This window comes from Nicotiana tomentosiformis, chromosome 8 (genome assembly GCF_000390325.3).
Source record: "Nicotiana tomentosiformis chromosome 8, ASM39032v3, whole genome shotgun sequence".
Taxonomy (NCBI): Eukaryota; Viridiplantae; Streptophyta; class Magnoliopsida; order Solanales; family Solanaceae; genus Nicotiana; species Nicotiana tomentosiformis.
This window is the reverse complement of record NC_090819.1, coordinates 21,529,322-21,601,410: the sequence shown is the minus strand read 5'-3', so window position 1 is coordinate 21,601,410 and position 72,089 is coordinate 21,529,322. Positions and strand designations below refer to the sequence as shown.

General features: G+C 38.7%; 3 protein-coding genes and 1 long non-coding RNA gene across 5 annotated transcripts; 1 reads left to right on the top strand and 3 right to left on the bottom strand.

Moving 5' to 3' along the window:
* Nucleotides 1-34,376: 34,376 nt before the first annotated feature.
* On the bottom strand, nt 34,377-34,718 carry LOC138897163 (uncharacterized). The gene has a single exon (XM_070183121.1). It carries the CDS (start codon nt 34,716-34,718, stop codon nt 34,377-34,379), a length of 342 nt encoding a protein of 113 aa, XP_070039222.1.
* A 476-nt stretch (nt 34,719-35,194) lies between these two features.
* Nucleotides 35,195-39,261, top strand: LOC104111513 (uncharacterized protein At4g00950-like). Its single transcript, XM_009621226.4, has 2 exons — nt 35,195-35,725; nt 39,184-39,261. Exons 1-2 carry the CDS (start codon nt 35,195-35,197, stop codon nt 39,259-39,261), a joined length of 609 nt encoding a protein of 202 aa, XP_009619521.1.
* Nucleotides 39,262-40,744: 1,483 nt separating this feature from the next.
* LOC104111512 (uncharacterized) lies at nt 40,745-43,477 on the bottom strand. Of its 2 annotated transcripts, XR_011410236.1 has the most exons (4): nt 42,917-43,477; nt 41,734-42,012; nt 41,397-41,648; nt 40,745-41,313 (listed from the first exon to the last, which is right to left on the bottom strand). It is a non-coding gene; the product is annotated as an uncharacterized lncRNA (long non-coding RNA). The 2 variants fall into 2 exon arrangements; XR_689727.4 differs by having other exon boundaries at nt 40,745-41,648; nt 42,917-43,475.
* Nucleotides 43,478-49,174: 5,697 nt separating this feature from the next.
* Nucleotides 49,175-49,615, bottom strand: LOC138897162 (uncharacterized mitochondrial protein AtMg00820-like). Its single transcript, XM_070183120.1, has one exon. The coding sequence runs from the start codon at nt 49,613-49,615 to the stop codon at nt 49,175-49,177; it is 441 nt and encodes a 146-aa protein (XP_070039221.1).
* Between the last annotated feature and the right edge of the window lie 22,474 nt (nt 49,616-72,089).

Here is a 72,089-nt window from a genome sequence, read left to right as displayed (position 1 = left end):
AATTCCTCGCATTAGCAGGAAAACCTCCAGCTCGCATTTGCGATATATTGTTCGCATTTGTGGGGGTCGCATTTATGAACCCCCTGTCGCAAATGCGACATCTGCAACCTGCTAAATGCTGAGAATTTTCGAGATTTGGCTCATTTTGTTATATTTTGAATCCTAGCTTCGATAGGAGGCAATTTTATGAAGGGATTTTCATACCAAATCATTGGGTAAGCATCTTTAATCAATTCTCAACTATACTTGTGCTATAGATCATTGTGAGATTTGTCGGGATACTTGAATAATAAGGTTCTTGCAGGTTTATTGCACTATTATTGGCTTGGAAAGTCGTGAATGGGATTCATTTGGAATATTCATTTAAACACTCTCCTTAACGTTATTTATGCTTCTTGTCTTGTTTGTCATTGATATACATATAACTGCTAAGGAAGAGTGTAAAGCACGAAGGGTGATGTTGTACCATTGTTTATACATTATCATGTGAGGGAGAGTGTAAAGCACGAAGGGTGATGTCGTGCCATATTATCTGAGAGTAAAAGCATGAAGGGTGATGTGGTGTCATATTATTGAGAGTAAAAGCACGAAGGGTGATGCCGTGCCATATCATTTGTGAGTAAAAGCACGAAGGGTGATGTCGTGCCATGTTATGTGAGTAAAAGTACGAAGGGTGATGTCGTGCCATTACATTTATATTATCATGCTTTTGTGTTATTGCGAGTTCATGGCACGAAGGGTGTTTCCGTGCAAGTGAGGATGAGGGACATGCATTATGTTGTGATATCCGTTTCTTGCAAACATATTCATGTATTTACCTTGAATTGTTACTGTCGTACTTATGGTTCATATGTGACTTGTCATTATTGTTTTGTCCTTATTCTCTATCTCAATTGTTGTTGTGTTGCCCATGCCTTCTACTTGTTTAACTTGTAAATATCATGCCTACTTCCTGCTGTTATAATTACGTCCATGTCATATCTGTCTTGTTGCGCTTAGGTACATGTCTTCTTCCATGTTAGTCATTCATGTCTCTACCTGTTAACTTATAAGGATCATGCGTCCCCTTTCTTATTCATTATATCTATCTTCATGCCTCCATTATGCTAGTTAGTTGAAGTTACATTCCTTTTCCTAATTGTGTTCATTACCTTTATGCTTTCCGCCTAGTCTGTTACTAATGTCCTGATGTACATACTCGTTAATTATTACTACATGTGTATTTCCTACTTTGTCATTTCTGTTATCGGTATTTCTGCCCTTCGGTTGGTACTGTTTTACGCATATTTGGTGAGGATGAGATAAATCCACGAAGGGTGTTGTCGTGCCGTTGAATTCGATGTCTTGAGTGTTTCTCTCACACTATGAAAATTTTGAGGTGATTATTGTGGTTCATTGGGTTTCACTCTAAGGAAAGGGTTGGTCAAGATATTGGAAACTGTTTGAATTGTGATCTCTTCTAGTACTCTGTTATTGCTTTGTACATTTGTTTCGTGTACTCTATCATGTTATACTGTAGTGTAGTGCTATTGTTAGTTACATTACAAATTTTATTAGTGAGCATCTTTTTACTAAAAAGCCTCTTTACAACTTCGACGGGGTTAGACAAAATACTTACTGGGTACATGGGGTCGGTTGTACTCATACTACACTTTTACACCTTGCGTGCAGATTTTTGGAGCGCAGCTGCTGGTGATGTCGGGAGCTGACCATGAAGATGTTCGTGCATTCCGGATATAGCTGCCACTTGTCCTTGGTAGCTTTAGATTTTGTTAATCTATTTATGTAACTTTCAAACAGATCGTGTAATTATTTGTATCATTTTTGTAAGTTCCAAGTCTTAGAAGCTCATGATTCGTACTACCAGTTCTTGGGTTATTTGTAAAAGTTCAGATAATTCTTCATTATTTTCCTACATGTGAGTGCTCGGTATCGGCTGAGTATCAATGGCTTGTGATTCCATGGATGAGGGGTGAGATGTCATTTCTGTGTGTTGATGATGGGTCAGCCTGGAGGACTTGAGGCCGGGTTTTGACTGCGGCTTGAGCACGGGAATTTTGGTTGTGTGTGCATGTGCTTTTGGACTTATACGTTCGGTAGTGTTCCTATGAGTAGAACTTATAGTCGGCGAGTGGTTGGATGACTAAATGATGAGTAGGATGTGACTGCGGTCTATGTTCAGATGATTTGAAGGCGACGAGAAGAGTCTGCTTGAGGTGTAAAAAGGACTGATGGGTGCTTGATTTCTGTCTCGATGTGTTGTGTATTCCCGAGTTATGAGTGTGTTGGAAGGTTTTCCATGTTGTTTAATTATGGAACGGATTTGATTCTCATGCCTTATTGATGAGTTCAGACTCAAGAAGATTAAGTGGTGGCATAGCAGTTGTGGCTAGAGTTTAAGATTTACATTGGATGGTATCGAGGCTCGCGGTATTTCTATATCATTATGGATTATGCATTTCATTAACAGGAAGACTAAGTGGTGGAGGAAACGGCCTTAGACTCACAAAAGGTCTCATCAGAGTGGGTGCCTTGGTTGTGGTACTTTGGGGTGCTAAGAGGGAATACAACGACTTGGGGTAAGGATCATGGTGTTCTCGCAAGGAAGGGGTATCAACTTTAGGGTAATTTGGAAGGAACTCATAGGAAACATGGCAGTTTGATAGTAACTTGGATCAACACGGTAATGATATGATCGGTTCTTTGGGTACTTACGATATGGTGAGTCTCCACAAGTGTTTCGTGGCAATGCTCATGGGTTTTCGGCAACTGTGTGGCTTGGTTGAGTGGGAGGGATTCGGTTCTGATGGCTTGGTTATGTGGTTCTTAATGATTTCTATCACGATTCGAGGTGAATATTTCCTACTGGTGTGAGGGACATGTTGCGTATTGGGATTTCCTCCTAGATGAGATCAAATAGAAGGTTTCTAACCGATCGGGATTGAGTTTTGCATGTGCAGGGTCACGGTTCAGTTTTGAAGGGAAGGTCATGAATTCTTAGACAGCACGGACGATTTCAGATGTCTAAATGGATGCTATTACTACTTGGTATTGCCTGAGAAGGGTGTGCATTTCAGAGGGCACATTATGTTTTGACTTATGGATGCATCATTGATATTGCGATGCTCGCTTGGTTAGTCGACTGCTGAGATTCAGATTTTGTTATATGGCATGAAAGAATTATAAAAGTATTCCTCGTGGGATGATCGTATGCGAGAGATGTGTTAGACATTTGGGCGGTGAAGTTGGGATCAGGTAGGGTGATTCGTGTGTTCTATGGATTTGGAGACTGGGAGTTCTCAGAAGCAGATTGTTTCGTGGTTGTGGACTGTGAAATATGTCCAAAGCTAGCCAGATGATAGTATGTGTTATGGTTATGTCCTTGTGGACATTTGGAGGGCTATTTGTCCATTCGGGGATGATCGGAGTTGATTTGGGGGCCCATTGGTAGGCCCAATGAGGATGTGTATTCTGTACCGGATCAGATTTGCTTGCTCCTGCATAGCTGTTACCACAGGTATATCGTCGGGCGGAATAAATTCTATTTGCGCCTTGGTCCGTGTTACGTGTTCCTCTTTTATGCTATGACGGTTTGTGAGGGTTACATGGTTCTTCGCATGCATATTGTAATTCAATTTAGGCCTCATGGCGCTATAGGCGAGATGGCCTTCGTGATGTTGATTTGCTTATTGCACCATAGCTGTGCTTGTCCTTCCAGTATTGTGTGTTCCTAATAATATTTCCCACAGTTATATTTTGTGCACTCTATTGTGTTTGATATTGATGCACATATGATCAGTGAGCCCGAGTATTATGGCTCGATGGGTACCCTATGTGGATTGATATGATAGGATCGGGTTGCACTCCGCAACGGTACTGTGATGAAATGTAACATCTGATGCTTACTTTGTGAAGTTTTGCTTCCACCTTGTTGAAAATAGTTCATAGGAAAATGCTAAAATTTCCCTTCCTGCTTATCTTGTTTAGTAGTCTTCTTATTTAGCTTCTTACTATTATCTGTCATGTCTGAATTATTACTTGTTGGTGTTCGGGACCGTGTTGTATAGGGCTCCATATGATTATTGTTGATACTTGTCGGTGGGGCTGCTTGTATTGGCTGAGATGAGGTTTCTAGACTTGAGAATGGCACTATTGTATTGGTATGAGGAAGGTTTGGAAGAATAATACTAAATACTGCTGAGGATTTGGGCAACGACCCTGGTTGGACGAGTGAGTTTTTTGGCTTATTGATCAGATGAGTAGTTAAGAGGTTATGCGTGTTTATTTCATCATCGGCAGGGTATGAAGGTTTTTAACGAGGCTCTAATCGATATGAGGTTTTCTACCAGTACCAGATTTGTTTTTGGGCAGTAATGGTGGTCAGTAGTTCCTGTTGTGAGTGTCTGAGTGATGGGATGTACCGTGTGATTTCATCTTGGGGTTATGTTTATGACCTAATACAACTTGTTCAGGTTTATACAGTGTGTAGATGTGAGATTCGGGTTTTTTAATAAATTCTGGATGTTAGAGATTGAATTCTAAGGTTTAAGGACCAAGGTTGAAGTAAGGATCTCTAGTTATATTGCGTTAGCAGGCCTATATGGAGCAGGGTGACGTGGGATTACCCCCAGGTATATGCATAGTAAGGTTACACCGTGGTTTGATAGCTTTGGGACGACCCCTGGCACATTCGAGGACGAACGTGTGTTTAAGTGGTGGGAGGATGTAATGACCTGATTGGTCATTTTGAGCATCTGCACTTCGCTCAGTAGTTTGAGGCCTCGCAATGGGGTTCCGTCAGTTCCGTTAGCTCCGTTGGGTGATTTTGGACTTAGAAGCGCATCCATATTGTAATTTGGAGGTTCGTAGTCGAATTAGTCTTGAAATGGCGAAAGTTGGATTTTTGAGAAGTTTGACTGGGAGCGGACTTTTTGATATCGGAGTCTGATTTCGATTCCGGAAGTTGGAGTAGATCTGTAATGCCAAGGTAGCTATACGTGATTTCGATTGAGGTGTGATTCGTTGTTTCGAGGTAGCTATACGTGATTTGAAGCTTCGAGTAGGTTCGTTTCGTAACATGGAACATGTCTGCAAAATTTGGCACCATTCGAAGTTGGTTTGACGTGATTCGGACGTCCGGTTGTTGAAATAGAGGTTTTAAAGTTTTCTTGAAAATTTCATTTGATTTTGTTGTTCAATTCGTAGTTCTAGGTGTTCTTTTGGTGATTTGATCGCACGAGCAAGTTCGTATAATGTTTTAAGACTTGTATGCATAGTTGGTTTATAGCCCCGAGGGCTCGGGTGAGTTTCTAATTGATTTCAGAATGATTTTTCATGATTTTTGAGTGTTGGTACTGGTGTCATCGCATTTGTGATGTTTTGGTCGCAAATGCAACTAACGCATTTGCGAAGCAGCCTCGCATTTGCGAACCCGGGCTGCTGGGCAGGAATTCGATTTTGCGAAAAATTCCTCGCATTTGCGATGGTCCCCCTTTTCCCATTTGCGAAGCGTTTGGTCACAAATGCGACATTAGCAGGAAAACCTCCAGTTCGCATTTGCGAACCCCCTGTCGCAAATGCGACATCTGCAACCTGCTAGATGCTCAGAATTTCCGAGATTTGGCTCATTTTGTTATATTTTGAACCATAACTTCGATGGGACGCGATTTTATGAAGGTATTTTCATACCAAATCATTGGGTAAGTACCATTAATCAATTCTCAACTACATTTCATGATTTTACATAAGATTTAACATCAAATTTATGAGAAATCTAGGGAAAAATTTGGGGATTTTGTCAAAGTTTTAAAAAATTAAAACTTCGGATTTGAGAGTCGAATAGGACTCGAATTTGAAAACAAAACACGTTTTTGGACTCGTGAGGCTATGGGTAGTCAAGACCTACCCTTGAACCTGGGTTTTGACCGGGTGGGCCCGGTGTTTGACTTTTGTTGACTTGTTAGAAATTGTATAAAAATCACAGCTTTATAAATTGAAATTGTTTTCCTTAGCATTGTGTGATGTATTTAAGTCGTCTTTGGCTAGATTGAGCAGAGCAGAGGTGTATTTTTAAAGGAAAAAGCTAAATTGAGTATTGAGTTAGCCGAATTGAGGTAAGTGTCTTGCTTAACTTTGTTGAGGGAATTTTTCCTACTATTTGACATTTGTTTGTTACATGCATGGGTGATACATATATGAGGTGACGAGCATATATGTATGTGCCAGGGTTAACCATGCTCGGGGGTAAATTATGTTATAAATTATGTCTTGTAAAATCACGTGACGTTCTTGTTTCATGCCTTACTTGACTCCTAGATACTAAAATCATAGTATTAAATGTTAGGAACTAAGACTTTTCTTGTTATAACATGATCAAATTTGATGGAATTCTGAGAACACATTGATGTGTCTAATTCGGTCATCACTATGCATAATCATTAATACATTGCTTCGGCCGATATTCTTGAGATACTAGATTCTATACTTGTGTTGTAGATCATTGTGAGATTTGTCGGGATACTTGAATAATAAGGTTCTTGCGGGTTTATTGCACTATTGTTGGATTGGAAAGTCGTGAATGGGATTCATTTGGAATATTTGTTTAAACACTCTCCTTGACATTATTTATGCTTCCTGCCTTGTTTGTCATTGATATACATATACCTGGTAAGGAAGAGTGTAAAGCACGAAGGGTGATGTCGTGCCATTGTTTATACATTATCATGTGAGGGAGAGTGTAAAGCACGAAGGGTGATGTTGTGCCATATTATCTGAGAGTAAAAGCACGAAGGGTGATGTCCTGCCATATTATTGAGAGTAAAAGTACGAAGGGTGTTGCCGTGCCATATCATTTGTGAGTAAAAGCACGAAGGGTGATGATGTGCCATGTTATGTGAGTAAAAGCACTAAGGGTGATGTCGTGCCATTGAATTTATATTATCATGCTTTTGTGTTATTGTGAGTTCATGGCACGAAGGGTGTTTCCGTGCAAGTGAGGACGAAGGACATGCATTATGTTGTGATATCCTTTTCTTGCAGACATCTTCATGTCTTTACCTTGAATTGTTACTGTCGTACTTACGGTTCTTATGTGACTTGTCGTCACTGTTCTGTCTTTATTCTCTATCTCAATTGTTGTTGTGTTGCCCATGCCTTCTACTTGCTTAACTTGTAAATATCATGCCTACTTCCTGGTGTTATAATTGCGTCCATGTCATATCTGTTTTGTTGCACTTAGGTACAGGTCTTCTTCCATGTTAGTCATTCATGTCTCTACTTGTTAACTTATAAGGATCATGCATCCCCTTTCTTATTTATTATATCTATCTCTATGCCTCCACTATGCTAGTTAGTTGAAGTTACATTCATTTTCCTAATTGTGGTCATTACCTTTATGCTTTCCGCCTAGTCTGTTACTGATGTCCTGATGTACATACTCGTTCATTATTACTACTTGCATATTTCCTACTTTGTCATTTCTGTTATCGGTATTTTTGCCCTTTGGTTGGTACTGTTTTACGCATATTTGGTGAGGATGAGATAAATGCACGAAGGGTATTGTCGTGTCGTTGAATTTGATGTCTTGAGTGTTTCTCTCACACTATGAAAGTTTTAAGGTGATTATTGTGGTTCATTGGGTTTCACTCTAAGGAAAGGGTTGGTCGAGATATTGGAAACTGTTGAATTATGATCTCTTCTAGTACTCTGTTATTGCTTTGTACTTTCGTTTTGTGTACCCTATCATGTTATACTGTAGTATAGTGCTATTTTTAGTTACATTACAAATTTTATTAGTGAGCATATTTTTACTAAAAAGCATCGTCACTACTTCGACGGGGTTAGACAAAATACTTACTGGGTACATGGGGTCGGTTGTACTCATACTACACTTCTGTACCTTGCGTGCAGATTTTTGGAGCGGAGCTGCTGGTGATGTCGGGAGCTGACCCTGAAGATGTTCGCGCATTCTGGATATAGCTGCCACCTGTCCTTGGTATCTTTAGATTTTTTTAATCTCTTTATGTAACTTTCAAACAGATCGTGTAATTATTTGTATCAGCTTTATAAGTTCCAAGTCTTAGAAGCTCATGATTCGTACAATCAGTTATTGGGTTAATTTGTAAAAGTTCAGATAATTCTTCATTATTTTCCTACAATTTCATTTGGATTGTATTGACTGTTAGTTGGCCTACCTAGCGAGTCGAGTTAGGTGCCATCACGACTAGTGATTTTTGGGTCGTGACATGTGACTTGTCAGGGTGATTGGTTCAGGTCGGGTGAAGTTTAGGAATGAATTGGAACACTTAGTCTCAAGGATGAAAACTTAAGTTGAAATGATTGACCGGATGTTGACTTATGTGTAAACGACCTCGGAATAGAATTTTGATGATTCCAATAGCTCTGTATGGTAATTTTGAACTTAGGAGCGTGTCCGAAAAATTATTTGGAAGTCCGTAGTTAAATTATGCTTGAAATGGCTAAAATAAAAATTTAAGCTTGGAAGTTTAACCGAGGAGTTGACTTTTTGATATTATGGTTGGAATCCGGTTCTGAAAATTTGAATAAGTCTGTTATATCATTTATGACTTGTGTGCAAAATTTGAGGTCAATCGGACTTGATTTGATAGGTTTCGGCATCGAATGTAGAAGTTTGAAATTTCTTAGTTTCATTAGTCTTTAATTGGGGTATGATTTGTGGTTTAACAATGTTTAATGTGAATTGAGTTTTCGACTAAGTTCGTATGTTGTTTTAGGACTTGTTAGTGTATTTAGTTGAGGTTTCGGGCCTCGGGTGAGTTTTGGATGGCTAACGGATCGAGGCCGTGGTCACGACCAGGCATGGGTTGAGGCCAAGGTCGCAGAAGCGAGCAGATTGTCCGAAGAAGCGACCAGGAATGGGTTGAGCCAGAGGTCGCAGAAGCGAAAACATGGTCCTAAGAAGCGACCAGGCGTGTGTTGAGGCCGAGGTCGCAAAAGAGACCAGGGATGTGTTGAGGCCGAGGTCGCAGAAGTGAGCAGATGGTCCGAAGAAGCGACCAGGCATGTGTTGAGGCCGAGGTCGCAGAAGCGAGCAGATGGTCCGAAGAAGCGACCAGGCATGGGTTGAGGCCGAGGTCGCAGAAGCGACCAGACATGGGTTGAGGACGACCGCAGAAACGGCTAAGTTGGTCGCAGGTGCGAAAAGCTCTGGACAGAACATATAAATTCATGGGTTGGCCATTTTTACCGATTTTTGGATTTTAAGAGCTTGGGTGAGGCGATTTTCAGGAGATGTTTCAAGGAAAACATTGGGGTAAGTGTTCTTAACTCAATTTTGGTCAAATTACCCGAATCCTTGGTTCTTTTTAACATTTAATTGTTGATTTAAGTCGGAAGATTTAGACAACCATCTTAGTTTAAATTGAAGATTTGAGGGCCGAGTTGATGTCAGAATTTAGAGCGTGTTTGGCCAAGCTTCTCGAAGGGAAAAAAAAATTAAGCTATTTGGCCAAGACAGAGAAGTACTTTTGGCCAGCAGTAGAAGCATTTTTTCTGCTTTTGGGAAGAAGTAGAAAATTCTAGCTTCTTCCAAAAAGCAGAAGCAGAAGCAGAAGCAGAAGCAGAAAATTAATTTATTGAAGACAAAACTATCCTCATCATAACTTTATAATTTTCAAATTATCCCTTACTAATTTAAGCTTTTTTTTTTTTTTTTTTTTTGTTTCTAGTTTCTACAATTCTTTTAAAATTAGTGATATCATATATATGAATATATTGTAACTTTTCAAATTCTTTTTTGATTTTGTTTTGTGTAATGTCTTGTAACTTTTCAAATTATCTTCTTCTTTTTTCATACTAAAGTAAATTATCTATATCCTTCATTGGATTATCAAGTCTCTTCCTAAAAATAATCATTTATAATTTCTTTTTTTATATGCTATTAATTCCCGAATCTTTAAAAAAGTTAGCAAATCTAATTTGTGAAACTTACCTATAAATATGTAATAAATTTATAATTGCATCGCATAATCTATATCTATATATTATTAAAATAAGAAGAAGAAAAAGCCTCCACATTAAGCCAAATGACAGTCTCACAATAGGTCGCTTGGCAATTTAGGATAAAGTTAGCTAGGTTAGGTAATAATTAATTTTTTTTAATTTAAATTTTAAGAAAATTAAATTATGCATTATGTGTTATTAATAATTAGTTACTCTTTTTGAATGTGAATTTAAAATACTTAACTATTTTTTTTACGAAAATAATAATTTATTTATATATTTAAATTATTTCTATTTTAAGCTCAATGTCATCTTTTAAGTTTGACACTCAGAATCATCTTATTCCAACTATCATGGCTATACATAATTTCATCCGATAATATTCTTGTACTGATAATGAATTCAACTATTATGCTAATGAAGACATTACTGCAGAGATTGAGGAAGAAGATGGGCCTTCTGGTATTCCTTTAGAAATGCAAGCAAGTCATCTACTAATATGGAGGCGTCGTGTGATAGAAATAGAGATGAAATTATTGAAAAATATTATCATGTGTGAGTGACTTTGCATACTATCTCATGGTAGATTATCAATATATAATAATTTGCGGAATAGACTTCTAATTCATACTGATGAAGACAATAAGTAATTATACATGATAATATTATATATTTTGGTATAACTACATATGTTATATTGATTTACATCGTTAATATGTATGTTTACTTTATGTTTTATATTTTAATTAAATAAAATAAAAATAATAAAAATCTCTTACGATAAATATTTAAGTTTATTTTTCAATTTAAAATAACTATAAGACCTTGGTACTATCCTTTTGGTAATTTGACATTCAAAAGTACTTTTTAGAAAGATTGGCCAAACATAATTTGTTTATGAAATATTGCAAAAAGTACTTCTTGAATGAATTGGCCAAACACAAACTATTATTTTTTCAAAAGTACTTTTGGAAAAAGCACTTATGAAAAAAAGTACATTTCAAAATAAGTATTTTTTGGCATCTTGGACAAACGGTCTCTTAGTAATTTTAGTATGGTTGGACTCGTGGTTGAATGGGCTTTCATATTTTGTAACTTTTGTCGGATTCCGAGAAGTGGGCCCCGGACGATTTTTGAGTTAAATTTTGGATTTTATTGGAAAATTAGTATTTTCATATGGAATTAATTTTAATAATTTGTATTGACTGGATCAAATAAATTGTGACTAGATACGAGGATTTCAGAGGCCAATTCGCGAGGCAAAGGCACAACGGAGTAAATAATTTCACGGTTCGAGGTAAGTATCTTGTCTAACCTTGAGTGGGGGAAATACCCCTTAGGCATTGAGTCTTATGTTAAAATTGTGTAATTAAAAACCATGTACGCGAGGTGACGAGTACGTACTTGGTTTATATGTGCAAATTACATTGGTTGAAATTCGTAGACGCCCTTATGTATTAAATTAGAAATTTGTTGGCACTTATTAAATCCTTTATGTGTCATGCCTCATTTCTTGTTTGCCGAGCTTGTTTTTATATGATAATTTGGCGTGATTACCACTTGGATTTGTATGTGAATTCTGTGTGTTTGTTGATTTGATATTTCTTGGAAATAATCACCTTATGGATTTTTCACCAATAAATAATTAATTAAATAAGTTTAAATTGAGACATTAATATAATTATCTAAAAATTTAGATTTTAGAAGGCATTGTTCCTTGACGAATTACTTTCCAGTTCATATTGCTGAAATTGGTATTGAGTTGTAAAGGTTGTAAATCATATTGAGGTAAAGTGTTAAATTGTGAAATATTATTCTGTTGAGTTGTTCACTCCCGTATATTTTGTTAATATTTTGTGCACATTATGGTCGAGCCATAGGCTCCTTATTGTGGAAATTAATGTATTTTTGATTTCTGTGGCAAGTTGTAATATTTGAGCACTTGAGGTGCAATTTATGAGATATTGTGATATTGGCACGTGATATTGTTGGGAGGTTTGTTCGGGTGTTTGCACGAGGTTTCTGTCGTGCTATTGTTACTATTGATATATGCGCATGCGGCGTGACAAGGCGGGCTATATATATATATATATATATATATATATATATATATATATATATATATATATATATATATATATATATATGTATGTGTGTGTGTGTGTGTGTGTGTGGGGTTTGCGCATGTGGTGAGACAAGGTGGGAATATCGTTATGCGCATGAGGTGAGACAAAGCGTGTATTTACTTTATTATTGTGCACGTGGCGAGACAAGGTGGGCTATGTCGGGGATTGATTTGTGATGACTCGTGATGGCCGGGGGACATTGTTGTTTGTTGAAATTTATTTATGATTTGGTACTACGAGGCGGTACCTCGGGAGTGCTCTTTTGTTGATATTTCTCTATGGCTGCACTTGCCTTTGATTACTTTGTTTTTCCGTAATATGTAAATTTCTGTGTTTTCTGTGATGTATTATTTGACTTAATATTAAGTGTTTTATATTTCTTATAGTATTGTGTTGGCTTTGGCTTTTTTCGTACGAAACTTTGAAGATTTTTATTTCTGGTTTGTACTTGTTCTTGATAATTGAGTTGTTTTAAATAAAAGAAATTACTATTATGTTTTAATTTAACAAGTTGTACATCCAAATCAATAGCTTATCTGATGCTTTATTTAATTTGAAATATCATTTTCTTCACTCAAACTATTTCTAAAACAAACTCATTTCTTTGTTGAATTTTTACTTGGTTTAAAATTTGTAACCTTACTTTAATTGAAAATAAATTGATCGTATGGATTTTAAGTATTGACATATTTAGCACGAGAATTGTCCGTGTGGTTGTGATAGAGATATGGGCACAAGCGCCGTGAGAATGTGAAAGGGGGCTGAGACCCGTATTTTTATGATTATGATATAAGATATTTATTTGAAAGAGATTTATATTTGAAGGACTTGTTTAATTGGTTATACTTGTGTTTCTTATCCGTCTGAGTAATAATTATGGTATTCTTGCTACCTTGCTATTTACATCACTAATTGATTATGGTTGTTATCACTGCTATTTGTTTTCTATTATTTTTGTATATTATATTGCACAGGTTATTAGACTAGTTATTGTCTTGAATGTACCTCGTCACTACTCTACCGAGGTTAGTCTTGATACTTACTGGGTACCGACTGTGGTGTACTCATACTACACTTCTGCACATTTCTCTACAGAGCCAGGTAATTTGGAGTCAGTTGATAGCTAGCTAGTTATACGGATCTTGCTGTGGAGACTTAAGGTAAACCTGTTGTTGCGTTCGCATGCTTCGGAGTCACCTTCTGATATTGTACTTACACTGTTTTATCTCTACTTCAAACAATTGTATTTGTAGGCTTTCTAGTAACTAGAGCTTATGACTTGTACTACCGGGTTATGGGATTGTAAGTATTGTATAGAGATTTCTACTTCACATTTACCAGTCCTTATTTAATATTATTATTATTTCGGTAAACATTAGGCTTACCTAGTCCCTAAGACTAGGTGCCATCACGACATCCTACGTAGGGAGATTTGGGTCGTGACAAGTTGGTATCAGAGCTCTAGGTTCATAGGTGCTACGAGTCATAAGCGAATTTAGTAGAGTCTTGCGGATCGGTACGGAGATGTCTGTACTTATTTTTGAGAGTCAACAAAACTATTAGGATAGTTTCAGTTATGTCATTCCTAGTTATTGGTCTTGAAGTTTGAGCTTTTATCCTATTATTCTCTCACAGATGGTAAGGAAACGAGTTGCAATTACTGAGGACGTTGCCCCCGGAGAAGGTGTTGCTAGAGGCAGAGGCAGAGGCCGAAGAGGAGCATGTGTTGTAGCTAGGGCACCTACCAGAGCAACAGTTGAGGAGCCGACAGTAGCTCTGGTTGGGGGATAGGTACTAGAGGCGCCTGTTGTTACCCCTGGACTTCAGGAGACCTTAGCACAGTTCTTGAGCATGTTTGTTATATTGGCTCGGGCGGTATTGATTCCGATTGCACCAGCTACTTCACAGGTCGGGGGAGGGACTCAGACTCCCGCCGCCCGTACTCCAGAGCAGCGAGTCCACATTGGTCAGGTTCCAGGTGTCATGGCGACTCAACCTATGGTCCCAGTTCAGCCCGTGGTTAGGGCCGCAACATCTGAGGAAGAATAACTTAGACTTGCAAGGTTCAAGAAGTATGACCCTCCTACATTCAGTGGTTTGGCTTCAGAAGGTGCACAGGGTTTTCTAGAGGAGTGCCACCGCATTCTCCGCACTATGGGTATTGTGGAGATGAGTGGAGTTGTTTTTACTACATTCCAGCTTAAGGGAGCGGCACTTTTATGGGCTCAGTTTTTGGAGATATTCCTGAGAGAGTTTGTTCCTCAGTCCCTTCGGGACGCATGGGATGCGGAGTTTGAGCAGTTACGCTAGGGCACTATGTCAGTGTCAGAGTATGCCATTAGATTCAGTAATTTGTCCAGGCATGCACCGACTTTGGTCACTACAGTTATAGAGCGAGTCTGTAGGTTCATTGAGGGATTCAGACATGATATCCGGTTCAGCATGGCTCGGGAGTTGGAGTCAAATGTTCCATTTCAGCAGGTGGTAGGGATCGCTCGCCGATTAGAGGACATGTGGGGCCAGGAGAGAGAGAACATGCAGGGCCAGGAAAGAGAGGACATGTGAGGTCAGGAGAGAGAGGACAGAGAGCTAAGAGGCCTCACAGATCGAAGAGACCTGCTGGTCCTTATTTTGGAGGCAGGGTAAGATATGGTAGAGGTTTTGGGGGTCAGCCAGTTCAGTTTGCACTTCAGGCTCCGCACGGTGTCTCAGATGCTCATAGGTCTTAGAGTACCCATACCGCACAGTCTCCACAGCCACGTCAGCATAGAGGTTACTTCGAGTGTGGAGATACCAGCCACATGGTGAGAGATTGTCCCAGACTTCGAACAGATGTGTCACAGCGAGGTACTCGGGCGAGTAGAGGGATCCCAAGAGGGGGAGGCCCGGGCCGTTGATATAATTGCTATGAATTGGTTAAGGCCGCTACACCAAATGGTGTCGTTACAGGTAAGATCCCGATTTATTATAAAAGGATATTTCTCCTTAATTTGATTCGATTTTGGATATCGAATGATGCTCCACTTGTGGGTAAGCTTAGTATAAAAGGATATTTCTCCTCCTATGATGCTCCACTTGTGGGTAAGCTTCGTAATTTTGTGACCCACTTATGTGTTTATCCCTGTGGAGAGATTTGATAGTGATAGCCCGGGTCTATCATTTGGTTTTTCACACTATTGAGGGCCATACATCCAAAAGTGACTTTCTATTACTCACTACTGTGGGTTTTGATATAGACTCGAGGTAGTGTGATTAAAATTTGTGAATTTTATGCCCTACCAGTATGAAGGTTTATTATGTGTTGTGAAATTGTCTCGCGGAATTTATTAAAGAGAACAAAGAAAAGAAATGGAAAATTTTCAGTTGGCACTGTGTGCAAAGTACTTATGATTTAGAGTTGAGGATGAGATCCTCGCATTTTTATATGATGTGAAATATTTAAACTGGGCTACAAGACGCGGTGGAAGTTATATAAGGACGAGGTCCTTGTGATGAAAATTTATGTGTTTTAAATTCGTCCTTGTAAAAATTTAATTTATATTATAGTACTAATAGGGAGTCATGCATGTTAGGCTTATTTGATAATTCTTTATGTGTTCTGTGCATATATAGCCATATTCGTGCTGTAATTATTGAATTTTAGCCTACGAGATGAGTACCCAGGTGGCATTAAATGTGACTCATTAAGTCCGATAAATAATTATGAGGTCTTCATGCCTCATGTTTTGCTTCCAGTGTTGTGAAAATTTGAAACGAGGTTAATTGATGATGCTGAAATTAATCATAAACATTTATTATGATTAGAGATGTGGTTATGGGCATACGTATGATGTGTGCGTAGGCACGAATTGCTACAGCCGGTTGAGACTAATACCGTGTGTTGATGTGAAAAATCAGGCCTTGTGGAAAAATGATTAAAGTGTAAGAAATTTGGTTTTAAGGCTTATAAGTGTAAACATGAGAAATAATCTCAACTGAGACGGTGTTGTCGGACTATGACGATTGCGGGACGTAGAATCACTCGCGAGTATGTGTGTAAGAATACACTCAGTAATTTAATGTCCTCAGAAAGATTCATGGCACGTTCGAGGACGAACGTATGTTTAAGAGGGGGAGAATGTAATGACTCGGTGGGTCATTTTGAGTATTATAACCTCGTTCCTCCATTTACTACTCAATATGTGCTTTGCAGTTGTTAAGTGACTTGTCGGGGTGATTGGTTCGGGTCTAGTGAGGTTTTGGAATGAATTGGAACACTTAGTCTCAAGGATGAAAAATTAAGTTGAAATGGTTGACCGAATATTGACTTATATGTAAATGACTCCGAAATAGAATTTTGATGATTCCAATAGCTCCGTATGGTGATTTTGAACTTAGGAGCGTGTCCGGAAAATTATTTGGAAGTTCGTAGTTACATTAGGCTTGAAATGGTTAAAATAAAAATTTAAGCTTGGAAGTTTGACCAGGGAGTTGACTTTTTGATATCGGGGTTGAAATCCGGTTCTGAAAATTTGAATAGGTCTATTATGTTATTTATGACTTGTGTGCAAAATTTGAGGTCAATCGAACTTGATTTGATAGGTTTCGGCATCGAATGTAGAAGCTTGAAATTTCTTAGTTTCATTAGGCTTGAATTGGGGTATGATTTGTGGTTTTAGCGTTGTTTAATATGAATTGAGGTTTCGACTAAGTTCGTATGTGTTTGACCAAAAAGTGTAAACCCTTGATTAAACTAATTAATTTTATGTAACGAGGGGTTAAACTTAGCTAGTGATAATAATCTCAGATCTATAATCGGTTAACACAAATAACGTAGAACAGTGTTGGTAGGAGATTAAATGCGGTGTATATTCAATGTTTTAAGATGATTAATGATCGGAGAATGTTGAGCAATAAATCACAATAAATGGTATTTAAATAAATAAGGAGAATGATTCACCCAATATAAAATGAGGTGGATGATTCTTTCTTCTGACAATGATGAGTGATAGATAAATACTAGAATATTGGAACTATTCTCGGATCTGATAGAAAAGTGTGGAATAATAGATAATTGAATCTCTTTAGAAAGGTAGTATTTGTATTTTATCTAGGGAGCAAGTCTTCTTTTCAAAGAGTGTTCTTATCAGAGAATCTTGCCCCTCTTTCACCTTATCTCCCTCTCTATTTATATGGGACACACCTGCAGTTAACCCTAAAAGTACAAGTACGGAGAATATTCAATGGGATATTCTCCTAAAGATCCTATTACAAAACTAGCCGTTACTACTGCCCCTAATACTTGACCTCAGCCGTTATTGATTGCTAGGTTTTGAGCCCTGCCGTTTACTAATCGACCTCGGCCAATTTACTTTTCGTAATACCACTTCATGTCGAATCTCCTTGAGGAAGATTTTAGCCAATACAGTTAGTCCCTCCGCTTATTGAGGCCGACTCTCAGACGACTTCGCTGAGCGGACTCTGCTAGTCGCGGGTGGGAGATTTAGGCGAGTAGGCGAGTAGTACCATTCTTGACGAGATGGCAACGCGGCACTTTGTGAGCCGTAACATATGGCCACGTTGATTCTGAGTGACTTCACGACATTATACGTCATTATTACGTGTTTTCCCATTGTATTGCATCATTTCCAGTTCCTCTGCAGTTTTGATAGTTGCGCTGGGCATTGACGGTTTGTTTTCTCGATACTGATGCCCGAGTTCTTACAAATAGGGATAGGAGACCCTTTTCTTTATCCTTTGCATTAGCAAATATTAAATCCCTATATCTCTTTCTTTCTTCTTCATTCAGAGTTTTTGCTCTCGTTATCTTTACTCCCTGTTTTCACCCATTCTGGTGTTCTCTGCTACTCACGATTCTTCCGTGCTTGTATCTTCTTCACATATAAACAAAGATGGTTAATGCATCTTCTAGTTTTGGGGGAGTATCTGATCATGTTCCCTTGGCAGTGCGCACTGAGGATGACAGCTTCCCTACAGTGGAGGAAATAATTCCTCGTAGTGAGAAGGCTAGGTCTGACTTCTCGAAGATGCCTGAGGACGACCCCGAGATCTCGGAGTCATTGATGAAAGAGGTGGCCCTTGCCGAGTTTAGGGCTAAATTCATAATTCCCGCTCATATAGACCTGGTCCCTGCAAGGCATGATGTGGTGTAAATACACCGCCCTGGGTACTGAGCCTTCTACGCATACCCCTTCCATGTAGGTTATTTTTTCCCTATCCTCCCCTTGACCGAGGAGTTCTGCCGCTATTACAGAGTTTACCCGGCTCAACTTTCCCCCTACATCTATAAACTCATCCGTATGATCTTGAAGTATGCGGAGTTAGCCGGGGTCGAGGTGACCCTTCGTCACTTGATGTATCTCTTCGCTCCCAACTTTTACAGGGGGACGATGTTACATCTTCGCCACCGAGGCAGTAAATGTCTAGTGGTGAAAATGGATGATAAGGCAAACTGCCAGTTTTGGCTCAATTACTTCTACGTCAAAACTGAGGACGTGGTGGTTAATGCAAGCGGGTTCCCCGAGATTTGGAACTATGCCCGTAAGCACCTCTTCCTTGTTCTCCCCTTGTATTTTGCGTTGGCTGATTTCAATTGTATTGATATCATCTACTTTCCATGCAGCTGAGGTTGAACCCCCTCCTTTGGTCGAGGATAATCACGATAGGGTTGGTCGGATCCTCCCTCGTACAGTGGGGATTCGTGAATGGTCGGCCTTCCGCACGAGGTTTGGGCCCAAGCTTACCGGTGAGTTTGCTTGTCTATGTTTTAGTTGCTGCGGTTTTCTGACCGGCTGCTTCCTACAGTTCTGTGGGGATTGATCTAAACCTTCTTCTTTTCTTTTGTTGTTAGCCCGGGAAGCTTCGAGAAGGTCGAAAGCTCCTACTCCTGAGTTTCGCCAAGCGACCACTACAACAGGGCCTGCCCCAGCCGCGACTGCGACCAAGCCTACTGGGTTATCCGCCTCGGTTCAGCCTCTAGCTCCGGCTAGACCAAATCGACCGTCTATGGCCTCAGTATGAGGGACTTCGGCTCTTCCCATGCTGCATTTAATAGACGAGTCATCATCGAGCAAGGAGTATTTGGTTCCTCGTAAAAGGAGGTCAGTGGATGTTGGCGATGGAACAATTCGAGTAGTGGATTCTATAAGGGGCAATTGTGGGCAGACCACTGCTGCGTTTGAAAGTGATGCGGATCCGTCATCTGGAGTTCCGCTGTCAATGGGGGCCGTGGAAAGTATACCTTTGCCTGAGGCTGAGGTTGGAGTTGGCGGATCGCCTGTGGAGGCTGCGGGTACCGTGCAGAGAGATGAGTTGTCGTCCTCGAGACCGGTTGATGTTCCTTCATCAGCTGAGGGGAGAGATAAGGGCATTGTTGAGGACGGCTATAAAACCGGCTTTGAGATTGATGCCGATGAGGTGCAGAGAGCGAGAGATCTACTCGAGTGGAAGTAAGGTTGGAAAGGTCCACTCGTACCATCGTGGTCCCTATGGATCGGGACTTGATGGTGAACACGGAAGACGTGGTTCCCTCCTTAGATCCTCTTTGCTCTGATGCGGAGGGCAGGACCCTCGAGACATTGAACGATGTCGCCTTGTCGACGGGCATAGCCGGCCTCGCCCTTAGGGTAAGTTTTCTGACCTTTCTAGTTTCCGTGCCTTGCACACTATTTTTTTTGATTGACTGATTTTCTTCCTTTTTCCTTTTTTATTTTCAGACCATTATCTTGGAGATTGAGAGTGCTCGCCGGGAGGAGAGGCGCAAAACCATTTTCAAGAAGATGGAGAGGAAGTACAGTGAAAACCGCAACAAACAGCATGAGATCTGTAAGCGGTTTAGCGAGAGTGGCAACTTCCAAGCTATCAGGGACGAGCGAAAGCAGAAAGATGATGAGTTAGTGAGGGTCATCGGCAAGTGCAGCATCCTTGAAGGGGCGTTGAGGGTCAAAGAAGAGGAGCTCAAGGTAAGTAGGGGAGTTGAGGCCCAATGTGCAGACCTTCAGGCCCAAGTGATCTCTCTGCGGGCCGAGCTCGAGCAATGTTTGGTCAGGGCCGATGCCTTGAGTGGTGAGGTCTCCGAGAAGACAACCGACTTGGGGAAGGCCGAGTTGGCTCGACTGGCGGCTTCGACAAAAATCGAGGCTTTGGAGGCTGTGATGCACATTCTTCGGTCTAAGCGGGCAAACGATTTGGAGACGGATAAACTCAAAGAAAAGCGGATTGATGAGCGGATAGGGGAGCTAGAAAGAGAGGTTTCCATCCTTGGCAACCAAGTCATCATTCTCGAGGCCTAGAAGGCGCATTTATCGGCTCAGTCATCCTCCTCTCATGCTTCTGCTTTCCCTGATGTTCTGCAGGATTTATATTAGAAGTGGATCCACGCTGAGGCCCAACTAGATATATTTAAAAGTTTGATGACGCGGGGAAAGTTCTTGAAGCCGACTTTGAGGATGCTCGTACTAAGGCGCGTGCAGCTCGAGTCGATTGCGGCTATGACCCTTCTATCCCAGAGGCCGGTGATGGTGAGGAAGATGTGGCTGGGATTGAGCAGGACGCCTGGTACGAAGATGAGTATACAGATGGCAATGGCGATGGTGGAGATGGTGTTGCTGGGTCAGGTGGCGAATAATTATTCTTCTTTTTGTTTGTAAATTTTGTGTATACTTTTTCGGGCGTTTGTATTAGCCCTTGTAAGGAATATATTTGAAGTATGAAATGTTATTTTCTTCTGTTCGGGCATGTATGCTTCTTTCTTTTGCTCTTCCGTTTGACCGCTTTAGTAGTAGAAGCTTGGTTTATGTGTGTTGAATGAGGTCGAATATTGAATTTAGTTTTGGTTATGGCCGGGGGGCCAGTAAGTGTTAACTCTAACGAGGTCGAATTAGTTAATTCGAGCGAGGTCAACGTAACCTAAACTTAACAATGGCCGGGGGCCATATGGGTGTTAATTCGAATGAGGTCGAAATGTGACCCGTAGTTAATTCGAGTGAGGTCGAATGTAACTTAAACTTACCATGGCCGGGGGCCGTATGGGTGTTAATTCGAACGAGGTCAAAATTTAACCCGTAGTTAATTCGAGCGAGGTCTAATGTAACTTAAACTTGGGGCAAGTAAGTGTTAACTCGAACGAGGTCGAAATGTAACACGTAGTTAATTCGATAAAGGTTGAATGTAACTTAAACTTAACCATGGTCGGGGGCCGTATGGGTGTTACTTTGAACAAGGTCGAATGTAACCCGTGGTTAATTCGAGCGAGGTCAAATATAACTTAAACTTAACCATGGTCGGGGGCCGTATGGGTGTTAATTCGAACAAAGTCGAATGTAACCCGTGGTTAATTCGAGCGAGGTCGAATGTAACTTAAACATAACCATGGCCGGGGGCCGTATGGGTGTTAATTCGAACGAGGTCGAATGTAACACGTGGTTAATTCAAGCGAGGTCGAATGCAACTTAAACTTAACCATGGCCGGGGGTCGTATGGGTATTAATTCGAACGAGGTCGAATGTAACCCGTGGTTAATTCGAGCGAGGTTGAATGTAACTTAAAACATAACGATGGTCAGGGTTGAATAGATCTTGAGGCAACGTTACTCTGGCGAAAACATGGGCGAACATACATTTATGTTTTTCTCGTATATTTGGAGGAATTTAATTATTTTCGGGCTGGTATTCCAATCCCAGTCTATCTAGTCCCTTCATTAGGCAACCTGGAGACATGTTTTTCCTTTTTCTGTCCGTACTCCGACTTGAAGTGTCCCCCTTGTTGCCTTATTAAAAACCTCCTTGAGAAAACCCAATTGGGACAAAACACAAGTGAGGGAAAAAGAGTACGACTTGGAGGTCGCTTATTCTTAAAAGTTGAAGTACTTTAGGTGGGCGTCATTCCAGTTGTTTGGTAGCAGTTTTCCTTTCATTGTTTCTAGTTGAGGGTGGTCTGATCTTGGCCTTTTTGTTATAGTAGCGTTCTGCCTGCTGTTTTTGGGCGATCATCCTTATGTAGGCCATATCTCTCCGTTCTTCGACTTCGTCGAGCTCCTGCCTTCTTCTTTCGTCGTTCCTCGACCCGCTCTCATGGGAGTATCTTAAACTAGGCTTTCCGACTTCCACTGGTATTATCGCATCAGTCCCATAGACTAATGTGTAATTCTCTCCTGTGCTCATCTTTGGCGTTGTGCGGTAGGACCAGAGTACTTTTGGTAATAGCTCTGGCCATAGTCTCTTGGCATCCTCCAGTTTTCTTTTTCATAATGTTCAGTATTGATTTATTGGAGGATTCCGCTTTCCCGTTCCACGCGGGATGATATGGGGTGGAGAGTATTCTTTTGATATGCCATTTCTCAAAATATTCGGCGACCTTTTTCCCAGTAAATTGGGGTCTGTTTTCGCAACTGATCTCTTTGGGGAGGCCGAAACGGCACACAATGTTTTTCCATATGAAGGCGATCACTTCCTGTTCGCGTATCTAGGCAAATGCTCCTTCTTCTACCCATTTAGAAAAATAGTCAGTTAAAACCAAAAGAAAACATACGTTACCTCGCCCCGCGGGGAGGGGGCCAAGGGGAAGTGACCGAGTGGAGGTGCTCGCCTACTTGATGGATCATTGGGGCGTATTTTTGGCATTGCTCGTATTTTTTCACGAAGTCTGCGGCCTCTATTTCCATAATAGGCCAGTAGTAACCTGCCCGTATGAGGCATTTCACCAGATCTCGGTTGCCGGAATGAGCCCCGCAGTGGCCTTCGTGGACTTCCTCTAGGATGCACCGCGCTTGATTCGGGCCTAAGAATTTCGCTAGGGGGCCGTCGTGCGTCCTCTTGTATAGATCATTGTGAATGATGTTGTAGTTGGCCGCTTGCATCCGAAGCTTCTTGGCTTTCTTTTTATCATCTAGGAGTATGCCATCCTGCAAGCATGTAATAATACGATTGCACTAGTCCCAAGTTAGATTTATAATCCTTACCTCGGTTTGATCTATCGATGAGTGGAGGAGGATGAGCACGTTTCCTTCTCCGGTTATGCTTTTAGTGGCCGCCGCTAATTTGGCGAGGCCGTCTTCTTCGATGTTTTGTGCTCTAGGGACCTGGTCGAGCTGGCACTCCTCAAACTCGAGCAGTAATTTGCAGATCTCGGTCTGGTATTTTTGCAACCTTTGCTCTTTAATCTGGAAAGTCCCTGTGACTTGGTTGACGACTTGTTGAGAGTCGTAGCGTATGATGACCCGTCTCGCCCCGTACTTGAGTGCTAGCCTTAATCCTGCAATCCCGGCCTCATACTCGGCTTCGTTGTTAGTCATGTCCGAGCATCTTATGGACTGGCGAATTACTTCGCCTATCAGGACTTCGAGCACAAGTCCCAGTTCGGACCCTGACGCATTAGAAGCACCGTCGGTATGAAAAATCCATAAATCTTGTATTTGTGGAGAAGCGTGGCAACTTCTTTTTCAACTTCAGGCATTATTTTTGCACTGAAGTCGGCGACGAAGTCGGCAAGGACTTGTGATTTTATCGCTGTCTGCGGTTGATATGTGATATCATGCTCACTTAACTCTATGGACCACTTGGCTAACCTGCCCGATAGCTCAGGCTTATGCAAAATACTACTCAAGGGGAAGGTTGTGACAACCGAGATGGATGGCATTGAAAGTAGGGTCTAAGATTTCGTGAAGCTACGACCAAGGCCAGGGCCAATTTTTCGAGGTTGGGGTGGGGGTACCTCGTCTCGGCGTCGATTAAAGTTTTGCTGATGTAATAGATGGGAGATTGCGTACCTTTATCTTCTCAGACCAGGACTGCACTTACTGCTACTTCAGATACGGCAAGGTAGACGAGAAGGCGTTCACCGAGTTCTGCTTTGGACAGCAACGGCGGTGATGATAGATAAGCCTTTATAACTTTTTTAGGGCTTGAATTCACTCGAAAGTCCACTGGAGGCCGTTGTCCTTCTTGAGCATGCCGAAAAACTTATGGCATCTATCAGACGATCGTGAGATGAATCTCGACAGGGAGGCGATGCGGCCGGTGAGCCTCTAAACCTATTTTTGCTGGTTAAGTGTTCTAGTATTCCTTTTATGGCTTTGATTTGGTCGGGGTTGATCTCGATGCCTCTTTGTGATACTAGGAAGCCCAAGAATTTTCCTGAGGTCACGCCGAATGCACATTTTTCAGGATTCAGCTTCATCTCATACCGCCTGAGTATATTGAAGGCTTCTTTTAGGTGGTCGATATAATCTTCTTTCCTTTTGGATTTGACTAACATATCGTCTATGTAGACCTCTATGGTCTTTCCGAGGTGGTCTTTGAACATTTTGGTCACCAACCTTTGGTACGTCGCCCCTACGTTTTTCAGTCCGAAAGGCATCACTTTGTAGCAGTACGTTCCTTGGTGGGTGATGAAGGTGGTCTTCTCCTGGTCCTCCTCTTCCATGAGGATCTGATTATAGCCCAAGTAGGCATCCAAAAAGCTAAGCAATTCGTGCCCGGTCATTGCGTCAATAAGCTAGTCGATATGAGGTAGCGTGAATGAATCTTTTGGGCATGCTTTTGTTTAAATCAATAAAGTCTATGCACATCTGCCACTTTCCGTTCTTCTTTTTCACCATGACCACGTTGGCGACCCATTGAGGGTATTTTGATTCCCTGATGGAGCCATTTTCTAGCAATATTTTGACCTCCTCGTGGACTGCATCATTTATTGCGAATTTGAACATCCGCCTAACCTGCCTTACCGGGGGGTAGAATAGGTCGACGTTTAACTTGTGTGCCGCGACTTCCTTCGGGATACTTGGCATGTCTGCATGGGAAAAAGCAAACAAGTCTGCGTTATTAGTTAAGAATTGACGGAATTTACCTAGTTTCAGAAGCTTGCATCCGATGTAGGCTTTCTTACTGTGGTCGTTATCATCAATTTGGACGGGGTTGAGGTCCTCTACGGTTGATCCTGTGGCCTCTATTGTTTCGGGATCTCTGATGATGCCCGCTCTTTCGTCACAGATCGACCTCGACCCTGCTAATTACTATGCATCTTTTGTTTTGCCCTTCATTTATTGGGTATACGTGTAATCTTGGGCGATGCGATAGCATTCTCGGGATGTGCGCTGCTCGCCTCCTATGCTGAAAACCCCCCATGGGGTAGGGAATTTGATAACTTGGTACAGGCTGGAGGGGATGGCCTTCATGGCATGTATCTAGGGTCGACCTATTATGGCGTTGTATGCCATATCCTGGTCCATGATGTGCAATATGGTTTCCAGGGTGACGCTGCCGGCTAGGATGGGGAGCGTGATTTCTCCGGACGTTTGTTCAACTGCATTGTTAAAACTTGTTAGTGTGATACAGCGTGACACTATTTTATCCTTGAGTTTTATTTGTGCAAGTACTCGATGGTGGATAATGGACGCGCCGCTCCCATCGTCCACCATAATGCGTCTTACATCCGTGTCTAGAATTCTTAAAATAATAACAAGGGCATCATAGTGAGGGAAAACCAAACCGTGGGTTTCTGACTTATCGAAGATGATACTTTCTTCGAGCTCGTCATACCGTTCATGAGTGATCAACCGTTTGAGCTTGTAGATTGTGGTGAATTTTACGTTGTTGATCGAGGAGTCATTGCCGCCTCCGATGATCATTTGAATGGTGTGAGTCGGTGAAGGTAGTTTCGGCGGTCCCTGATGTTGTTCACATCCTCGGGCAAAGTTGGTTCTCCCTCGGTCGCTCAGCAATTCTTTGAGGTGTCCTTGGTGAAGCATGTTCACGACCTCCTGACTTAGAGCGATGCAATCCTCGATTTTGTGACCTCGCTCTTGATGGAATTCGCAGAGGGAGTTTGACTTCCTGGTGCTTGGGTCTGACCTCATCTTTTGTGGCCATTTCACTTTTGGTCCGAGCTTCTCCAACTCCTAGACTATTTCTGAAGGTGAGACACAAAAATTGTGAGCAGATAGTAAAGGGGGCATACCTTTCTCGTTCCGGCGAGTCCCCGTCCTTGGCCTAGATGGGCCTTCTTCGTGGCGGGAGGGGGGCATGATGGCGCTCCTGATATATGGCTGATGCCTTTCTCGGTTGGGTCGTGGAGCTGCTAGATCCCTCCTGGCATCGTTTCTTCGATCTTTTCTAGATTCGGCCTGTATCGAGGTCAACCGATGGGTTGGCCCATTCAGGTCGTCTTCGTCGGCACGGACTTCCGTACAATAGGCGTTGTGTATTTTATCCCAAGTTGTTGGGGATATTTCATGAGCCGGCTTAATAATTTTCTCATCGCCCTCGAACCATTCATGTTCAGTCCGTTTTGGAAAGCTGCTACAACCATGCCTTCTGATACATTTGGCAAGGTCATCCTCACTCGGTTGAATCGAGCGAGGAAGTCCCTCAGTCCCTCTCTAGGTGATTGTTTGATAGCAAATATATCGTTCACTCTTGCCTCCGCCTTTTTAGCCTCGGCATGGGCCGTTACGAACTTGTCGGCCATCTCTTCGAATATTTTGTTGGAGTGCGCGGGCAGCTGTGAATACCAAGTTAATGCTCCTCCGGTCAGGGTTTCACCGAACTTCTTCAACAAGATGGAAGACACATGTTCCTTGGCGAGATCGTTGCCCTTTACCGCAGTGACATAGTGAGTCACATGGTCTTCGGGGTCGGTCGTACCGTCGTATATTTTCTGGTAAGGCGACATCTTGAAGGTCTTGGGTATGGCATGTGGGCGGCTTCATCACTATAGGGTTTCTCAAAGAACCGACCGGCATCTCTTTTTGGCAAGAGTTTTGGGGCACCCGGTATTTTGTCGACTCTTGGTGCTCTCTCATTTGGTCTCGCAACACTTTGTTTTCATTTTCCATTTCTTCCATCTTCCTTTGAATAGCTGCGAGGGTGTCGTCACTTGCATTATTAGCATTGTGAGTGATACCTGTTACTGGAGGGGGAGGGCCATGCTACTCGGCCGTTGCTGGTATAATGCAAATCTTTGCATTTTATCTGGTTGCCTCTTGGGCGGGCTTGTCGAGGATGCTGGTCAGCGTGTTTGTCCACCAAGCCTCAAGTAGTTTTTTCACTGCTGGTCAGTGTGTTTGATCGCGCGGATTTTATGTATTGACATATTTAGCACGAGAATTGTCCATGCGGTTGTGATAGAGATATGGGAACAAGGTGCCGTGAGAATGTGAAAGGGGGCTGAGACCCATATTTTTATGATTATGATATAAGATATTTATTTGAAAGAGATTTATATTTGAAGGACTTGTTTAATTAGTTGTACTTGTATTTTTTATCCGTCTGAGTAATAATTATTATTTTCTTGCTGCCTTGCTATTTACATCACTAGTTGATTATGGTTGTTATCGCTGCTATTTATTTTTTATTATTTTTGTATACTATATTGCACAGGTTATTAGACTAGTGAGTGTCTTGACTGTACCTCGTCACTACTCCACCGAGGTTAGTCTTGATACTTATTGGGGACCGACTGTGGTGTACTCATACTACACTTCTATACATTTTTGTGCAGAGCCAGGTAATTTGGAGTCAGTTGATCGCTAGCTAGCAGTATGGATATTGCTGTGGAGACTCAAGGTAAACCTGTTGCTGCGTTCGCAGGCTTCGGAGTCACCTTCTGATATTGTACTTGTACTGTTTTATCTCTACTTCAAACAGTTGTATTTATAGGCTTTCTAGTAACTCAGTAGAGCTTATTACTTGTACTACAGGGTTTTGAGGTTGTAAGTATTGTATAGAAATTTCTACTTCACATTTGTCAGTCGTTATTTAAAATTGTTATTATTTCGGTAAACGTTAGGCTTACCTAGTCCCTAAGACTAGGTACCATCACGACATCCTACGGAGGGAGATTTGGGTCGTGACATTGTTGTTTTATTTTGATCATTAATAAAAACACCACTAGGCAACAACCTATTGGTATATTTGGAAAAATAAAAAAAGAGTTAAAATCTGGACAAAAATATCCTAACTAAAATACGGAAAGTTCCAGCATAAAAATTACTTTTCATAAAAAATTCAGATTTTATCTTTCATAAAAAAAAAGTGGCTAAATTTTAATTTCTTTTGAAACTGTGGCTATTTTTCAATTACCAATTATAAATCAGGTCATTTCTGGATTTTTTCAGAAATTAAATGTACCACTCATCCCTAAAGATCAAACCCACCCATAAGATTTAACTCACCCAGATCCAAACTCGAATTTAATAACAAATCATACACCCGAACTCTTTCCTTTTTTTTAAATGAGTTTTATTCTTCTTGTATCTTTTTATTATGCAAATTAGGATTTAATATCCGATGAACTCCAACACCATTAAAATATCGCAAACTACACCAAAACAAGAGTATTCGAATTCAACTGGAATCCAAAAAACCAATTCTTGATGCTAAGAACTGAGATATTCTCTAAAGATTAAGGCTGAAAATTTTCAAACACATAGATGATTAATATGAAAAGCTAGTGTGTACTGCATGGAACGCACAACCAAAAAATATACACCTAGAACTTTTGTTGTACTCAGTTAAATGCAGCACAAAATATCAAAAAAAAAAATTAATAATAATAATAACTACAGGAAACTTACATAAAGCACATCCTAATTATCGATAGAGAACAAGAAAAACACTACAAATAACAAATAATTTTCTTTATAAAAAGTAAATAAAAAAACCCCACAGGACAAAATTTATGTTTTAGCAGGAAAGAGTTGGTATCTGAAAAATTCTTTTGACAATTCAAAAATTAAAACAGTAAAAGTTTTAACTACTAGGTGTCATATCAAATAACCAAGTAAATAACTTTTTTGAACTAATGATTTTTTGCTAGCGTTTGGATATAGATTTGATTGAAGAAAGATCACTACTAGAAAACTCGCAAAACCGGTCCACAAAATACCGACCGAAATCGGTTGAAAAATAAGTAAATTGGTCGCAAAAGTAAACGAAAATATTTCTCACAACGGAAATAGTGGTCCCACAATAAAGATATAAAAATTTCGACCGATTATTGACCAAGACCTGGTCATATTTTTTAATTAAAATGTTTCAAATATACCGACCGAAATCGGTCGGTATATTTGAAACTATTCTGTCTCACCCAAGGCAATTGATTTTTTAATATAATAAAATTTATATATATATATATATATATATATATATATATATATATATATATATAATTTACAAACCAAAATAAGTTTTAATTAAATTTTTTCGATCGAATTCGGTCGGTATTTCAATTTTAAAATATTAATTTAATGAAAATACCTACCGAAGTCGGTCGGTTTTAGTCAACTTATATAAATAGCTTTTAAATAAATAATATTTAATAGTTAATTGTATATATATATATATATATATATATATATATATATATATATATATATATATATATATATATATATATATATATATATATGTGTGTGTGTGTGTGTGTGTGTGTGTGTGTGTGTATATATATTTGTACAGGGTATTTAATTGATTTAACATCCTAAATTGTAATATTAAAAATTTAATTAATTTTGTAATTATACACACACACACACACACACACACACACACACACACACACATATATATATATATATATATGCGTGCACATACATAATCTTGAATGTTTTATTCTCGATCACCTTATTACTACTTTGCTGGGATACTTCATCAGTGGATCAATTAAAAATTCAATTATATTCGATTAAAACTTACTATAACACATTTAAAATCAAAGTGTATAGTTCTATAAGATGTAGTGCTATATTAATATTTAAGGTTTAGCAACAACAACATGTGAATATAGCATTAATATATATACATATATTGTTGTTGCTACAACTTAAGTGTTAATATAGCCTATATTAATACTTAAGTCTTAGCAACAACAACATATGTATACATATTAATATTATATTAATATATGCTATATTCATATAGCTTATATAAGTGGCTTCGTATCGATAAAAGATCTGTTATATAAGTAGAGAAGGATAAAGGTCAAGCCAATATCCATATTGATGCTATATTAACATATGCTATATAAATATATGCTATATTCATATGTAGTTATTGCTAAAACTTAAGTATTAATATAGCTTATATATATACTTATTAATACTTAAGTTGTAGTAACAACATATGTAGACATATTAATGCTATATTAACATATGCTATATTAATATAAGTATACATATGTTCTTGTTGCTAAAACTTAAGTATTAAGATAGCACTACATCTTATAGAACTATACACTTTGTTTTTAAATTTGTTATAGTAAGTTTTAATCGAATATAATAGAATTTTTAATTGATCCACTGATGAAGTATCCGAGCAAAGTACTAATAAGGTGATCGAGAATAAAACATTCAAGATTTTTTTTTTTTGGTGTGTGTGTATAGATGTGTGTGTGTGTGTGTATATAAATATAAAATTAATTAAATATTAAATAGTGCCTATAATTTGGATGTTAAATCAATTAAATATTATGTACAATTTATGCAATTCGGGCGTACTGACGGCCTTAGTAAATTAAATATATTACAATTTAGGATGTTAAATTAATTAAATATTATGTACATATATGTATATATACATACACAATAATTTTAAAAAAAAAACACACACACACACACACACACACATATATATATATATATATATATATATATATATATATATATATATATATATATATATATTAAATATTATTTATTTAAAAGCTATTTATATAAATTGACTAAAACCGACCGACTTCGGTCAGTATCTTCATTAAATTAATATTTTAAAAAATTTAAAATTGAAATATCAACCGAATTCGGTCGAAAATGTGAGGTCAAATGGTCAAAACTCCACTTAAATATACTGACCGGAAAACTTTTAATTAGGCTGCGAGAAACGGGTTTCTCTTCCATTTTTCTCTTTTCTCTTTCTCTCATTCTTTCTTCCACATCCGCCAACCCTTCCCAAATCCCACCTAAATCAACTCATCACTCCCTTCTCACCCAAAATCAACCCCCCCTCCCCCCAAACTCCGTCTCTCCCCATTCTCCATTGGTCCCACCTTTGCCGCCCTACCACTGCTCCAAAATCATACTCTTCTCCTCTCTTTGAAGGTTAGTTATCTATATTTGTTAATTTTAGTTATTTAAATTCTTTCAATTGTATAAACTAGGGTTTACAATTTGGGATTTTGGGATTATTTCAATTGATTATAATTCTTTAGATTTATGGTTTACTCTAATTGATTTTGTTTATGATATCATGTAAGGTACTTGCTTAATTAGCTAATTTTTATTTTTTTTTATTTTTATTGCTCATGATTTAAGGCTTATTAAACTATGATTTAGGGCATATTAAATTATGATTTAGAGTTTATTAATTATGATTAATAGTAAGTGAGTTAGTCTAATTGAATGGGCTAACTAATTAAATGTTATAAACTAGAGTTTACAATTTGGGATTTTTGGATTATTTCAATTGATTATAATTCTTTAAATTTAAGGTTTACTCTAATTGATTTATTTATGATATCATGTAAGGTACTTATTTAGTTAGCTAATTTTTATTTTTTTTATTTTTATTGCTCATGATTTAGGGCTTATTAAACTATGATTTAGGATATATTAAATTATGATTTAGGGTTTATTAATTATGATTAATAGTAAGTGAGTTAATATAATTGAATGGGTTAACTAATTAAATATTATAAATTAGGGTTTATAATTTAGAATTTTGGGATTATTTCAATTGATTATAATTCTTTAGATTTAAGGTTTACTCTAATTGATTTTGTTTATGATATCATGTAAGATACTTGCTTAATTAGCTAATTTTAATTTTTTTAAATTTTATTGCTCATGATTTAGGGCTTATTAAACTATGATTTAGGGTATATTAAATTATGATTTAGTTTTTATTAATTATGATTAATAGCAAGTGAGTTATTCTAATTGAATGGGTTAACTAATTAAATATTCTAGCGAGTCTAATTATGTTTAATGGTAGGGTTAGAACAATATTGTATTCAAATTAATATGTACTCAAATTATTTAAATGTTGTACGTTGTAACTAAAGTTTATTATGTAACTTAATTCTATAAATTAATTTGAATTATGATTAATATAACATGTAACTTATTTGTTCTTTATGTAGATGGAATATCGTAGTTGGATGTATAATAGGAATTATCCTAATCATCGATTTTTGAGGGAGGAATTTATAGAAGGGGTTAAGGAATTTATTTGGCATGCAATGTCACTTGAACCGTTTTGGATTGGAGGTGCTTTCCCGATTTCGGATGCAAGGTCAGCTAGTCAATCTTCTTGCTAGTGGTGCTTTTCCGATTCCCCGATCTTGTGAGCCTTCCCCAGATGCTAATCCTTCGAACCATGCCGACGATGAATGCTATAGTAGTGGAGATGAAGATGATGTAGTACAAAACATTCATTGAATGATGTTTGAACTTTTAACTTGTGAAACGTTTTATTGTTGGGTATGATATTTTGTTAATATAGTTTAGTGGAGATGGAGATGGAGATGGTGATAATGTTTTGTTAATATAATTTTGATAGTTGTTATTGTTGTTCTTGTTGTTGTTACTGTTGTTATTGTTGTTGTTATTGTTGTTATTGGTTGAATGGCAGCAATGTAATGCTGCCATTATAGGTGATTGGTTGTTGGCAGGTGGTGCAGCTATAAAACAGTTGTTTTCTGCCAAACAATTACCCAAAAAATCGACTGACTTCGGTCAGAATTTTTTATTTTAAATTTTAATTATTTAAATTATACCGACTGATTTCGGTCGGAATTAAAAAATTTAAATAAAAATGAATAATTATATATTTTAACAATACCGACCGATTTCGGTCGGAATTGAATAAATTTTTAAAAAATGAATAATTAAATTTTCGACTGAATTCGGTCGCTAATTTAAAAATAATTAAAAAATATTTTTAACAATATCGACCATATTCGATCGGTAAAATTAATTTGTGTCAGACAACTTGGTCAAACTGCGTTGACAGTTACCGACTGACTTCGGTCTGAAAATAGCGACTGAATTCGGTCGCTCCCCGTTTGCGACCATTATTTTATCGACCAATTAAAAACGGTCAAAAATCGGTCGGTTTCAGGATTTCGACCGATTTCGGTCGATTTTTCTGAATGCTTTTTGTTAGTTTTTTTTAGTAGTGACAAGAAAGGAGGATTACATAATAATGACAAATTAGATAGTTTACTCTAAAATCTTAAAAGCTTGATTTGATTAGCATTAATATAGCAGAATATAGAATTGATTAGCCATTTTCTAAATAAAACAGAGGCAAAGAGACAAATCACCGCAGTGACTGTGACTATAATCTGTACAAAAAATGGAAAAAGTTGTTGACGTATGGTAGGTGGCCTGAAAACGCTCTATCACTTTGTTTGAGTAGGTACAAAAATCCCAAGCTAACATGTCCAATCCAACTCTGAAAAGAGCTGACATTGTACATTATGCTATAGAATCCGAGGCAATCCAGTACCCAAAACAACTTTGCATATTTCTATTAAAGAAAAAGGCCAAATATATCTCAATACCATTAAAAATAGTTTATATTTATTTTTCATTATACTTTTCGTTTAAATTTATTTCTACTACCAGTAAAGTAATCAAAATTATCGCTATTTCTAACAGCGATCCACGGTGACAAATTAAATCCCACATGGTCTGACATTTTGGGTGAGGTGGACGCCATGTGGCATGCCACCTCACCAATCATATTTTGGATGGGTAGGGTGAAGTGGCAATATGATTGGAGTGGTGAGGTGGCATGCCACATGTTGTCCACCTCACCCAAAATGTCAGACCATGTGGGATTTAATTTGCTATGGTGGATCTCCGTTAGAAATAAGGGGTATTTTTGATTAGTTTGCTGACAATAAGGATAAATTTAGACGGAAAGTATAACATAAGGTAAATGTAAACTATTTTTAATAGTACAGGGATAAATTTGAACATTTTTTCTTTTATCAAACAAACAAGAAATTAAATAAAAAGCGAATACCAATATAGATAGTGATGAAAAGGTAAGCGCCCTTTTATTTTTAATTAGAAATTAGAAATCTTGAAGTAAGTCTTGGATATGCAATCACCATTGTTTGGGAGTGATTTACCCCCAATGGACCTTCTAGGCTCAAATTCAAATTTAGTCAAATTTTAATAGAGCATAATCGGTCTAACCACTACCTTGTAGAACTTATCTTAAGTCTCAAAGGCACATTCTTATCGCACAAGATATCGGAAGCGAGCCTTCATTTCATCCACCCTACTCTGATACGATGTGTAACATTCTCATCAATCTCCCCATCATTCTGAATTATAAACCCAAGGTACCTGAAACTCTCTCTCCCGGGAATGACTTGCATATCAAGCCTCACATCTCCATCCGCTTCCTGGGTAACACCGCTGAACTTGCACTCCAAGTATTCGGTCTTGGTCATGTTCAACTTGAAACCTTTAGACTCAAGGGTATGTCTCCAGACCTCCAGCCTCTCGTTAACAACAGCCCGCGTCTCATCAATCAGAACTATGTCATCTGCAAATAACATGCACCAAAGCACCTCCCCTTGAATGTGCCGCGTCAATGCATCCATTGCCAAGAAAAATAAAAACGGCTAAGTGCTGACCCCTGATGCAACTCCATCTCACATTACATTTGTATGTTACTAATCCTTACATAACTATCATATAACTAATTCCCGCATAATTAATTTTTACATAACTAATTACTATATAATTAATCCTTGCATAACTAAACACTACATAACTAATTCCTATATAATTAATCCCTATATTACTAATACATACATGAGTCTAACCAGTCTTAACAATCGCATCCCAAAAATCAACCACTCTCGTGACCACATGCAATAGCAATGTCTTAGTGGTTGCCTCCACACTCCACTGTTATCTCTGTATTAAGTACCTAAATTGATGTAAATGTGATGTGTCTGCTTTTTTCCTGTGAACAAACCATCAAGACATAAAAAGCATTGTCCTTTCATTTTCCTCTTTTTCCAAGTAAACATTTTCAGTTCTCTTCTCCATCTTCAAACTAATTAATAAACCCATGGCAGCAAAGCCAATTAGTTCCGCACCAAAATTTCCTCTTTTTGCCATGAAATCACCTCAACATTCAGGCATACTTACACCACCACTTCACACTTTAGCTTCTGTTCCTTTTAAATGGGAAGAAAAACCAGGCAAACCTAAGCCCTGCACTGACCTAATAACTTTACCAAATTCCATTTTCAATGAGCCCAAATGCTTAGAGCCTCCTCCTAGATTTTACTTGGAAAATACCAAAATACCCTCCCCTACTACTGTACTTGATGGACCTTATAACATAAAATCCAAATGCAGAAATGTTGATGGGAGAGGGCAACTTGGTACTTTGGTTCTTTACAAGAGTAATAAGGTGCGTAGAAGAAGAGGAAATTGGTGGCAGCGGTATTTAAAACGTAAGGAAACAAGTGTGGATTCAACAGATTGTGGGAGTGGCAGTGATGAATGTGGACGTCATTTCAGTTCTGTGAAAATGGATAGACTTAGAAGAAATGGAACCTTCTCTAGCCTCACTCAGTCTAGGCCTCACATCTGGGTAAGTTTTTACAACTCCAATGTTTAGAATTCGTTTTGTTTAGCTGATTGAAAATTACTGACAAGCAGTAAGTATTGAAGAGTTAGAGCTAAATTTTTTAATAAATACCCTCTCTGTTTCAATTTCATGAGATAATTTGATTCTTACAAAGTGTAAGAAAGAAAAAAAAAATTATGGTGCTAAAAACTTAAGGAATAAAAACTTTGTGGGCCATGTTATTTATGCGGCTACAAAAAATTTTTATTAAGAGTAAAATGCGTAAATGAGAAGTTTAAAATTAAATTATTTAAAAATATAGAAATATATTATTTTTAAAATTTAAGTACCTCATCTAAATTGAAACGAATGAGTAATCATTATATGTAGCCAAGTTGATTGAATATGGAGTTTAAGAATAAAAAAAATAATTTAAAACTTATAATCCTAAATTTGCCATGAGATTTCTACGACTGTAAAAGTATTTTATGAGGATAAATTAAAAGTTAAAAGTTATATTATTTTGAAATATGAAAGGATATTACCCCATAAAATGGATTGATAACAGTTATGCTTGGCATTAAAGTTCTACTTTCTTAGTTTCAATTTATGTAAACCTATTTGATTGGGTAGTGAATTTAAGTAGGGGTGGGCTTAATACCGACCGAACCAAAAACATCGACCGAACCGTAAACTTCGGTTCATTCGGTTTTGGTTTTTCGGCTTATTCGTTGGGTTTGAGGTTTATGTTTTCTATAATTTCGGTGTTCGGTTCCGTGCTCGGTTTCGCAACATCGGTTTTCGGTTAAACCGAAAAATTAAATTTTTTTAATATGGGTCCTAACCTTTGGGCTCCTCTTAAGTTGTCTAGCCCAACTTTTTATATATATTTACTTATAAAATTTGAAGCCCAAACTCAAATAAAGTGCCACATTCTAAAAATTATCCCTTTTTATTTGCCAATGCATCTTTCATCTTTGTTTGCTTGCGCATACCTGCTAAAATTTTATATTTGGTGATGTCTTTTTTAAGGTTTCAAACTAGATGCATGGCAACACGAGATGAGCTAAGTATTTTCTTTTTTAACACTCCATTAAAAATAAGTGATCATCGTTAGACAAATTTTATTGAACTTTCCAGAGTTAATTTGGATTATGGCTTGGGAAATTGGTATGATTTGGGATTTCGGATGCTGAAGTGTTCAAGGGGTTTGGTTTTGTCGTTGTGAACTACGGCATAAAAGGAGATTGACAAATAAATTTTGTTTTATTTGAGGCTTGCTGAATTTGCACGGGGATATATGAGATAGTTATATTGTAAGTAATATTTATCAAATAAATTTATATTTTCTATATCAACTAAATGATTTGGCTAATTACTCCCTCCGTTTCAATTTATGTAAACCCGTTTGACTGAGCACGGAGTTTAAGAAAAAATGAAGACTTTTGAAATTTGTGGTCCTAAACAATTCAAAAAGGGGTCTAGAGTATTTGTGTGGTTATAAAAGCTTCTCATTAAGTGTAGAATTATAAGTTTAAGCAAAATTGTTTCCAAATTTAGAAAGGGGTCATTCTTTTTGGAACATACCAAAAAGGAAATAGGTTCACATAAACTGGAACGGAGGTAGTATATTATAAGTATCGCGTTTTCGAGTTTTAGTTGCTCTAAAAAATGAAATTAGTCATATTTTTTAGTAGAAAAAGTCCGATTTAAAAGCTCAATGTGACAAGACCAAACCGACTGAATTGAACCGAAAATCGACCGAACCGAATTAGTAAAAACCGAAGTAATCGAACTAATTTTGGTTCGGTTATTGATGCACCAAATAGAAAATCGAAAACCGAACAAAACGAATCGAACTTCATGAAAACCGAACCGAACCGACCGACGCCCACCCCTAAATTTAAGGAAGAGCAACACGGTGGGGGTTTGGGCCTGGGGTCGAGGTCGGGGGTTGGGATGGATTGGGGAGTGAAGGTGGGGGTGGGAAGGTTAGAAAGAGAGTTTTGGAAAATAATTTCCCTTCGCTTGGTAAGGAAGTCATTTTTCTTCAATTGGAGTAAAATGAATTCGTAAGGAAAATATTTAAGCCACCAAATATAAAAGTTCATACCAAACACACCATTATGTTTTTTTTTTTATTTTAGCGATGCACCCATTATTTAAAAATTTTAGATCCGCCTCCGGAGAGAAGTTCAGAAAATGTTTCGCTTTATATGTAGATTTCTGTTCTATTTGTGGATTGCTCTCACTTTAAACACTGAGAAATTAATGAGTAACAAATAGGCTCATAATTAGAAAGTGAAGTATGTAACTAGATATGATTAGTGTAAAAGCATGATGTGTACTTCAAGGTGCAAGACAAAAAAGCTTAATAATTGGGTTTGTTGTAGTTGAAGACGACAGTGTGGTTATTGCACGACTACTTCTCTTTTGGCAATTAAGATCCCGTTTGGATATAAGATTTTTTTTTAAACAATATTTGGTTAACAAAATCTTACTCCCTCAGTTTCAATTTATGTGAACCTGTTTGACTGGATACGAAATTTAAGAGAAAATAAGACTTTTTGAATTTGTGGTCCTAAACAAGTCAAAAAAGGGTCCAGAATATTTGTGTGGTTATAAAAGTTTCTCATTAAGGGTAGAATTGAAAGTTTAAACTATATTATTTCTAAATTTAGAACGAGGTCATTCTTTTTGAAATGCACCAAAAATGAAATAGATTCACATAAACTGGAACAGAAGGAGTATAATTTTTCCAATCTCACTTGAAAATGCATTTTCAAATTTGAAATTTTCAATTGAAAATGGGAAGGTTGCTAGTGTTTAGTTGCAAAATATGTTGAAACAAAGACATCCAAATATATTGCAAAAACTATAACCAAACACAACTTCATCTTCAATTCAAATTTTAGTGAAATTCCAAATTTGAATTTTTTTTTTGGAATTCATGTCCAAACGCCTACGCATGAACATTTCTCCCTCTTACTTATCTTATTATTTTGGTGTTTCTATACAGAATAAAATAACCGTAGTCATATTAATCTTGGATCTAATTTGCATTTTCTTATTCTGCTATCAAACATTCAGCACAACACTATTTTTTGAATTGTAACTTGGAGCAATAGTAAAGTTATTTCCATGTGATCTATAGGTCACGAGTTCGAGCAGTGGAAATAGCCACTAATGCATGCATTAGGGTAGGCTGTCAATATATCACACGGGAATGCCCGTTTGAATATGTTATCTCGGGATACTTTGTGCACCAGACTGCCCTTACTACTTCAGTAAATCATTTGTGTGCTATCATTAGCTTTGATCATTATGCCCCGGCTATTGTTCCATTCGCATTTAGAGAACTTCAGTCCTCTATAAACCTTGTCAAAGTTCAGTTAAAGAACATATTCTTAATCTGTAATTGTTCAGTTCCCTTTTTCTTCGTTTTGGTTCTTTTAAAATTCATTAATGTCCAAAATTTACAGGCTTCCATATACGAGGGTTTCAAGCAGGTCATACCGTGGAAGAACAAAAAATCAAAGAAAGAAGTGCTCATTGTATAAGAGTCCAACATGAGCTGCTCTATTAATCAAATCAAGAGTAACTGACTGCCTTATCTAGTGGTATTCTAAAAGTACTCGTCATATATGTAATGGAATTACGTTTTCCTCCTGAGATGTAATATACAATCTTTAGCTTTAATTGCACCTAAAACGTACTATAAATTTGGTGTGTGCGGTATGACTTTCTATTAGCCAATGTGATCTCTCGTTCAGTTTGTAGTTTACATGTAGGTCATTGCTCCCGTAGCATACATGAGAAGTATGTGAAGCTGACAATTCGCCAAATGCACAAATTGTCTTTCAAAGTTGAGGTGTTTGGCCAAATTTTTAGAAGGAAAAAAGTAAGTAGTTTTTCAGAAATAGAAAAAATACCTTCTCTCTAAAATTATTTTTTTGAAAATCTTTTTTGACAAAAATATACTTAAAAATATTTTTTTAAAAGTTTGGTCAAATACTAATGTACTGAAAAGTGTTTTTTAACTTAGTTAATCAAAAACAAATTGTTTCTCACCAAAAGTATTTTTTTGAAAAACACATTCTCAAAATAAGCTGATTTTAGAAGCTTAGCAAACATGAGAATAAAGTTTCTTTTCAACTTCCTCACAACCTCCTCTCTAGAAGAAAAGAAAAGAATGAATGACAAAAAAAACTAGGCGATTTTGTTTTTATCTACCGAAATTTAAGTAGGCAAAATTATTTGGTACGTGTAACTCGTGAGAAATATATAGCAGATTAAAAAAAATAAAAATAATAGGCCAGTTGCATTGCAACAGTCATCTTAGTAATGGGGAGGAATACGCCATGAACCCATTCCTGTTGGGAGAGCTAAAATTGAATCAATTCAAACGAAATAATCTGAAAATTCACGCTAAAGTGTGGCACACAAATCACAAGTCACTACAAGAAAATGTGTAATTTGTGGAGGTTATCATCGCCAAAGGCTTTTTGTGGCAGTTTTAAATAATCCCGCAACAACCACCGCAAATTAAGTTTATGATTAATGGGGGTTTTAAAGTCAACTAAGGGCGGCTTATAACCTCCCTTATATAATTTCAATGCTAAAAAATAATAATTTGTGGTGCTTTGTGACTGTGATCTGTGATTTTTGAAAAATAATTAGTCACAGTGTATAACCATTACAATATGAGCTATATGTTAAAAAAAAATAATTAGTTGGGGTCTATAATCTCCACAATATAATCTCTTTCATAATTTTTAATTTGTGGGGGATTAATTACCATCACGAGTTGAATATTGAAATGCGCTTTCTTCTCATTAAATATTGCACGATTAAATAAGATCAAGCTTGTATCGGCATATGCATAAACAAAATAAAATTATATACTAAATAATACTCATTATATAATAGAAATCAAATTTCATTAAACATCCACAATAGCAACATTCACAAATTCAAGTACTACAAATCATACTAAAGCAATATAAACTAAAGTAGCTCCTACACGTTACTACTAAAAATCCATAAAAGTAACATTGGTTCCACATTAAATAAATAACATTCTAAGTATTTGCTTGGTGATTCTGATAACTGCTGCCCCATGATCCTCTTACATCAACCAGTGAGATAAGTTCACTCTCTGCATCATCACTAGGCTTGAAACAATAAAAAGAATATTTAGATGAAAAATCTTACCATTATACCATATTTAAATTTCGAATGCTTCCTTAAAGCTTTCTAGCTATGATCAAGATGAGGACTATCTCCTCGTGACAATTCAGTTATCTGTGGTTGAGGAGAAAATATACTAACAAATTGCTCAGGAACTCTTCCTTCCTTTGATATCATGTAAGCTTTCAGTGCAGTTAAGGTGTCTACTAATTGGGACTTCAAATGAGTGACCTCTTGTTGCAACAAGCCCACTAATCTCTATTTATACCCGGTGGCACATTGCTTAAAAGTTCAATTCTGCTTTTGGCCGGGTTATAAAATTCATCCCACAACCTATGTCTATGTGTAGCCCACTTCTTATTCAAACTAGCACTGCAATATCTGTATGCAATGGCATTAGTAGTCCTAAAAAAGAACAGGGACTTCAAATGAAAAAGAAAAACAAAGTTAGTTTTCTATGCATATATAAAAATCTAGTTACAATAAATAGACATATGTATAATACCTTTAGCATGATTTCAAAGCAGTCTTCCTTGTAAATTTTAGGAATACCTCACGGTTCTGACCACCTATCAAAATTAATTGGGAAGAAATTGCCATCAATAGCCAGTAATCCACAATATCCGGCGAGCAACCCTTGCACTTCCCCATATGCTGCATCGTAGATATCAAAGTCCACAATGATGCGGTCTCCGATAGGTAGGCTGTTGACCCTCATTGACCTTGATCTTAATGTACTTGGTAGTGTTGTTTGAGTCTTTAATAAAAAACAAGTTAGTCAACCAAAAGGAAAAACATCATAAATTTATAAAGTGAAATAAACATACATATAAGGCATATACCTATTGCCTCTACTTTCCAATATTGTGTATATTCACGTCCATGATGGTGTGTGGACATTGCACTCAGATTTGAAGGCTGAATTGGAGCTTGTTCTTGTTGTGGGACTTCATCAGCTACTGAGGAACTTGCAGGAGCATGCGAGGGAGCTTGTAACGATATTGAGGGCTCTATAACAAGTGACGGGACTGGAGTTGTTGATGGTGAAGAACGCCGAGGAGCATCATATGGTCCATGAGCTGATTTTAATGGATTTTTGAAACGTTTAACTTTTGGCATGACTGCATATTCATAAAAATATAAAAAATTGGTGAATCAAATATGATCTAGTGCACACAAACCTTACCCCTACCTATCGAGGTAGAGAGGTTGTAATATAATCTACTATAGCAGGTTAGGATACTATTTTTATCATATTATCAATTAGTGTTTATTGTAAAGCTTTAACTGTAATTAAACCATAAACTTATTACTCAAATAACACTTGTCTAAAGACTCAACTTCAATGGTTGGTATTAGCACCCAGTGCTCATTCCCTTGGAGAAGAGCCATTGATAGGCAAAAGAGCAGTACTATGTAATAAAACTGCTCGTTCAACTCATGCAAAGGAAAAGGCAGGTATGTATTCAAAGAATATTATATACATTGGGGAACACACATAGCATGGAACACTTTTATGGAATAATGGGAAGAATGCTGGATAATGAATATGCACAAGTAATGGCATGCGTGTTGGAGGACCATTTCATGGCACTGGATGGATTGGGAACAAGGAAAGGGCAGGAGGCAAGGCACAATAAGATACTTTTTACTGATAAAGAAAAGTGTTACTGGAGCAATTAAAAAGATCTTGAAAATTACTTAGCAGTAATCTCTAAAACTCCCATTTTCATTCAATAACATAAAAACAGCTTTGAAAATAGAATCTTAAACTGGTAAACTTGAATCCTTTAAGAAAAACATTCATATACAACAAAAACTCAAATGTGAAGCTACAAACATTTGAAACTGAAACTCAAATAACACTCTTTCTTATCAAATTAAAATCCTAAAAAAAATCTGAATAAAACTCGGATGATCCAGAACGAACATTGAAGGACCAATCAGGAACAAAATAAACAAGTAATTATGTAAAACATAAATAAATAAATTCCAAAACATGAATAAAAGAGCGGGAAACCTCACCGGAAGGCCAGATCTAAAGATTGCACCTCTGTGTCTCCCTTTTTTCGCCAACCAGAACAAAAATAAAACACACCTCGCGGCGTTTAAAAGATTCAAATAACTTTTTAACCGTCTGATTCAGACACAACAGAAGATTCAATGGCTAGGAGTTGATTCACTTCACTCCAAAGCCACCAAAACCCTCTGCATAAATGCCTAAATATTTTATAAACCCAAACTGGGAACTTAAAATCTCTTGCCAAATAAAAAATCAAAACGTGAAAATGAAATCAGTTGAAGCTTACCGATTTACCAGATCCGATTTACAAAACTGGATAAATACTAAAAGTAGGGGGAGGGGACTGCTAGAAGGGTGTTAAAGGCGGAGGTTTCTGGAGAAAGGGGTTAAGGGCGTGAAGGGTTGGGGAATATGAGGGAAAGGGGAAAATGTGGGGGGAAATAAAGGCGCCCTTTTTTTATTTTTAGGGCAGCCGAGATTTATTTGAGTCACTTAATGACAACCCCCCAAATTGATACAATTTGAGGAGATAGTAAGAACCTCCTCAATAAAACCTCCGCAAATGGTCCGTTTTCTTGTAGTGAGTTAAGGGTATTTAACATATATAATTTATATACATAACTTTATTTTTTCGAAGAGCGAAGCGATGTCAATTGATTAGTACTTGAACAAAGCTGGCTCCGCCACTGCAGACTAACTAGTTTTCATTTTTGTGCATTAAATAATATAATTATTTGGTAATAATATTTAAAAAGGTTCATGATTGAGTTGGTTAAGGACTCTACATATTACTTAAAAGTTTCGCACTGTCATTTCGAGATAACCAATGTTATTGGAACAATGGAAAAGGCCACCAAGAGAGCCTTCCTCATTCTCTAGCAGAATTGCCCAGCTGCTAAAATTAATGTGTAAAAAAGCATAGGTTGATAAGCACGGATGTTTGTGATATTTCTAACTCAGATTCTCTTTGATACTGTCAAATGGCGATTACTGAATACATTTTTTTTAACCTAAAATTTGTCAAATAGGCTAAGCAATTGAATTTATAAGATTTAGCCACATACAATTCTGATTAAACCAAAGTTATTGACCCTTTGTTAATAAAGAATAATGTAATGATAGTAACTGATGTAAACTAAGGATCCACCAAACTATACAGAGAATCTGGTTCTCTATCAGTTCCCACAGTACACAGCAGTAAGTAAAGAACACAACAATATATATATGGAAAATTCCCAACTCACGGAATTAAAAATCACGACCTACACTGGTAGGATTTCAACTGCACTAACTGAGCAAACTTTAGATTATAACCTATTGCAATCTAGGAATTAACCTCTTAATTCATCACCTACTCACAATAACTATATTGTAAGCCTCTTTGTAATAACTCTATTACAAAGCTAACCACTTGACAAACTCTAGTCAAAACAACCACAAAGATAATGGTTTAAAAGGTGTCCTATGAATGCTTCTGAAAAGTTGTATAAGAATTACAATTTAATAATCACTAAGACAAAGACACAATAATACTAAAAGACACACGACATAATCAATGTTGGGATCTGGTCCTTTGTTCTATTGCTGCTTTGTTCTTTAATGCCTCAGAGAGAATGAGGGCGGCTGCACACTTGAGAGAATTGAATGTTTATATTTTGCAAGTGTGTATTGAAATCTCTTGCCTCATGTTGATAATATATGTGTGAGGTCATCAAAGATGATGGAAGGGAGTGTCCGGGACACTGCATGCTTGATCAGTATTGTTGTACTGTTGCATGTACAATGCAACAACATTAATAGCTGTTAGAATTGACTTGTACTGTGACCGGAGGAACTGATCCCTATCGGTTCCCTCATCTGATTTTATTGAGAATTAAACCAGACATTTGACTCGTTTCTCTGAACGTTGAGGAACCAATTGTATCAGGTTCCCTATCTGCTTCTCTAATAAAGTTTATCAAATTATCAAAAACTAAAGCACATAACTTATCAATTTTCCCATTTTTTATGATGCAATACTTGGAATTGATATTCTCATACGAGAACAAGATTTCATACTATTCCCCTTACGAATCAATCGTATTACCTGAGAAACTGTTTCCTCCCTTTCAAATTTCTTCCCCTTTTTGGCATCATCAAAAGAATTAGATAAGTAAATGCAATAAGAAGTCCAGCAAAGTTAACTCATGTCACTTGTGTGCATACAACATGGCTAAAAATAGAACGCAAAAGTATAACATGCATTAAATAGACGACGATGCTCATTAATTAGGGAAAGAAGAGAACATTGTAGCAGTACCATAATTACACACATATACAATCGAAACAAAAACTAGAGTGCCACAGTTAATGAGCAAGGACAACAAAAAGACAAGACAAACTTAAGAAAAAACTGACAGAGGAGTAGGACAGGGAACAAAAGGACTAGGGAGCAAGGGCCTTGAGGAGGTTATCCATGCGAGCATTAGCTGCTCTTTGATCGTTGATCAGCAGCTCCTCCAGGTTCTCCACTTGGTTTCTCAACTCTGTATTTTCAGCTTTCACGGGGGAAATCTCTTCTCCCTGAGCATTGTTGGAACCGAGTTCCTTGCTGGCCTGATTGAGCTTAGACTCAAGAATAGCATTTTGTGCCTTCAACCGCCTGACTTCCTCATTTGGAGAATTTTAAGAATCGATAAGCTGAGAGATTGTGGAATTGCTTCCTATACCTCTCTTTTTGTCCATACATTCACATTTTTCCATGGTGATCATGGTGAACATTTGTTTGCGGGTTCCCACTGATGCTCTTACCTAAGGGAACTCAAATCTTTCAAAAACTTTAGTGAGGAGGAACCCATAGGGCAATCCATGTTTGCCATCCTTGAAATCTACCACTTTCTTCATATGCTCAATCATAATTCCAAGCAGATTGATGGAAAAAACCAGGTCTACTATAGAGGCCATGGATCTCCTCTCAGCCCTAGGTAGCAGGACCTTGTTCACCAACTCAAATAACAGTTGATATTCTGGTAGAAGTGCCTTCTTGTGCACTCATTCTCCCATTTGAACAGCTTCAGGCTTGATGATTATCTTCTTAAACTTTGGGGAATAGGTTCCCTCTACAGTTGACATCGCTTCTGTAAGCATCCAAAGAATCTCACCAAGAAGAACCTCATCTATCACAAAATCCTTCCCATTGATCTTCAAGCAAATTGTGGCACCCTCCACTATAAACATGTCAGCATAGAAACTGTAGACCTCCTCTTCATACACTTTTGGATTTTTGATGTCAAAAAGATGAGTCCACTTCTGGAATTCATAATCTCCACCATCTGCCACATCCATGAGCGATCAAGTATCTCAGAATCAAACAATCTCCCCCACAAAACTTTATGTTTCTTTAACTTTGCTCTCCTCAAGCTCATATAGTTCAACTTTTGTGCTCTTTGAGGAACCAGGTTCCTCACTGCTATTTGGCCTCTTTTTGAGAGGTTTCTTCTTCTCTACAGTTTTCTCCTTCTCAACTTCTCCTTCTTTACCAACTTCATCATCCTTTTCAGATGGAGCCTTCTTTTGTTTCACAAAAACTACTTTCTTTGACATTTTCCTTACAAGAGTAGCAGTTTCCTGTGTTGTTTCCTCATCATCAATCTCTACAATATCCGCCGGAGGCTCATCCTCCTCATCAATAAGCCTACTTTTAACAAGCCTTCTTCTTCTCCTTATTCTCTTTCAACGCACTGTCAAGTGCAACCTTTTTCTGCTGCCTAGTGGTGGGTTGTTTAAGAACATACACTTTTGTGGCCATCCCACCACTCCTAACAACAATAAACTGGACTACAGACAAATTATCTAGGTCTTCCTCACTATCACTAGATTCTTCCTTAGACACAGACTTCATCTCAGGGTACACAACTTCCAAAGTGAGTGTAACAGGGTGCGCGATGGAGGTAGTGTCAGCACTATCTAGGGGATGTTTAGAAAAGCTAGGAGTTTCATCCCAAGTAGGAGTAGAGAACTCATCTTGAGCAGAGACATGTCCCTCTGTAGGCTCCCCTATAGTACTGACCGGTGCTTGGTCACTTTGAGGCACCTGGTCCTAAGTTTTTTGTTCTTCCCTTTGAGTCCCAACACCTACACCACCAGCCAAAGAATCTCCAACTAAACTTTCCACAACAACAACATGCTCTCTTAAAGGGGAGGTAGAGTATGTTTTAATAGCATCACCCCATCTGTTTCACCCTCATCACCCAACAATGCAGTACCAATAGAAGATGATGGAACATTACCCGATGTTGACGAGATATTCAGATTAATCTCCTGAGCACTTGGAGTATCAAATATACAACATGTAGGCACACCATCAACTATATATATAACCAACATTTTATCCACCATCCCTTCCTCAACACGCTGACTTGACACTTCTACTCCTTCATCACCTTCCACTATTTCTCAGGTGGTTTGAAGAAAGCGAGAAGTAGAAGAAGGCCCTTCTGATTTGACTTTTTTTTGTTGTAGCAGAAGGATAGGGAGAAGCCACAAATTCTTTGGATTTTTGATCTTACGGTTGCAATGGGAACCAGAACCAGATGGTGTAGAGGAGGGAACTATAGATGTGGGTTGGTTTGAAATTGGGGCTTCACTGGGTGACAGTTAGGGCTCTGATCTAGACGGCTGTGACTTAGAAGACGGAGACACAATAGAGATTTCTTCATTGACTTTGGGAGACTTAAATTATGGAGAAGTCATGTTTAACTTAGAGAGTAAGAAGACACACAGAAGAGGGAGTGAGGAGAAAGACTTACTTTTGGGGTATTTAGAGGGAAATAAGGGACCAGTTACAATTAGGTGTGAGAAAAATGGATGGATAGTCGAGTCGGTTCGTAACCGGTGAGTCATTTAGTTTTAAGAGGTATGGGAAGAAGCGGAGGTAATTAATGACGTGGTACCCTAGCAATTCAAAATGCATATGAGTGTAATAGGAACTACTAACATGAGTCATGGGAACCAGGTTTCTTGACAAATTTTGAAAATATGAGCATCATCCTTCCAAATAATTACAATGCCATTATCCACTTGTTTGTCCTGTAGCTACCATGCGTGTTTACGTGCAAAGGTATAAAATTGAGTTAGAAGTTGCCAGAAAATACTTTTTTAGCAATTTACCTTACCATTCTTTCATAGCCAATCATCGAGGGACCATGTTCTCATTTCAGCTTAATCAACCCCAACTCCATACGATTTTATTCAAAATTCCCTCTGCTCAGTACTTTGGTGAAGATATCTACTACCCTGTCCTCTATTTTGCAAAACTCCAGATAGATGAGTCCGTTTTCTACATTGTCCCTCAAGAAATAATGTTGCACATCAATGTGCTTTGTCCTCTTATGCTGAACCGGGTTCTTTTCCATATTAAGAGCACTTGTGTTATCACACAATAGTGGCACACAATTAGAAAATACACCAACGTCTTCTAGTTGTTGCTCGATCCACAATAATTGGGCACAACGTGAGGCAACTTTCACATATTTAGCTTCTGCAGTAGAGAGGGCCACAGAGTTTTGTTTCTTTGTACCCCATGAGATCAAGCATGACCCTAGAAAATGTACCATTCCAGATGTACTCTTTATATCTACCAGATATCCAGCATAATCAGCATCAACATACCCAATTAAGTCAAAATTATCTCCTGAGGAGTAGTAGAGGACCAAGTCCTGTGTTCCCTTGAGATACTTCAGGATTCTCTTGGCAGCCTTTAAATGAGATTCTTTTGGACTTCATTGAAATCTATCACACAACCTAACACTAAACACAATGTCAGGTCTGCTGGCCGTCAGGTACAGAAGTGATCCAATGATACCCCTATACATAGTTTCATTCATAGAGGGACCAGGTTCGTCCATGTCTAGACGAGTAACAGTAGCAATTGGAGTATTAATGGTGTTTGAGCTTTCCATTTCAAATCTTTTCAGCAGCTCCTTGATGTACTTTTGTTGACTTATTATTGTTTCCTTTGAGGTTTGCTTTACTTGTAACCCAAGAAAAAGGTTTAGTTCCCCCATCATTCTCATCTCAAATTCAGTTCCCGTGACCTTTGCAAACTCCTCACGAAGGGAATTATTTGTTGCACCAAAAATGATGTCATCAACATAGACTTGCACAATCAGTAAGTTCCTCCCTCATTTCTTTAGAAACAGAGTTGTCAATTTTACCTCTCGTGAATTCATTCTCAAGAAGGAACTTGGATAATCTCTCATACCATGCACGATGGGCCTGCTCTAAACCATATAGAGCTTGTCTAGTTTGAATACATGTTCAGGATATTCATGACACTCAAGACCAGGTGGTTGCTTGACAAATACTTTTTCCTTTAAATGCCCATTAAGAAATGCACTTTTAACATCCATTTGGAATAATTTGAATTCCATATGGGTTGCAAATGAAATGAGAATTTTGATGGCCTCCATTCTGGCAACATGAGCAAAGGTTTCATCGTAATCAATTCCTTCTTCTTGATTGTACCCTTGGTCCACTAGTCGAGCTTTTTTTCTTGTTGTATTGCCAAACTTATGAAGTTTGTTTCTAAATACCCACCTGGTTCCAATTACTGTTCTATCTGAAGGTCGGGGAACCAGGGGCCATACTTTGTTTCTTTCAATTTGATGAAGCTCTTCTTGCATGGAAGTTGTCACGACCCAAAATCCCGCCACAGGCGTCATGATGGCACTTAGTCTCTAAGACTAGGTAAACCGATTCTAATAACATTTCAAGCCATTTGTTTTTATATATAAACCAACATCAAAAATAATTTCAAATATAACAACCTCCCAAGACTGATAATACTGAGTCACGAACTCTAACTGAATACATGAAATGATCTCAAGGATCGAATACTCAATACTGTTTGATTAATAATTAAAAGTATAATAAAATGGAAAGACTCCAAGGGATTGCGATGACCTAGCAACTCTACCTTGAATCCTCGCGATCACACTTCAACTATGTCCCAGTCCGATATCTCCAACACCTAGCTCTGCACAAAAATATGCTGAAGTGTAGTATGAGTACACCACGGTCGGTACCCAGTAAGTATCAAGACGTTACTCAGTGGAGTAGTGACGAGGTACAGTCGAGACACTCACTAGTCTAATAACCTGTGCAATATAGTATGCAAAAATAATATGAAACAAATAACAATGATGGCAACAATAATCAACCAATGATATACACAGCAAGGTGACAAGAACACCATAAATATTGCGCAACGAATAATGAATACAAGTACAACCAATTAATCAAGTCCTTCCAACATAAATCTTTCGCCTATATGTTTTTCAAATAGAAATCTTCAGGATATACTACTTTCAAATAAATCTCTTTCAAATATATTTCCTTCAAATAAATATCTTTCAAATAAAATTCTTTCAAATAAATCTCTTTCGAATAAAAGTCACCCTGTGACATAGCATTTCAAAATCATAAAAATACGGGTCTCAGCCCACTTTCATATTTCCACGGCATCTCGTGCCAACTTCTCTATCACAACCGCACAAACAACTCACGTGCCAAATATCATCATCATCTAACCATGGCACCTCGTGTCCACATTTCATATCACAACTGCACGGACAATTCACGTGTCAATATCATCATTATTTACTCACGACACCTCGTGCCCATATTTTATTTCATAATCCGTGTGGAAATAACCACAGGCTCCCAATTTCAACATAGATCAGACTATTATCAATTTACCAACAACAAGACAAACTACACAAAGTATAAAACTAAACACAAGGAAAATCACAATATCACATGAAAATTACCAACGCAATAATCTCACATTATCACATATCATCCCTGACAATAGACACCCTTATCTCTCCTATAGCCACCTTTATCACTCCTATAATAGCCTCACTTATCCATCCGCCCTGACAATATCAATAGCCACCCATATCGCTCTTATAGTCACCCTTATCTCTCCTATAACCACCCTTATCATTCATATAATAGCCTTCCTTATCCCTCCGCCCTGACAATATCAATAGCCACCCTTATCGCTCATATAACCACCCTTATCTCTCCTATAGCCACCCTTATCGCTCCGCCCAAACAAGATTCAAAACACATAACAATAGTGAAATGCCACCCTTATACCCACATTATATCAACAACGAAATTCCACCCTTATATCCTCAAAATAATAACTCAAAAAATACAGCAATTTACACTGAATATTATCACGACAACATAACAAAATCAATTCATATCACAATTTGCCCAATGGCCACAACCAATTCTAATGATATAACAAAATTAATTTATTTCACAACAAATAGCCCAAGGCTCCACACAATGTGTATAAAACCTCAAAACAACAACAGAGATGGAAAAAACTCAGTATAGGGCAACACCTTCATTAATACAAATTCTTGATAATTATATAGCGCCTCGGTTTAAACTTATTTCATTAATTATTTGCAGATGGAAAATCCATAATATAATTATTTTCAGAAAATATCAAATCACCAAACTCACAGAATTCACATAAATATACAAGCAATAACCACATCAAATTGTCATATAAAAACAAATTCAACAAATGCGAATTGAAGCATGGCAAATAGATGATTTAATAAATGCCAATAATAATCCAATTTACTACAAAATATGCCTAAGACTTTAACCCAATCAATTTTGCACATATAAGCCCAAGTACGTACTCGTCACCTTGCGTACACGGATTTTCACATTTCACAAATGGCATATAAGACTCGATGCCTAAGGGGTAATTCCCCCACTCAAGGTTAGGCAAGATACTCACCTTTTGAAGTTAGGCCGATATTCCAAAATAGCCTTCTTGCTTGAATTGACCTTCAGGCAACTCAAATCTATCCAAATTAATTGTATAACTTCATTAAAATTCATCAAAAACAATTCTGGATAATAAAAAACCAATTTAAAATTTTATTCTAAAAAGTCAGCACGGGGCCCGCCCCTCGAAACCCGACAAAACTTTTACGAAATGCGAACACCCATTCTGATACGAGTTCAACCATACCAAAATTATCGAATTCCGCTAACGGATCACCCTTCAAATCTTAAATTAAAGTCTAGAGAATTTCTACCATTTTCACTCCAATTCACTAATTTAGTTATAAAAACAACAATAGATTTATATAATTTAACCAAAATCAAGTTAGGAATTCTTATCCCAATGTTTTCCTTAAAAACCTCTCAAAAAACCGTCTCACCCGAGCTTCCTTGGTCCAAAAATGGAAGAATGAGACGAATTTGGACTTTATTCTGCTTCCCAAGGGTTTGTTCTTCGAGTTCGCGACACTCCCCTCGCGTTCGTGATGAACAAATTCTCCAACAGCTATTTTCAAACTCTTCTTAGACAGTCTCTAGTATAATGGTCATACCATTTTGTACAAAACTCCAAATGATAAATGATTTAACTTTTTGAATACTAGACTCCAAGGACTATAACTTTCATTTGTTTCTCATCTCCCAATTCCTTATAGTTTGCGATATATAAGCTTCCAAAGTCAGCCATGTGCAATAGAGATTTCCAAACTCTTCCCAGACAGACTGTAGTGTATCCACCATAACCTTTTGTACACAACTATTAGCAGAACACCATAATAATGACATAGAAGAATGAGCGAAAATACAACCTAAGTCTAATAATCACAGATAAAGAAAGGACAAGTAACAACTCAACAATACGACAGCTTTCACACTGGGTTTTAGTCAATAAACTCCACGAGGTACCGAACCTTATACTATTCACAACTCACGGGTTCCAATACCTGAACCCTAGCACTTGGCATCCTGTTCCCTCATTACACTTCATAACCGCACTGACGACCCACGTGCCAAATAGAGCCATTCTCATATAGAAGGCAAGTAAACAAGGGTGTTCATCTATACTCAATAATATCAAGAAAACTGCTTAACCGATAAGAGTGCTCAACTACGTATATGCATGTGCAAGTGTCCTAACATAGTTCATGCCAGCTAGAAAGTACAGGAAAAGAAATGGACAACACATAGAATATTTTCACACAACTTTCCACAAGATAAAGCTCACACAGGTAAGTGTACCACTACACAAACATCAACAACAAGATTGCCCCCAGGCCATCACAAGTCATCACAAATCAATCCCTGACACTGCCCACCCTGTCTCACCACGTGTGCAATAGTAAAATAAATGCCCGCCTTGTCTCGCCACACATGCATAATAATGTTCCCACCTTTTTTCGCCACATGCACAACCCACACACATATATATATATATCCCGCCTTGTCACGCCGCATGTGCAAATATTAATAGTAATAATAACACGGCAGAAACCTCGTTCAACCCCATAATAATAACCGCATGGCTGAAACCTCGTGCATCATAACAACAACAACAACCACACGACAGAAACCTCGTGCATCACAACAACAACTACAACAACAATAATGACAATAATACAAGGGTACGACAAATAATTTACAAGGATTAGCCACAATCGGGTAATGCTAGTCATAATAAGAACATCTCAACAAGAAAGGGAATACTATGTAAAAATGATCCACAATATACAGTTCGACAACGAGGAAGCTAACACAAGTCGAATAATTCCAAATAACGGCAAGTCAACAAAAATATATGATATCTAACTTCTTTTAAGGTTGGGCAATTAGGAAAAAGATACAACTATTTTAGCTAAGAAGAAGCATCGGAAAGGTAACCATAACCTCAATTAAGGCTGAACAATTACAGAAGAGATAGTAATAATTTCAATTAAAGATAAGCAGTTAGGGAAAGTATAACATGGCAATAGAAAGGTAACAATTTCAGTTAAGGCACATATGAATCAAATAAGCAATAAGAGTGAATCATGAAGCAATTAATTCTAATGAAGCAGGTAGAGGTGAAACTAGTAATTAAGAAGCGTAATCATAACAAGAACAACTATATATTCAGTGAATACAAGGACCTAAGAACCCTAAAAGGCCAATTTTTTACAAATAAGTCCGAGCACGTACTCGTCACCTTGCGTACATAGACTACAATTAGCATAGAAGACTCAAATCCTAAGGGGTAGTTCCCCCACACAAGGTTAGGCAAGATATTTACCTCAAAAAAGATAGACCAATACTCAATAATGAACTTCTCGGTGAAATGGCCTCCATACGGCTCAAATCTAATCAAAATAACTACAAAGCACAAATAAAACTCATAAGAAACTATTCCGGATCCTAAAGCTTTAATCTTTAACAAAATCTAAAAATCGACCCAAAAGTCGACTCCCGAGCCCGCATCTCGGAACCCGACAAATTTCATAAAAACTCGAACACTCATCCCGATACGAGTTCAACCATACTAAATTTATCAAATTCCGATACCATTTCGTCCCTCAAATCATGATTTTTCATTTTAAAAATTTTCTTCAAAAACCTCCATTTTCCTCAACTCAAAACACTAATTAAATGATAGAAAAATATAAAATCATGGAATATACTAAATTCTAGGTGAAGAACACTTACCCAATCGATTTACTTGAAAACCCACAAAGAATCGCTCAAAACCGAGCTCTAAAACTACAAAAATGGTGAAAATGGTAAACCCTCAGAATAGAGTACTATTTATTCTGCCCAGGTCTTAAAGAATCGCGAACGCGGAAGGTTGATCGCGTTCGCAAAGAAGAAAAGTGAAGGCTTCCAAAAGGCCCTTCGCGAACGCGAGCAAAGGGATGCAAACATGAAGCACAAGGGACAGGAACCTACGCGAATGCGAAGAGGACACGCAAACGCGAAGGGTGAATAATAACCAGCGCTCAGGGCCTGGTTTCTACTATGCGAACGTGAAGAAGGAGAAAGGCAGACCTTCGCAAACGTGAAGAGGAAATATTTCATCCTCCGAAATAACAGTACGCGAACGCGAGAACACGGATGTGAACACGATGAAGGAAACCAGATGACAGAAAACAATAGTTCAAAATAGGAGGAAATGACCCGTGGCCCATCAGAAACACACCCGAGGCCCCCGGGACATCGTCTAAACACCCAAACAAGTTCTATATCGTAAAACAGACTCCCTCGGGGCCTCAAATTACATCCAAATCTTCCAACTGCTAAAACGCGTGTCGAAACCTATCAAATCCACCCAGAATGACGTCAAATTTTGCAGGCAAGTCCCAAATAACATAACAGAGTTGTTCCAACTCTCGGAATCGCATTCTGACTGCGATATCAAAAAGTTCACTTCCGGTCAAAATCTCCTAAAATTCAACTTTCGCCATTTCAAGCCTAAATCAGCTAAAGACCTCAAATTCACCGTTCGGACACGTTCCTAAGTCCAAAATCACCCAACGGAGCTAACAGAACCGCCGAAAATCCATTCCGGAGACATCTTCACACATTTCCAACTGCGGTCAAAATCCTAAGGCTTAATCTTCCGTTTTAGGGATTGAGTGCCCCAAATCACTCTGAATCATCCGGTAACTGAATTCAACCATGCAAGTAAGTCAATACATATAATACGAAGCTGCTCAGGGCCTTACGCCACTAAATGAGATTTAAATTCTCAAAACGACCGGGAGGTTCGATATCTCCTTCCCCTCTTAAATAAACGTTCGTCCTTGAACGTGCCAAGAATCGCCTCGAAATCTTCAAATCACTGAAAGCGCATATCCAACATACACCCGCAGGTTACCACATGTCACCCCAATCCACATAAACCTGACAACACAATCTCAACTATAATTCACCCTTTCTACCAACACCGATAAGCCTTAGAGTCAAAATTCTCACCGTTCATTCATCTCTAAAAGACCTGATTCTAAATCCATACCCGGTATCAGTCTCAACCAGCTGTAACAACTCATGCCTACACCCACAAGGTACGTCCACCTAACATGACACACCACACATAGGCCCATAATAATATTTCTGATCACAATAGCTACCCGTAATCAAAACCAGCACCGGCAATTAGCCTCAAATCCGTTAGAGACTCATTTCAAACCTCTACAATGCTGACAACAAGAAGCACGAAGAGCTCATAACTATACCGCCGGATGAACAAGTCACATCTAACGCCACCGGGCACACACCCCATAAGCTAAACTCAAATAAGCACAAGACAAAAATGACTGATTATGCAAAGAGAAACACATAAGAGAAATATCAAACAAGATCGACAGGCAAAACTCTCTATCAGTACCATCCTACGAATCAATTTAAAAGGTAAAATCAAAGTATATGAACAAATTACAAGGATCTCATCCTGATATAACCTCCACCGCGGCACGCAGCCCGGCTCAAACATATTAAATCACATAGAATCGCGAGGGTCTCACCCTCAACTCTGAATTACAAGCCGAATACACATTATACCAATTGAAATCTTCCACTAACTCAATTCTTCCAATAAAATCACAATACTTACTGAACTCTCACCCTGGTAGAGTATCAAATCACAAATCATAAATAAATTACTTAGGAATCACATCAAACCTGCCATAATAGACAACATGAATTCACTTTTAGTCTCGTAACTTTCAATAATGAATTAAAACAATGATAGACACGACTATCACTCATAGAATCTCCCAACAACGTCAAACACATAAACATAATACTAGGTCATAAACTCACCCATAGGTGGGACAACAAATATGGGACTCACCCCGATAAGCAGAACTGAAACAAAATACGAATGGTGCGCCTCTGTAACAAATCAAAAGCATACCTGTATGGCATCATCTGGCGCAACGACCTCAAGCCTACTATATGAAACACATCAACGGGTCGGGCCTTCCCCTCTTAGGCACCCTCTACTCGCCTGAATACTCCGCTGTGACACACTTGTCCAGAGTGTAGGACAATCTCTCACCCTGTGGCTGGTATCTCTACACTCGAAGCAACCTCTCTGCTGGCATGGCTGTGGGAACTGTGCAGTACGGGTACTTTGAGACCCCTGAGCACCTGAAACACTGTGCGAAGCCTGAATTGCAAACCGAACTGGCTGACCCACAAAACCTCTACCATATCGTACCCTGCCTCCAAAATAAGGACCAATAGATCTATCCGGTCTATGAGGCCTCCTCGCCTCCCTGTCCTCTCTCTCCTGACCTCGCCTGTCCTCTCTCTCATGGCCCCGCCTGTCTCCTCTCTCCTAATCTCACATGCTCTCTAATAGGCGAGCGATCTCTACTACCCACTGAAACGAAACCTCTGACTCTAACTCCCGAGCCATGCTGAACCGAATATCATGCCTGATCCCCTTAATGAATCTACGGACACGCTCTCTAACTATAGCGACCAAAGCAGGTGCATGTCTGGCCAAATCACTGAATTTAACGGCATACTCTAACACTGACATAGTGCCTTGGCGTAGCTGCTCAAACTCCGCGCGCCATGCATCTCGAAGGGACTGAGGTACAAACTCTCTGAGAAATATATTTGAAAACTTAACCTATGTAAGTGAAGCTGACTCGGCCGGGCTACCCAACTCATACGCCCGCCACCACAATTAAGCCGCTCCCTTGAGCTGGAACATAGTAAAAGCAACCCCGCTCGTCTCCACAATACCCATAGTACAGAGAATGCGGTGACACTCCTCCAGAAAACCCTGGGCATCATCTGTCGCCAATCCACTGAAGGTAGGAGGGTGGTACCTTTTGTAATTCTCAAGTCTAAGATGTTCTTTCTCAGATGCTGCTACCCTAACCACGGGCTGAACTGGGACTACAGGCTGAGTCGCCATGACACCTGGAACCTGACCAACATGAACTCGCTTCTCTGGAGCATGGGCGACAGGAGTATGATCTCCTCCCCGGGTCTGTGAAATAGATGGTACAACCGAAATCAACCCTGCCCGAGCCAATGTACCAAACATGCTCAGGAACTGTTCTAAGGTCTCATGAAGTCCGGGGGTAACATCAGGCGCCTAGAGTACCTGCCCCCCCAACTGGAACTACTGGAGGCTCCTCAACTGCTGCTCTGGTAGGTACCCTAGTTGCAACACGTGCTCTGGGGGTAACATCATCAGCAACTGTAGCTCGTGTCCTCACCATCTATGAGAGAATCGAATGATAAAAGTTCAAACTTTGAGACCAATGAACTCGCACGATAGGAATGAAGGAAGTGAAATTGTCCTAATAGTTCTGTAGCCTCTTGAAGATAAGTACAGACATCTCCGTACCGATCCTCAAGACTCTACTAAACTAGCTTATGACTCGTAGTACCTATGAACCTAGAGCTTTGATACCAACTTGTCACGACCAAAGTTTTCCTCCGTTGGGTATCGTGATGGCACCTAATATTAGGGACTAGATAAGCCTAATATTTACTAAATAAGAACAATAATTAAATAACATCTAATAATTTTTGAAATGGAAATCACTATAAAATTTACAATTTCCAAAACCGGTAGTACAAGTCATAAGCTCTATAAAGTTTGTTACAATTTTCTAAATACAACTGTTTGAAATAAAGTAAACAGTGTGAATACAAATCAGAAGGTGATTCCGACGCCTGCGAACGGAGCAGCAGGTTTACCTTGAGTCTCCACAGCAACAATCCACACAACTAGCTAATGATCAACTGACTTCGAAATGCTTGGATCTGCACAAAACAATATGCAGAAGTGTAGTATGAGTACACCACAGTGGTACCAAGTAAATATCAAGACTAACCTCAGTAGAATAGTAACGAGGAACAACCAAGACACCTAATGGACTAAATAACCTGAACAAGTGTAGGTATAGGAGTAACAGAGTATGATATCTACATAAAGACTACGTGAAGCAGAAAATAATACGGTAATTGCAATAAGGAAGGAAAAATAACAACTATCAGCAGAACACCATAATAATGATATAGAAGAATGAACGGAAACACAACCTAAGTCCGATAATCATAGATAATAAAAGGACAAGTAACAACTCAATAATACGACAACTTTCACACCGGGTTTTAGTCAATAAACTCCACGAGGTATCGAACCTCATACTATTCACAACTCATGGGTTCCAATACCTGAACCCTAACACTTGGCATCCTGTGCCCTTATTACACTTCATAACCGCACTAACGACTTATGTGCCAAATAGAGCCATTCTCACATAGAAGGCAAGTAAACAAGGGTGTTCATCTATACTCAACAATATCAAGAAAACTGCTTAACTACGTGTATGCTTGTGCAGGTGTCCTAACATAGTTCATGCCAGCTAGTAAGTACAGGAAAAGAAATGGACAGAAACCTCATGCAACCCCATAAAAACAACTGCACGGCAGAAACCTCATGCATCACAATAACAACAATCGCACGACAGAAACCTCGTGCATCACAACAACAACTACAATAACAATAATGACAATAATACAAGGGTACGACAAATAAGTCAACCTAGAGATTCCGGAACTTAAAGAAATAGAGGAACTAATTCACAAGGAGTAGCCAGAATCGGGTAATGCTAGTCATAATAAGAACATCTCAACAAGAAAGGGAATACTATGTAACAATGGTCCACAATATACAGTTCGACAACGAGGAAGCTAACACAAGTCGAATAATTCCAAATAAGGACAAGTCAACCAAAATATTAGATATCTAACATCTTTTAAGGTTGGGCAATTAGGAAAGAGATACAACAATTTCAGCTAAGAAGAAGCAACCGAAAGGTAAACATAACCTCAATTAAGGCTGAACAATTACAGAAGAGACAATAATAATTTTAATTAAAGTTAAGTAATTAGGGGAAGGATAACATGGAAATAGAAAGGTAACAATTTCAGTTAAGGCACATATGAATCAAATAAGCAATAAGAGTGCATCATGAAGCAATTAATTCTAATTAGGCAAGTAGAAGTGAAACTAGTAATTAAGAAGCGTAATCATAACTAGAACAAATGCATATTCAATGAATACAAGGGCCTACGAACCCTAAAAGACTAATTTTCCACAAATAAGTCCGAGCACGTACTCGTCACCTCGCGTACACGGACTGCAATTAGCATAGAAGACTCAAATTCTAAGGGGTAGTTCCTCCACTCAAATCATAAAGCTTCAATCTTTATCAAAATCTAAAAATCGGCCCAAAAATCGACTCCCGGGCCGCACCTCGGAACCCGACAAATTTCACAAAAACTCGAACACCCACCCCGATACAAGTTCAATTCTACAAAATTTATCAAATTCCGATACCATTTCGTCCCTCAAATCATGATTTTTTATTTTGAATGTTTTCTTCAAAACCCTCCATTTTCCTTAACTCAACACACAAATTAAATGATAAAACTAAAGATAAAATTATGGAATATACTAAATTCTAGGTGAAGAACACTTACCAAATTGATTTGCTTAAAAAATCCACAACAAATCGCTCAAAACCGAGCTCTAGAACTCCAAAAATGGTGAAAATGGGAAACCCTCGGAATAGAGTGCTATTTATTCTGCCCAGGTCTTAAAGCATCGCGAACGCGGAAGGGTGATCGCGTTCGCGAAGAAGAAAAGTGAAGGCTGCCAGAAGACCCTTCGCGAACGCGAGCAAAACAACGCGAACACGAAGCACAAGGGACAGGAACCTACGCGAACGCGAAGAGAACATGCGAACCTGAAGGGTGGAGGATCACCAGCGCTCAGGGCCTGGTTTCTACTACGCGAACGCGGAAGGAAAGATGCGAACGCGAAGAAGGAAAAAGGCAGACCTTCGCGAACGCGAGATCTTGAACGCGAAGAGGAAATATTTCATCCTCCAAAATAACACTATGCGAATGCGAGAACACAGATGAGAACGCGATGAAGGAACCCAGATGACAGAAAACAACAGTTCAAAATAGGAGGAAATGACCCGTGGCCCATCCGAAACACACTCGAGGCCCCCGAGACCTCGTCTAAACACCCAAACAAGTTCTATATCCTAACTCGGACTCGTTCGGGGCCTCAAATCACATCAAACAATCACGAAGCTATGAATCGCACCCTGAATCGAACTTATGAACTTCCAAATCTTCCAACTTCTAAAACTCGTGCCGAACCCTATCAAATCAACCCGAAATAATGTCAAATTTTGCAGGCAAGTCCTAAATAACATAACGGAGCTATTCCAACTCCCGGAATTGCATTCTGACCCAAATATCAAAAAGTCCACTTTCGGTCAAAATCTCCTAAAATTTAACTTTCGCCATTTCAAGCCTAAATCAGCTACAGACCTCAAATTCACCGTCCGGACACACTCCTAAGTCCAAAATCACCCAACAGAGCTAACGAAACCACCAGAACTTCATTCCAGAGTCGTCTTTACATAGTTTCAACTACGGTCAAAATCCTAATGCTTAAGCTTTCATTTTAAGGACTAAGTGCCCCAAATCACTCAAAATCATCCGGTAACTGAATTCAACCACGTATGCAAGTCAATACATATGATACGAAGTTGTTCAGGGCCTTATGTCGCCGAACGGGACTTAAATTCTAAAAATGACCATCCGTGTCGTTACAATAGATTTCCAAACTCTTCCCAGATAGCCTGTAGTGTATCTATCATAACTTTTGTACACAACTCCAAATGAAAAATAGTTTACCTTTCTGAAAACTAGACACAAAGGGCTACAACTTTCATTTTTGGATCATCTCCAAATTCCTTATAGATTGCGAGATATGAGCCTCCAAAGTCAGACGACAGACAACAAAAATTCCTTCTTCGCGAACGCGATCGTGAGAGGCTCCTCTCGAACGCGAAGAACAACACCAGAACTAGCAACCAGCAACATCAAAACACCCAAACTTTGTCCGGAACCACCCCGAATCAAACCTGAGTCCCCTGGGACCCCGTCCAATCGTACCAACCAGTCTCAATACATAACACGAACCTGCTCGAGGCCTCAAATCACATAAAACAACATCAAAATCACAAATTGCACCCCAATTCATGCTTTATGAGCTTAAAACTTCAAACTTCTACCTTCGATGCCGAAACCTATCAAATCAAATCCGATTGACCTAAATTTTTCACACAAGTCATAATTGACATTACGGACGTACTCCCACTTCCGAAATCAGAATCCGAACCCGATATCAAAAAGTCCACTCCCGGTCAAACTTTCTAAAAATCTTCAAATTTGCAACTTTCGCCAAATGACCCCGAAATGACCTATAGACTTCCAAATCCACGTCCTGATGCACTAGTAAGACTAAAATTACCATGCAGAGCTATTCCCAGGCTCAGAATCCCAAATGGACATCGATTACATCAAAATCTTCTTCAACCCAAACTTAGGAAATTTTTAAACTTTAAAAAAATACCAACCTTCAGTAATAGGCGCTGAAATACTCCCGGGCCACCTGATACTTGACTTGAACATACGCCCAAGTCCTAAAGCATCATACAGACCTATTGGAATTATAAAAATTCCATTCCAGAGTCATTTACTCAAAAGTCAAACTCCGGTGAACTCTTTTTATTTAAGCTTCAAAAATGAGAATTGTTCTTTCAATTTAAATTCTGAATCTTCCAAAAATCAAACGACCGCACACATAAGTTATAATACGTATTACGAAGTTGCTCAGGACCTTAAGTAGCTGAATGAGGCATAAATTCTTAAAATAATAAGTCGACTCATTACAACAATAATCCAGTCATCATCTTTTAACGTTTCCTTGATATGTTTTGGCTCAATTTGAGACAAAATGGCTGAGAAGGAAAACATATTTGTTGCCTTAGATCTAGTTTGAATACCAGAGTCTAGAAGAGTGATCACATTTTGAAGAGGATGTGAACTCATGTGCTTCCATTTAGACACCTGAACTTCAGAGTATGAGGGACTAGGTTCCTCCGTAGTTGACCCATCATTGGCATCAACGGAAGTATGAATGTCGCTTCTTTATTCTTCATCAGGAGTACCTAATACAACATCAGAAAATCTATTTTCTACTTTAGTTGCGATTATAGAGGGACCAGGTTCCTCCGATTCAATTGGAGGTTCTGCTGCATCTTCTTCTTCTTTAGTCTCCTTGACTTGACTCATTAGATCTGCTTTCCCATTTTCCAAATCTATAACCTCTCCAGGGACCTTTGAGAAATTACTATCTTGTTCATCCTCATCATGTGAATACTTCCCACATGAGTGGTAAGATTAATCAAAGATCACATGTACGTTTTCCTCTACACATTGAGTCCTTTTGTTGTAGACTTTGTATGCTTTGCTTTGAGAAGAGTAACCAAGAAAGATTCATTCATCACTTTTTGTATCAAATTTTCCCAAAGCTTCCTTACCATTGTTGAGGACAAAGCATTTACATCCAAACGCTCTTAGATAAGTCAGATTTGGCTTTCTCCCATTAAAAGGTTCATACAAAGTCTTGTGTAGGAGGGACCTGATCATGCATCTGTTAATAAAGTAGTAAGAAATGTTTACTACTTCGACCCAAAAGCTCTTTGGCACCCACTGTCAATCAACATTGTTCTGGACATATCTCCGAGAGTCCTATTTTTCCTCTTCACAACATCATTTTGTTGAGGTGTTCTGGGAATAGAAAAATTATGACTTATACCATTTTCAGCCCAAAATTCATCAAACTTAGCTTTGTCAAACTCGGTTCCATGGTCAAATATAATGCTCATAACATTATAACCCATTTTCACTTGAATCTGCTTCACAAAGGAAACAAACACTGGAAATGTGTCATCCTTGGTCCTTAGGAATAGAGTCCATGTAAATATGGAGTAATCATCAACAATAATAAATATGTATTTCTTTCCTCCCCTGCTAGGTATCCTCATAGGTTCACACAGATCTATGTGAAGAAGATCCAGTGGCCTTGAGGTGCTCAGTTCCTCTTTTAGTTTGAATGAGGACCTGACTTGTTTCCCATTCACACATGCATCACACACTTTTTTTTAAACTTTGACTTTGGCAGTCCATGAACCAGGTCCTTCTTAATTAGCTTGTTCAACAGAGAAAAACTTGTATACCCTAATATTCTGTGAAATAGTTCAACATCATCATCAATAGCACTCAGGCATGTAAGATTACCACCATTCAGAGAATCAAAGTCTGCAACATAAATGTTTTTGAACCTTTTTGCAATCAGAACCACTTCACCAGTTATAAGATTGGTGACAATACATGACTTTGATAAGAACTCCATTTTGTTCCCTTTGTCGCAGATTTGGGAGACACTAAGCAGGCTATATTTTAAGCCATTCACATAGTACACATTTTCAATTGAGTGGGAAAGAGTTTTGCCAATATTTCCAACTACCAAAATGTATCCCTTTTTTCTATTTTCAAAAAACACACTCCCACCTTGCAGGGCCTTGAGTGAGAGAAAATTATCCATTCTTCCAGTCATGTGTTTAGAGCAACCACTATCCATGTATCATTTTTGACTGCTTACTCTCAACACTACATGCACAAGAAAATTAGATATTAGACTTAGGAACCCCAACTAGTTTGGATCCCTTGTAATGATGGGAGTGGGTGAATAAGACTTCTTTTTGTCCATGCAGGCATCACAAGCTTCTTTTTCATGGAACCAAGTTCCTTATCAGTATGTACTTTTTCAACAAAAGCTTTATTTTTTTGCTGAGACTGAAGTTTGGCTTTATAAAAGTCCTTGTATGACCAGTTTGACCACCGTGAGTACAAAGACAATTATCAGTCATAGTAACGTATTTGCTATGTGGATTATAGGGAGCTTTAGCCTTATGGTACCCGATTCCTTGCATGTTCCCCCCACTACATTTATACATTGAAGTGATTGTATTAGAGGACCAGGTCCACTTAAGTGACTTCTCTAGATCATTTTTAACCTTTCCTAGTTCCTCCTAAAATTGTCTATTTCTTTCAAGTTCAGCTATAAGACTTAATTTGACATTTTTGAGTTTATTTTCATGCTTAAGTTGTTCCTCACTTGCCACTTCCTTTCCTTTAGGGTTATTTATGTAATTTCAAATTTAATTTTTTAACATGGTATTTTTCCTCGTTAGTTCTTTCACTGTCTCCTTCAGATCTACAACTACAACCACCAATTCATCTCTCTCTTATTCTACCTCACATATTTTCTCAGTTAAAGAATTTTTATTATTAATGAGGTTGTGGTAGGCATCAGTTAAAACATTAGCTAAAGATAACATCTTCTTTTGAGAATAAGATTTCAAATTTCATTGAACATCAAGAAAGTTTACCTCATCATTATCATTAGTTTCATCCTCATCAGATTTTTCCATCAGTGCAAATATGGAGTTATACTATGTAGATTCGCTTTCAACATCCATCATGGGGGTGTCTCCGTAATTATCCTCACCTTCAGATTCACTGGAGGAATCTTCCTAGGCAATTAGAGCTTGTTTCACCACATTGTTAGTGACATCCTTCCTTTTGAACTTTCTGTCAGGGACCGCGTTCCTCTTGACCACTTTGTCAGCGTTGTGTTTATAGTGGTCGTGCTTGTGAAGGGTACAGTCTTTGATGAAATGTCTTCGCTTTTCGCACTTATGACGACAATCATTTTCTTTGGTGTTTCTGCTAGTGCTTCCTCTCTTGCGAATTCCTCAATTCCTTCAAATCATTTTATGGAATCTTCGAGTAAGATAAGCCATGTCTATGTCAACACCGCTTGAGTCACTATTGTCAGCCTTGAGAACCAGGTTCTTCTCCTTTTTGGGCTCTCTTCTTTCAAGATGTTTTTTCTTCTTCATCTCATAGGTTTTCAAATTACAATGAGTTCATCAATGGTCCGCTTTTGTAGATCCTTGGCTTCAGTATTAGTATTCACTTTACTCTCCCAGGAACCTGGTAACACACTGAGTATTTTCTGGAAAAGCATGTTTCTAGAGATGACTTCTCCAAGGAAGTGAAGCTCATTGATAATAGAGGTGAAACGTGTGTGCATGTCCTCGATGGACTCATCCTCCGTCATCTTGAAAACTTCATACTCAATAGTAAGCATGTCGATTTTTGATTGCTTTACTTAAGTAGTTCCCTCATGTGCAGTTTGAAGAGCTTCTCAAATCTCCTGCGCAGTTTGACATGCAGATATGCGGTTGTATTCATCTGGTCCAATTCCACAAACAATAATCTTATTTGCCCTGAAGTTCTTCTCAATGGCCTTTCGATCAGCATCGTTGTACTCCTTCCTTACCTTTGGAACTGTAACTATTCCCTCACCAATTGTCTTCATGGGAACAAAAGGTCCACCAAAGATAACATCCCACAGCTCTAAGTCCTTAGCCATGATGAAATCATACATTCTTGTTTTTCACCAACCATAGTATTGGCCGTTGAATCTTGGTGGTCTGGTAGTAGATTGTCCTTCTTCGAAGTTTGATGGAGCAGCTATTTTGATCCTTTCTAGGTCTGGTACTAACAATAACTATATTGTAAGCCTCTTTGTAATCTATATTGTAAGCCTCTTTGTAATAACTCTATCACAAAGCTAACCACTTGACTAACTCTAATCAAAACAGCCACAAAGATAATGGTTTAAAAGGTGTCCTATGAATGCTTTTGAAAAACTGTATATGAATTACAATTTAATAATCACAAGACAAAGACACAACAATACTAAAGGACATGATATAGTCAATGTTGGGATCTGGACCTTTGTTATGTTGATGCTTTGTTCTTCAATGCCTCAAAGAGAATGATGACGGATACATACTTGAGAGAATTAAATGTTTAGGTTTTCCAAGTGTATGTTGAAATCCATTGCCTAAAATTAATAATATATGTGTGAGGTCATGGAAGATGATGCAAGGGAGTGTCCGGTACACTGCATGCTTCAACAGTGTTGTTGTACTATTGTGTGTACAGTGCAACAACTTTAACTTCAGTTAGAGTTGACTTGTACTGTGACCGAAAGAACTGATCCATATCGGTTCCCTCTACTTACCTCAAAGAAGACAGACCGATACTCAAAAATAAACTTCTCGGTGAAATGGCCTCTGGACGGCTCAAATCTAATCAAAATAACTTCAAAGCAAAAAATAAAACTCATAAGAAACTATTCCGGGTCATAAAACATCAATATTTATTAAAATATCTAAAAATCGACCCAAAAGTTGACTCCTGGGCCCGCACCTCGGAACCCGACAAATTTCATAAAACCCGAACACCCATTCTGATACGAGTTCAACCATACTAAATTTATCGAATTCCGATACCAATTCGTCCCTTAAATCATGATTTTTTATTTTGAAACTTTTCTTCAAAAACCTCAATTTTCCTCAACTCAAAACACAAATTAAATGATAAAAATAAAGATAAAATCATGGTATATAATAAATTCTAGGTGAAGAACACTTACCTAATCGACTTTCTTGAAAAAACCACAAAGAATCGCTCATAACTGAGCTTCGCAAGTCAAGATATGATAAAAATGGCCTAACCCTCGATTTGGAAAATATATTCTGGTGCCCAGGTGTTTGTACATCGCGATCGCGGAAGAGGAGATGCGATCGCGAAGAGGAAATGGCTACTGCCTGGAATTGGTGTTGTGCGATCGCGAAGAAGGAAAAATAATGGACCAGGAACAAGGCAACGCGAACACATGAAGCGGCACGTGAACGCGAATGAGGGGAAAGAACACTTTCACGTTCGCAGATAGAGCAGTGCGAACGCGTAGAGGAAATGGTCACCAGCTCCCAGCTCCTTGTTTCTACTACGTGATCGCGAATAAGGGGAAGGCAGGCTTCCGCAATCACAAAAGGAGGCATACGAACGTGAAGAACAAATATTCCTTCCTCAAAAATTACTCTTCACGAACGCGGAGGAACACACGCGAACGCGAAAGAGAAAACTAGATGACAGATTCAGCATCTCAAAAAAAGAAAAACATGGCCCGTAGCCCATCCGAAACACACCCGAGGCCCCCCGGGACCCCGTTTAAACATACCAACAGGTTCAGTAATCTAACACAAACTCGCTCGAGGTCTCAAATCACATCAAACAACATCAAAACTACGAATCGCACCAAGAATCGAACTTATGAACTTTCAAATCTTCCAAATTCTAAAACTCGTGTTGATACCTATCAAATCAACCCGAAATGCTGTCAAATTTTGTAGGCAAGTCCCAAATAACATAACGGAGTTGTTCCAACTCTCAGAATCACATTCCGACCCCGATATCAAAAAGTCCACTTCCGGTCAAAATTTCCGAAAATTCGACTTTCGCCATTTCATGCCTAAATCAGCTACATAACTCAAACTCACTGTCCGGACACGCTCATAAGTACAAAATAACCCAACGGAGCTAACAGAAACTCCATTCCCGAGTCGTCTTCAAACAGTTCCGGCTACGGTCAAAATCCTAAGGCTTAAGCTTCCGTTTTAGGGACTAAGTGCCCCAAATCACTTCGAATCATCCGGTAACTAAGTTCTATCATGCACGCAAGTCAATACACATAATACGAAGTTGCTCAGGGCCTTATGCCGTCGAACGGGACTTAAATTCTCAAAACGAATGGCCGGGTCGTTACATCCTTCCCCTCTTAAACAAACGTTCGTCCTCAAACGTGCCAAAAATTGACTCGAAGTCTTCAAATAACTGAAAGCACATATCCAACATACACCCGCGGGTGACCCCATGTCACCCCAATCCATATAAACCTGACGACACCATCTCAACTATAATTCACCCTTTCTACCAACACCGATAAGCCTTAGAGTTGAAATTCTCACCTTTCATTCATCTCCAAAAGACCCGATTCTAAACCCATACCCGGTATCAGTCTCAACTAGCTGTAACAACTCATGCCTACACCTACAAGGTACAACCCCCCAACATCACACACCACACATAGGCCCATAATAATATTTCTGATCACAATAGCTGCCCGTAATTAAAACCACCACCGGCAATTAGCCCCATATCCGTTAGAGACCCATTTCAAACCTCCACAACGTTGACAATGATGCAAGAAGCACGAATACCTCATAACTATACACCTAGATCAACAAGTTACATCTAACGCCACCGGGCACACACCCCGTAAGCTAAAACACAAATAAGCATAAGACAAAAATGACTGATTATGTAAAGAGAAACACATAAGAGAAATATCTAATAAGCCCGACAGGCACAACTCTCTATCAGTACCATCATACGAATCGATTTAAATGGAAAACTCAAAGTATATGAACAAATCACAAGGATCTCATCCTGATATAACCTCCATCGCGGCACGCAGCCCGGCTCAACACATGCCAAATCACATGGAATCGCGAGGGTCTCACTCTCAACTCTGAATCACAAGCCGAATACACATCATACCAATTGAAATCTTCCACTAACTCAATTCTGCCAATAAAATCACAACACTTAATAAACTCTCACCCTGGTAGAGTATCAAATCACAAATCATAACCAAAGTACTCAGGAATCACATCAAACCTGCCATAATAGACACCATGAATTCACTTCTAGTCTCGTAACTTTCAATAATGAATTAAAACAATGATAGACACAACTATCACTCATAGAATCTCCCAACAGGGGAAAAGACATATATAGAATACTAAGTCATGAACTCACCCATAGGTGGAGCAACAAATAGGGGACTCACCCCGATAAGTAGAACTGAAACAAAATACGAATGGTGCCCCTCTTTATCAAATCAAAAGCATACTTGTATGGCATCATCTAGCGCAACGACCTCAAGCCTACTATATGAAACACATCAACGGGCCAGGCCTTCCTCTCTTAGGCACCCTCTACTCGCCTGAATACTCCGCTGTGACACATTTGTCTAGAGTGTAGGACAATCTCTCACCCTGTGGCTGGTATCTCTACACTCGAAGCAACCTCTCTGCTGACATAGCTGTGGGAACTGTACGGTATGGGTACATTGAGACCCATGAGCACCTGAAACACTGTGCGAAGCTTGAAGTGCAAACTGAACTGGCTGACCCACAAAACCTCTTCCATGTCGTACCCTGCCTCCAAAATAAGGACCAATAGATCTATCCAGTCTACGAGGCCTCCTCGCCTCCCTGTCCTCTCTCTCCTAACCTCGCTTGTCCTCTCTCTCATGGCCCTGCCTTTCCTCTCTCTCTTGATCCCACATGCCCTCCACTCAGTGAGTGATCCCTACTACCTGCTAAAACAAAACATCTGACTCTAACTCCCGAGTACTGCTCAACCGAATATCACGTATGAACCCCTCAATGAATCTGCGGGCACGCTCTTTAACTGTAGCGACCAAAGCATGTGCATGTCTAGCCAAATCACTGAATCTAATGGCATACTCTGACACTGACATAGTGCCCTGGCGCAGCTGCTCAAACTCCACGTGCCATGCATCTCAAAAGGACAGAGGTACAAACTCTCTCAAGAACATCTCTAAAAACTGAACCCATATAACTGAAGCTGACTTGACCGGGCTACCCAACTCATACGCGCACCACCACTGATAAGTCTCTCTCCTGAGCTGGAACATAGTAAAAGTAACCCTACTCATCTCCACAATACCCATAGTACGAAAAATATGGTGACACTCCTCCAGAAAACCCTGGGCATCTTCTGTCACCGATCCATTGAAGGTAGGAGGGTGGTACTTCTTGTACCTCTCAAGTCTAAGCTGTACTTCCTCAGATGTTGCTGCCCTAACCACGGGCTGAACTAGGGCCACAGGTTGTGTCGACATGACACCTGGAACCTGACCAACATGAACTCGTTGCTCTAGAGTATGGGCGGCAGGAGTCTGAGCTCCTCCCACGGTCTTTGAAATAAGTGGTGCAACCGGAATCAACTTCGCCTAAGCCGATATACCAAACATGCTCAGGAACTGTGCTAAGGTCTTCTGAAGTCCGGGGGTAACAGCAGGCGCCTCCGGTACCTACCCCCCAACTTGAACTACTGGCGGCTCCTTAACTGCTACTCTGGTAAGTGCCCTACCTGTGACACGCGCTCCTCGCCGGCCTCTAACTCTACCCCTAGCGACATATGCTCTGGGGGTAACGTCATCAGCAACTGCAACTCGTGTCCTCACCATTTGTGAGAGAATGGAATGATAAAAGTTCAAACTTCGAGACCAATGAACTCGCACGATAGGAATGAAGGAAGTGAAACTGTTCAAATAGTTTTGTAGCCTCTCGAAGATAAGTACATACGTCTCCGTACCGATCCGCAAGACTCTACTAAACTAGCTTATGACTCGTAGCACCTATGAACCTAGAGCTCTGATACCAACTTGTCACGACCCAATTTTCCATCAGTTGGGTATCGTGATGGCACCTAGTCTTAGAGACTAGGTAAGTCTATATTTTCTGAATAACAACAATAATTAAATAACATCTTATAATTTTTTGAAAATGGAAATCTTTATAAAATTTATAATTCCCAAAACCGGTAGTACAAGTCATAAGCTCTACAGAGTTTGCTAAAAATTCCTAAATACAACAGTTTGGAAATAGGTAAAAAAAGGTGTGAATACAAAATAAGATGGTGACTCCAAAGCCTACGAATGCAGCAGCAGGTTTACCTTGAGTTTCCACAGCAACAAGTCTGCATAGCTAGCTAATGATCAACTGACTTTGAAATACCTGATTCTGCAAATAAATGTGCAAAAGTGTTGTATGAGTACACCAAGGCGGTACCCATCAATTATCAAGACTAACCTCACTGGAGTAGTGACGAGGAATAGTCAAGACACCTACTGGACTAAATAACCTGAACAAGTATAAGTATAGAAACAACAAAGTATGATATATACATAAAGACTACGCGAAGTGGCAATTAATGCGGTAATTGCAATAAGGAAGGTAAACAACTATCAGTGGAACACCAAAATAATGACATAGAAGAATGAACAAAAACACAACCTAAGTCCGATAATCACAAATAAAGAAAGGATAAGTAACAACTCAACAATACGCCAGCTTTCACACCGGATTTTAGTCAATAAACTCCACGAGGTACTGGACCTCATACTATTAATAACTCACGGGTTCCAATACTTGAACCCTAACACTTGACATCATGTGCCCTCATTACACTTTATAACCGCACTGACGACTCAGGTGCCGAATAGAGCCATTCTCATATAGAAGACAAGTAAACAAGGGTGTTCATCTATACTCAACAATATCAAGAACACTTCTTAACCTATAAGAGTGCTCAACTACGTGTATGCTTGTGCAAGTGTCCTAACATAGTTCATGCCAGCTAGTAAGTTGTAACGAC

Excerpts from the sequence above, each read along its gene's own strand:
- LOC104111513 (XM_009621226.4), top strand. The coding sequence starts at position 35,195 with ATGGCAGCAAAGCCAATTAGTTCCGCACCAAAATTTCCTCTTTTTGCC. Across the intron at positions 35,726-39,183 it reads AGTCTAGGCCTCACATCTGG|GCTTCCATATACGAGGGTTT; the intron begins GTAAGTTTTTAC and ends CAAAATTTACAG.
- LOC138897163 (XM_070183121.1), bottom strand. The coding sequence starts at position 34,718 with ATGGATGCATTGACGCGGCACATTCAAGGGGAGGTGCTTTGGTGCATG.
- LOC138897162 (XM_070183120.1), bottom strand. The coding sequence starts at position 49,615 with ATGACGCCTGTGGCGGGATTTTGGGTCGTGACAACTTCCATGCAAGAA.